Source organism: Vicia villosa, linkage group LG5, assembly GCF_029867415.1.
Source record: "Vicia villosa cultivar HV-30 ecotype Madison, WI linkage group LG5, Vvil1.0, whole genome shotgun sequence".
NCBI lineage: Eukaryota > Viridiplantae > Streptophyta > Magnoliopsida > Fabales > Fabaceae > Vicia > Vicia villosa.
This window is the reverse complement of record NC_081184.1, coordinates 142530219-142602307: the sequence shown is the minus strand read 5'-3', so window position 1 is coordinate 142602307 and position 72089 is coordinate 142530219. Positions and strand designations below refer to the sequence as shown.

The 72089-nt window shown below is 33.5% G+C and overlaps 4 protein-coding genes across 4 annotated transcripts in view; 2 read left to right on the top strand and 2 right to left on the bottom strand.

Annotated features, from left to right (window-relative positions):
• LOC131602857 (callose synthase 5-like) overlaps positions 1-867 on the top strand; it is an 8188-nt gene extending 7321 nt beyond the window's left edge. The window contains exons 16-19 of the mRNA XM_058875077.1: positions 1-34; positions 229-327; positions 411-470; positions 563-867. The exon at positions 1-34 is cut by the window's left edge and continues 62 nt beyond it. Coding sequence (XP_058731060.1) covers positions 1-34; positions 229-327; positions 411-470; positions 563-628 — 259 coding nt within the window. The 3' untranslated portion in view covers positions 629-867. The remainder of the gene's footprint in view (positions 35-228; positions 328-410; positions 471-562) is intronic.
• A 10128-nt stretch (positions 868-10995) lies between these two features.
• Positions 10996-27392, top strand: LOC131602856 (callose synthase 5-like). The gene is made up of 43 exons (XM_058875076.1): positions 10996-11312; positions 11472-11701; positions 11826-11926; positions 13734-13855; positions 13942-14038; positions 14131-14241; positions 14329-14457; positions 14563-14655; positions 14787-14878; positions 14998-15124; positions 15263-15400; positions 15502-15578; positions 15667-15745; positions 15819-15944; positions 16028-16142; positions 16453-16787; positions 17949-18001; positions 18101-18161; positions 18255-18336; positions 18410-18459; positions 18552-18638; positions 18960-19079; positions 19163-19258; positions 19386-19469; positions 19539-19699; positions 20165-20288; positions 20394-20485; positions 20603-20720; positions 20823-20974; positions 21266-21375; positions 21465-21590; positions 21673-21741; positions 21979-22168; positions 22280-22391; positions 22473-22592; positions 22698-22813; positions 22891-22974; positions 23425-23537; positions 23615-23844; positions 24682-25479; positions 25879-25929; positions 26030-26215; positions 26628-27392. The coding sequence occupies exons 2-43, from the start codon at positions 11497-11499 to the stop codon at positions 26856-26858; spliced, it is 5763 nt and encodes a 1920-aa protein (XP_058731059.1). The 5' UTR covers positions 10996-11312; positions 11472-11496; the 3' UTR covers positions 26859-27392.
• Positions 27393-46209: 18817 nt separating this feature from the next.
• Positions 46210-49061, bottom strand: LOC131602855 (NAC domain-containing protein 82-like). Its single transcript, XM_058875075.1, has 4 exons — positions 48398-49061; positions 48024-48301; positions 46878-47684; positions 46210-46663 (listed from the first exon to the last, which is right to left on the bottom strand). The coding sequence occupies exons 1-4, from the start codon at positions 48552-48554 to the stop codon at positions 46511-46513; spliced, it is 1395 nt and encodes a 464-aa protein (XP_058731058.1). The 5' UTR covers positions 48555-49061; the 3' UTR covers positions 46210-46510.
• A 10325-nt stretch (positions 49062-59386) lies between these two features.
• On the bottom strand, positions 59387-71238 carry LOC131602854 (phosphatidylinositol 4-kinase beta 1-like). Its single transcript, XM_058875073.1, has 17 exons — positions 70979-71238; positions 69140-70910; positions 67245-67433; positions 67074-67122; positions 66606-66738; positions 66063-66501; positions 64872-64952; positions 64671-64790; positions 63843-63912; positions 62792-62889; positions 62605-62709; positions 62357-62410; positions 62090-62233; positions 61958-62011; positions 61783-61857; positions 60430-60513; positions 59387-60346 (listed from the first exon to the last, which is right to left on the bottom strand). The coding sequence occupies exons 2-17, from the start codon at positions 70634-70636 to the stop codon at positions 60245-60247; spliced, it is 3294 nt and encodes a 1097-aa protein (XP_058731056.1). The 5' UTR covers positions 70637-70910; positions 70979-71238; the 3' UTR covers positions 59387-60244.
• Between the last annotated feature and the right edge of the window lie 851 nt (positions 71239-72089).

Sequence of the window (72089 nt, the reverse complement as noted above, 5' to 3'; positions counted from 1 at the left end):
ACATGCAATACAAACATCTTATAAAAAAACCAAGGTAGTCTCAACTCCTTATCCGTCTTCTAGTAGTAGTTCTCCCTTTTATATCATAAAGTTTCTGTCTGCTATGAAAAAAGAAAAGAAAATCTAGTTATTTTGTTTTACTTGTTTTAAATGAGTAACGAATGAAGTTATGCTGCCTGTATTATTTATCATGTATGTCTTATACTTGTTATCTGCATTATTCAATAGGTGTATCTCTGGCCTGCTTCCACTGCAACTGGCATGAAAGCTGGTAGAATAGTCCAAACCATACTGCATTTAGGTGGTTTTAAGAATGTCAAGTCAAAGGTAACAGACTGACCAAAAAAGATGAAGATGATATCATGATACTACAATTTTAGTGTTTGCTCTAATTTTTATTGTCGTCACAGGTTGTTGGTTCAAGAAATCCTCATAATACAGTTAAGGCTGTCTTCAAAGCGCTTAATGCGGTTAGTAACCCATCTTTGCCCATGTTGCTAGCAAGCATTTCAATTAACTTATTATCTGTGACATTTTATTTGACACTGCTTGTTTGCTCCAGATTGAAACGCCAAGGGATGTCCAAGAGAAGTTTGGCCGAACTGTGGTTGAGAAGTATTTGTTGTGATGTCCTGAGTTTATTGCTTCTGGTTGTTTTCCATTGAATATATTTTTGTCTTTTCCATGTCTACTTGTCGAGAAGAATTGCTAGACAGTTTCTCGAATGCATTTGCTTGTGAACATTAGGTATGGAGTTTTGCCAATACTTTTCATTCATTAATGCAAAGGGAACAGTAGTTTAGGAACACTCTCTTTGCTTTATGCAGAAGGAACAATAATTTAGGAACACACACTCTCTTTGCTTTATGCAGAAGGAACAATAATATGTGAAAATGCATAATGTCATATGTTCTAAAATGACGGGGTTATCCTTGATAATTTGATTTTACGCTGCTTTGAGTAATTGGAGTAGGTTTCTACAAGAGTGATGCATTTGGTATGTTGGAAGTCCTCTGGTACAGTGTTCCTGTTATTTAGTACCCTTGGTGGGAAGTTTTAGGCTAGGTAAAATGAAAATATAAGTAACCAGTATATTGAAATGAATTTAAATTGTGAGAAATTGTTCTTTACTGATTGCTTTAAGAAGGGAAATTCTATCTATTACTACTAGACAAAAAAATCTATTTAATTAAAAGTAGTATGGGCCCGGTTGTTTTGTTTTTTTTTTAAAAATTGTGTAAAAAAATTTATAAAGAACTTTTTCATAAAAGCTTCAAATAAAAATTTGGTTTGAATAGTAATTCTTAAAATGTTATTTTAACTGTTTCATCATTTTATTAGATATCAAAATTTCAAAAAAACACTTAATTTTGAAGCTATTTTAAATAGTTTTTTATAAAAATCATTTTTGAAATACAACTTTTTAAATAAACCGGGATTTTGATTATTTTTTTAATCTGTAATAATGTATGTTTATGTTATAAGATGTCAAAGTTAATGTTTTAATTTCAAAAAAATGAATATAAAAAAATTTGTAATTTAAAAAAAAACAGTTTTATAAAATTTATTTTTAAAAATACAAAGAAAATTTTTCATTTTTTTAAAGCTGAAATAAACTGACCATATATCTGCAATTAATTAATTTAGTATTCATCCTAATATTTGATATTTGTTCACACATAGTATAGAAGTACACTTGCTTTTGCATAATACTTTACTACATTTTTCGTGTCCGTTTGTCTGTTTTTTTTAAATGTTCAGAGATGTGAAAATATAAATTGTATTATTATTTTTGTTTAATTTTAATTTAATTTTAATTTAATTTTAAATTATTTATAAAATAATAATAGAAAATGGAATGAAAGAGATAAATAATATAACTGACATTGGAGAAGAGAATATGATTTTGTAAACAACAAGAGGTTAAAGTTTGAAATAAAAACTGAAAAAATATATTTGAAAAAAATAATAGACTAAGCCAAAATGAGTTTTTGTTTAATCTATAAATTTATGCAGTTATGCTGGATCTTTAAGAAAATCTGCTATAATTCATTTTGAGGCATTTTTATTGGGTGATTAAAAAAATTAACATCAGATTACCATAACATGAACATAACTTAACATGACGTTGACATATAAAAGTATCGGTAAAATTGCAATCTTACATAAATATCAATACAATCCTAATTATACAACAATATGAGTTCAATTTAAATCATGTTGATTTCTTGACTTTTTTCAATGATACGTCTTGCATATGATGTTTTATATGCTCTTACATCTCACTACATTTTTTTCTTCAATTTAAATCATGTTGTTTTCTAGACTTTTTTCCAATGATACGTCTTGTATATGATGTTTTCTATGCTCTTACATCCTTGTTACATTTCTTTTTTTAACGGTCAGTGATGAAAGACAATAGACAATCAGAACTAACTGAAGTAGTTTTATGTCTACCCTTTACAAATAAAAATTCTATGTATGACTTACATTTCTCTTGGCCAAGGCCTAATCGCTTAAGCAAAACCTACACCTTCATGTTCACTTAGCGAATTCAAGTTGCCATGTTTTCCTCAACTATTTACTTAGTGGATAGTTTTCTCACTTTTGATTTCTTATTCTCTTTAAATATAAATCATAAGAAAAGAAACACTAATCATAGTTCTTGTATATCTAACCCTTGTTCTAATTTTATATAATAATTACAGAAATATTAAACTATTTTCGTACAAATCAAGTCAATAAGTACCGATAAAACTATATAGTTCTTGTATATTTAAATGGATAAATTGAACACTTACCAATTTTTTCTTGGGAAGATCAATTATTGTCCATGTTTTATTTTTACCAATAACTAATAACTCATTGTATATTGTAACACCCCGAATTTAATTAAATTGATTAATTAAATTATTGAAGGATTTAAATATTTGATTTAGTCGAATTTGGATTGTCGGTGTTATTTAAGGGCGTATTTGGAATTATATAAATCGAAGTCGGATAGTCAGAAAATAATATTAAGAATAATATTATTTATAAGTCCGAATTATTATATTGAAGGAATTATTATTAAAGATGATATAATTGATTGTTTGAATTATACATTTTATTGGGCCTAAATTGACTTTGGAGGATATTAAATAAAGAGAAAGTGTAAACTCTAAGCCCAATTGGTTTTATATTAGGGTTTTAGAGATTTTGGAAAGAGGGAGTTGTCATAATGAAGAGACAAGAATAGAGGAGAAAGAGGCAAGACTATGGAGAAGAAGAAGAAGCTTGAAGTTTTTTCATCCATAGTGTCAAGTAAAGATGCAATTAGAGACCCATTGAGTTGCTTCCATTGATTAAGATAAGGGTGGGGTTCTCTTCCTATAATGGGGTTCATGAACAATTGTATGTGGGGAATTGGGTGTGTAGATGTATTGCATTTGTTGTGTTAATTGTTGCTGGAAAACAAAGAATCTACCATGAATAACATGTAGTTGAAATAGCCCCTTAATTACTATTGTTGTGGTTGTTCAATTGAAAGGATTAGGGATTTAGGTTAATGTTTTGGTGTGTTGATTTATTACCGAAACTTGAATTTTGTTTGTTGCTATTGTTACTACTTGCGTATACCGAAAATGCTGAACTGGTGTTAATAAATGTGAGATTGGAAATTGATTATTCATGAGTAATGGAAATAAATAAAGGGGCCATGACGACTGGCTGCAAGATGTTCAGCATGCTGGCGCGTATTCTTTTTCTGTTTTATTCCACGAGGTACCAAGACATCATATATGTTCATTGTCTTCATTCTGTTTCACATTTTTTTGTTTTATACTATTATTTGAAGAAATGTCTAATGGCTATGTAATAGAAATAGAAAGGTAGTATAATTAGTTGTCCGGAATTTGATGAAAATTTACGTGGTAGCTAAGTTTAATTAGTAGATTAACATGGTGGTGTTATTTTGTTGAAATTGTGATATTTTACGAATCGACTAAAATTGTGTTTGGTTTAAATATTCTTTATAAATAAATTATAATAATTTAATAGAATTGTCAATAGAGTTGTTAGAGTTGTCAATAGAGTTGTTAGAGTCGACAATAAGTTGTTAGAGTTGTTTTGAATTATTAAGAGTCAAATTTTTATTTGTTTTGAGTAATTCTGACATGTTTAGAGTTGTCAGTGTATAACGTCGGTGTTTGTTTTTTTCATTGGAACTTTAACAACTCATATCTTTTGAACCGTAACTCCGTTTGAGTCTCCGTTCGAGGCGTTAGAAAGCTAGCGTGATTTTCTTTTCAATAAAAATGGTTTTGAACAATAGAATGCTAGAAATTGGAAATGGAGTAGAAATTGAAGTGAATTAAATTAATATAGTTTGATATTAATTGGTTAAATTAATAGTTAAATTAATTGCAATGAGTTTAATTGATTGGAATATACTTGAAGTTGGATCAATTATTCGGTTTGTCGGTAAATTATGGTATTTTGAGGATTCGTCCGTAATTGTGTTTTGGCTTGAATATGTATGTTGAGAATAATATATGAATATGCCATGATGTTGTGCTAATATTGATTCTCTGTGGTTAGTTGGTTAGCATTAAATTAATGATTAATTGCTTGATGTTGAAAGTGTGTGTTTATGTATAATTGACAAAAATGAGAATTAACATGAGATAGTATGGTTACTAGTGTTAATTGGATTGTGTGAATCGTAATTGATTAATTGGCCTCTTATATGTTAATGATGTGTGTGTTGCAAATGTTGTGTACAATTGGTGGATAATTCATAGAGTTGAATTATTGAGATATGCGGAAAGTTAAGATGGTAGAGATGATCTTAATTGCATATATTTGTGACATTGTACATACATTCATATCATAGTGTGCCTTGAAACACAGGTGGATTTGCTTTGAAACACAAGCGGGCTTGGATTCTAGAGTGAATCGAAAGCCGTAAACTATATGTTTACAATTGGTGGACTTTGGTCTTGTCCGGATCGGAAGTGTGGCTTAGATTCTAGAGTTATGAATCGGAGGCCGGTGAAACTTAGAATTTCACATTGGTACCACATGCATAGTGTCACATGTTTCATTGAGTCACATTAGAGTTATGTGATAGTTTATTATGTGCATTATGTTGTGATAAGTGTACGAGTGAACAATTGATTATGTGCATTGATGTTGTGATGGTATGTGTATGAGTTTTGGTAATTGATTATGTACACTTGGTGTTGTAGTGATAATTGTATTAGTTGATAATTGATTATGTACACTTGGTGTTGTAGTGATAATTGTATTAGTTGATAATTGAGAAGAGGTGACGTTTGAATACGTAATTGGTTAAATGCGAGAATATGTGATAATGATGGATTGTGTATATATTTGGAATAATAGTATTGAATCCTGTGATTATTATACGATTGAACTTCGTGCATACTTGAATATGTGAAATTTATTGGATGATACTATTTACATAATTATGACTGTGGAAGTATGATGTGTATGGTAACTGTTGATACTTGCGATGTAATGGTTTTATATGCCTGAATCCTAATATACAATTTATCATGCGTCCACTTATATGATTTGATATCTCACCCTTTTCTCTTGTTTCGCCGTTGCCTTTATATTGGTAACGTGCAGGTATTCAAGTATGAAGATTTAGTTGCCGTTACTCGAGTCGGTTGTCGCTCTGATACGTAGCACTCTGGGGGGAACGATTTATGTCATTCATGATGTTGTTGTTTAATTGTGTTATCTTGGTTGAACAAAATGATAAGTTAACTGAAGATATTTTATTGAATACTTGTTTAAGTGATTCCGCTGTGTTTTAATAAAATAAGTTATTCTGTTTCAAAGGTGCTATGTATCCGCTTTATGCGACGAGTTGATTTGTTTTGTTTTTATTATGTGACGCCTCATTTGTTTATTGAGAAATTTTGAAAACTCTGATTTATATATATTTGTCGGGTAGAAATGGGGTGTTACATATATAACTTTCCTCTAACAATCATACTTAGATTATTGGCTAAATGTTTTGGGTTCAATGTTTTCCTTTAATCCAACCATTAGATTTTTGTCGATCAAAGGAAGTATATACTTGAATTGTTAGCAGACTTGTATTTACTCGTAAAAGTACCCCCAATGTAACTTTACCAGAGAGCGCAAATAAATTTTTTATCGTCTATTTTTGTGAATTATGTATATATATATATATATATATATTTTTTTTTTTTTCTTTGTGATCATATTTATATATAGTAATTATGACTCATACTCAAGGCCCATCATAGACCATTTAAAGTTATTGTCTCTAATTATTTTGATCTCTTAATGGTATTTGGCAATCAAATTTGATTTTTAGATCCTAGGCCATAATGTTCTCAATCAGCCATAAATGTGTCATTACTCGTATCTTCATTCAATGTTTCATTTGTATCAATTTTAGGCTGACATGATCAACCTGTGCCATCAGCTGCCTCAACCCAACTTATTCTGCTAGACAAGCTATAATTCTGGGCGAGCTCTATTGGATATGAGCTACAACCTGATTCACTCATGTTACTAGACCTGATAGATCAAACATGTACACATCCTTTCAAGCACGAGTCACGTAGGGGCGAAATTTAGAATATATCAGATGCTTCGTATGATCTTCATCGGGCTTAGAATATATCAAAATATCATCGATGAACACAACCACAAACTGATCTAAATAAGGATGGCAAATCTTATTCTTATACTCCATGAACACACCTGGCGCGTTAGACGCTCCAAACGACATTATTGTATACTTTTATAATGACCATACCTCGTTTTGAATGCAGTTTGGAACATCATCTAGTTTCACACGAATATGATAATTACCAAACCTCAAATCTATATTTCTGAACACACAGGCATCCACAAATTGATCTATCAAATCATCAAATCCCGGGAGAGGATACTTGTTCTTGATAGTAACTTTATTCAGTTGTCTGTAGTCAACACACAACCTCATATTGTCGTCATTCCTCTTAACTAGTAACACTGGCACACCTACAGAGAAACACTTGGTCCAACAAACTTTTTCTTAAGCAACTCTGAAGCATACATCCTATATGGATCCATTGACACCAGACCTGTACCTGGTACTAGGCCGATGGAAAATTCTACTTCAAGCTCTGGCAGCAAATCACATTTATCTTCAAGAAAAACATTAGAAAAATCACACACCACTGGCATATCACTAGCCGTCACATCGTTCTCCATTCTCAAAGAAGGGAACATCACCAATACATGATTATTCTCCCTTAAATACATCTCAACTTGACTGTCAAACAATAATCTCGAATCCATTTCTCCTCGGGTTTAGGAAACAACACAACCTCAACGACACTTGCATCCTTATAATCTGCGACACGTTGATCAAACACTCCACACCTAAAACACCTCAGTGAAGCAGAAACTTATCCCCCACTTGTTTCAATCCCACTCCTGCATGCAAATGGTTAGAAAAATAGCGAGTACCAACAATATTTATCACACATCTCGCATACTAAGGAACAATCAATCATACAAAAACCTGGTCGGATAGACCGACATGCTATGATACCACTATGTAACATCCTAAACCCCCACAGGAAATTTATCATATAATTTATTTAAACAAAATGCAACCATTTTGGGTGTCACACACAATCAAACATAGTCTGCTCCATAACACGAGTTAAACATAACAATTAAATCCTGTCATCGCATGCTCACCTTCACCTAGGATATCATCGCAGTGGAATCATTAACAAAACAAATAAAATGATATTTCAACTAATGATATTTAGTCTCATAAACTCCAACTTTCATAACATAAGCAAAAGGAAGAGTTACATTATTCAACTCTCAACAAATATCCCATGATTCAGCAGATCAATTATTAACTTCGACAAAATAAGGAAATCAACTTAAAGGAATTTCAAGCATAACGAAACCAATGAAAGCAAACATTTCCATCCTAATGTTACATGATCAAAACAAGACCATACTAATAAAACGATAAACCAACAAAAGTCACTCCAAGAGATATCTTCTACTTACTCCAACAATGCTACTCCCGAGTAGTTGTAAGTTGTCCAAGGTGGAAAGCATTAAAGCAAGGGCTGAGAATAGAATTCAACAATTAACAGTGAAAGCAAGCGGGAGTAGATTATCACATAACAACAACATACATATTACTCAATCAATACCAATATATTAAGTATTTTCATCCAAATGACTCATAAAAAACAATCAATACAAATGCAACACTTATGTAATGTATTCAACACCGACTCGACATGTATGTGGTATCAAATATGAACACTCAGGTTTATCTCACTCATTGAGGCCCACCGTAGGATCAGATTCCATCTTAGAACCAGAGCACACCAAAATTACCACCATCACCATAGGTAACACTTCAACAATCCACCATAATAGGAATTAACTACTCGCACTCGATCCATCATTATAGGGTCGAGGCTCACCAAAAAAATTCGAAGTTTCAACAACATGAATGCACAGACTCTCAGCATGCAACAATAACACATACACATTGGCCCCTCTTCTGATCGTGTATACCACCAACAACAAAATCAACATAAGCATATCATATGTATAATTAAATATGCAATATCTTTAACAATCACCACAATTATTCATACTCAACAATTCATTATCGACACATATAAGCATCTTCAACACAATATTATTATAACCACACCATTATAATAACACCAACAATATTCAACACTTATATTGTTAACCAATTATAATTAACATTCTCATTAGCATACATCATCATAAGATAACATCAACAAATACACATAATTCTCATCAATTATTCATGTTATCACGACACACTCAGCCCCTGAAACTAATTCCATTTGATAGTAAATTGCATTAGATTTCCAATACTTCAAACGACCGCTCATTTGGACTTACAAATCAAAAGTTATGGTCAAAATTGTCGGATAATGCAACAAAAGACAAAACAAATATTCTGGGAGTTTGAGGTCGACTCCCAACCTCTATGGGTCAACTTCTGCCAGCTATGGGTTCACTCCCACCACACATGGGTTGACTCCTATTGTGGAGTTTTTCTAAAATTTCTTTTCAGTTGGTTTGGGGTCGACTCCTAGCATGCATGGGTCGACTCTTACTACTGTTTTTGCCTACAAACCATTTTTTAGCGCACATGGAAAGCCTTTTACTGTTATAAAACCACCCAAACACTCCTTAACACAAAACAACTTATTTAAACATCTTTTTTTCTTATGATCAAACCCGACTCTTATTAAGCCCTAATTATATTAATCAACACATCAATTAACCGTCAATTCACCAAATAGTCATATCTATAAGACCGTTTACATTCAACAATGGTGGAACACACATATACAATATAGATAATTTTCTAACATCAATTCACACAAATTTTATATCAATAGAGCCAGAATGACATAAGCTCCTTAACAACAACCACACAATTCATCACAATCAACATATAACAATAATTATGACATCAAATTTAGATTTTAGGAATAAAACACCCAATCCTAACTCCTAAGGAGGTTAAAGGTCCATCCATCTACCCCTAATGCTTTAACACCCGTTATAGAAACACACCTCCCTTTACTTTGATTTTTTCTAGCAAGCAATGAAATCTCTCTCTTAAAACTCTTCTTTCCTACTTCTTTGCCAATTCTCCAATAGTTTTCACGTACTGACAATTCCTGCTCTACACTCTCCTCCTAATAAAAGAAAATTTAATTCTCTAATTAGGATATTCTCTTACCACTCTTTATATTTTCCTTAATTCCAACCTTATCCTAAATTTTCCTATACACTCTTATTTTCTTATTATTTTATTATTCTAATGTATTTACTTAATTAACTTAAATGAGATCTTATTAGCTAACTATCAAAATAATTTTAAATTATTCCAACTAGCTTCTACTCCATACGATCATTTAAGTACCACAACCCGTCAATCAAATAAAATACACAAAGTCACAAATAATTCATCTATAAATCAATTAAAATAAACTAATTAAAAATGAGGCGTTACATCTATCATCTTCACTATGACAGTCCAATCATCGTTGTTGCTATTGATGATAGCTCTCACCAATGTAAGAAGGAATTAGAAACTGTTGTTTGAATCAATTTGTGTGTTCCACATCAATTTTGGCGGACCCCAATTGATTTTCCTATCCCAATTTCGTTATACTATGATAATAGATATGCTATTTACTTGCAGATATCCTACTTTTCATAAAAGAAGAAAACATAAAATTCAATTGCCGTATCATCAAAGAAAAACTTCAATCAAATCTCAACCACTAACTTCCTGTGCTCAACATCTCTCAACAAAGAGATGCATTCCACTACCTTTTTATTTCTTAATACTTTTCCATGTTGGACCTATGTTTTATTCATACATATTCCAACTTAGGAGAGATATCAACCTATATAGTAATATAGATTGACACTTCTGGTTCCTTTTAATTTATATATTTATAGATGATAATGATAATAACTATTGTAAATGGTTTATACCTTTCATCTAAAGCAATAACTTACTATCAGATACTCAATCCGACCTAAATTATAAGCAAATATTATTCTTTTATATTTATTGAGTAATGAATGTATCTTTTCTACATAAAAAATCAGATACATTCATTACTCAATGAATTAAAAAAAAAATATTTACTTATAATTCATAAATGAGTAATTTTTTGTTTATTTTTTTAAATTAAATATATTTTATACTCAACTGCAATGATTAATCTCTATTTAATACTTATGCATAGAATAAATAAGTTTCATGATAAAAACAATTATTATTATAAACTACTATAAATAAGGAAATGAATTAAATAAGTGTTTAGTTAGTTAATAAAAATCAATGCATGGATTGCGAAAAGAATAGGAAAAAAGAGTTCCACTAAATGCATTGCATTGCATTCCACATTTGCACCCGCGTTCTTACACTCGCTTTCTCTTTTTGTTTTCGCACCCTTCGCCTCCGGAAATGGTGTTCTTCCAGAGATTCACATCACTCTGACTTCTTTCCATTTTCTTTCTTTCTCTCTATCTCCGATCAATCTTCTTGATTTCTTCTTCTCTCGCACATCACTTTTTCTTCAATTTTCCATTCACATTCATCCATCTCAACGATTCCTTCATGATTGACGAACGATGATCGCGCACAATGTGCACCACGCACGAAACTCCGCTCCTTCATCATCCAAATTCCACTTCCGCATTTTGATTCTTTGATTTTCCGCGCCAAAATTCTGGTAAGTTATTTAATCCTGAAATCGATTAATCCGAATTCTTCATAATCGATTTATGAATTTTGAATTATTGATTAATTTGTCTTCAACAACCGTTCTCTCTGTGATTCTAAACCGTTTATAATAGCTTCGTTGTTTGATTTGATGGATGTATGAATGCAGATTATAAGGTGAAGTATTAGAAAAAATGTCTACTCATGGTAATAATGCGGAATCGCCGAAAGCAGCACAATCGGTGCAGATGCGGAGAGCACCGTCAAGAGGCGCGGCGACGACATTCTCATTGGAGGTGTTCGATAACGAAGTCGTGCCTTCTTCACTCGCTACGATCTCTCCGATTCTCCGAGTCGCGAGCGAGATCGAATCAGAGCGTCCTAGAGTTGCTTATCTATGTATGTATAATGTATATGAGTATTCATGAATTAACTGTTTGATTTAAGGCTCGTTAATTGTTGAATTATATTTTAGGTATTCTTTCTGAGATGTAACTGTTCTTATGAAAATGAAATTATGCAGGTAGGTTTTACGCATTCGAGAAAGCGCACAGGCTGGATCAAAGTTCCACCGGTCGTGGTGTTAGGCAGTTTAAGACGTTGTTGCTGCAACGATTGGAGAGGGTAAGTTTCGTTTCGTTTCTTCCTTTCTCTTTTTTAATTTCAAACATTTTAAAATGTGATGGTGAGGAAAGGAATGCGTTGGTTTAATTAATAACTGATTCAATTCACCATCAAGCTCGATCAGGTAAGGGAAGGAATGTAGTAGTTTGTTCTGTTCATGCAAAATGTTGCTATAATTAACTATGCATAAACTATTCAATAAGAAATTAAAGCAAAAACAAATACTAGTAGCTATGTTGCAAAGAAAACTTGTTCAAACACGTTTGTAATTTAATCGCAAATTAGTGTGGCAGGGATACCAAAGCAGAAAGAAAATCATTTAAAAAAATGAACACTTTAGTGTTGACACTTTCACATAGATTAAAAAAATGTGATAAATAAAAGAAAGAGAATGATAATTTGGTAAAATTATCATTATTGGTTATTGATATATTTTAATTATTATTAATGCAATGTAAGAGAATTGTAAATTATGTTAGAGTATAATTGAAAGATAAAAATTAAAATTATATTAAAAATTAAAATCGACATTTATTTCCGAACAAATAATTTTTATAAATATAACATCTATTTTGAGACAGAGTGAATATTTTATATGTATAAAAATTGTATTTATGATTAATGATCATAAATCTTAACTGAAATAACAAATCTCTAACCCTTAATGGCTACGCTAGGCATAAATTTAAAACAATACTATAACCTTATGTGTAAGTTGATATTATTTCTTTTTTCTAAGTAGAACTTGCACCTCTATAATTAAATAATTAGATGATTTTGAACAACTATCAACAAAATTGATTTAGGTCCCCCGAATCTTAACTGGTTATTTATTTATAGTGCCAACTTATATTGGCATAGGGTAAAAAATTGAATGGTGTAATGATAGAAAGGCCTAATCATGGATGCATGGATGACCCGCTTCATTCCATCAATACAAAACATAGTCTTAAGAATATTTATTTGGGTGCGATTAAGACACAACCTATAATGCATATATACAAATAGATACGAGAATGATATCTGATGCGGGTATTTGTACCGGTATATGATACAGATTTTTTTTAAAAAATTAAAATACAAGTACATTAATAAAAAATAAATATTTTCTATAAAATGTATGAATAAATAACTAAATTATTAGATTCATAATAAATATCACTAAAATTATAAAAAATAAAAAAATAATTTTAAGATAAAATAACAAATAAAAAAGTTAAAATATATAAATATATTATATTAATAGAAAATCATAAATTTAACTCAAAATTGAATAATAAGAAAATATAAAATACCACAGATAAGGTAAGAATACCCATTACATGTATTTTAGAATTAACCATGCTGCTTCTGAGGACACAACTCAACATATTTCCCTCGTTTTTTTTCGGAAGGCGCAAATTTTTTTCTTTTCCGTTCTGGCGTCTTCCCTTCAAAGCATTTCACTCTCCCCGTTTCCCTGCATTACTCCTATAGCACATTCACCTCAGAAATTGATTTCGATTCTCAATGCCTTGCTTCGTCTTCCAACAACGATGGTTGCAGGAACTCTATCGGGTTCTTCGAAAATTCTAATTATAGCAGATAGGGGAGCAGATTCCGAAATTATTTGCTCTCTTCCTATCAACTGATATTATTATAGTCGAGGAAAATATATGCAAAATGTAATTTGCGGGGAAGTATTTACTTTTTCTTGATTTTTTTTAAATTTTATTTACATTTTCAAATTTGGAAAATGAGTTTGTAAAGAGCAGCAGCTATTAATAATTATACACGGTTAAACTTGAATTAATTTGTGGAACATCAGGACAATGCAACTAGTCTTGCCTCTCGAGTTAAGAAGACAGATGCAAGGGAAATCCAGGCTTATTATCAACAATACTATCAACAATATGTCAGAGCTCTTGACCAAGCGGATCAAGCAGACAGGTAAATACTGAATACTACCCCTCTCTAATTTCCTTTAAGAGTTGTTAGGAATTAGGATACTGTGTTACATCAAAATCATTTTACAGGACCCAGCTCAGCAAAGCTTACCAGACTGCTGGGGTGCTCTTTGAAGTGCTTTGTGCTGTTAATAAGACTGAGAAGGTCGAAGAAGTAGCTCCTGAGGTTAGTCTCTATTTATATCCTTTCACTTTTTTTTACATTTAATATTTTAACATTTCCTTAGTATAATCTGGAGGCATTGTTTGTGTTCGTAGATTATGGCAGCTGCTAAAGATGTCCAGGAAAAAACGGAGATTTATATACCTTATAATATTCTTCCTCTGGATTCTGCTGGTGCTTCTCTGCCCATAATGCAGTTTGAAGAGGTGTTCTTGAGTGACTAATATTGAATCTTTGTGTTTTTTTTAAACTTGATATAGCACTGAGTTTGAACTGCTTTCTTATGCTATTAGATTAGAGCTGCTGTTTCTGCGCTCTGGAACACTCGTGGCTTGAACTGGCCTAACTCATTTGAGCAACCGAGGCAGAGAGGTGCAGATTTAGACATGCTTGATTGGCTTAGAGCAATGTTTGGTTTCCAGGCATGTATTTTGTACACAGAATATGAGAGGAAAAAGATTTGTTACTGACCAAATTTTTGTATGCCCCCCTTCAATTGTTAATGTATTTGATTTATTTGAGCACAGAAGGACAGCGTGAGGAATCAAAGAGAACATTTGATTCTGCTTCTAGCTAACTCTCACATAAGGCTACACCCAAAACCCGAGCCTTTTAACAAGGTACGTAACTGTTTCCCACTTTCTCTGTTTCTGGAAAAAACAAAGCCGAAACTATAATCAAAAGAAATCTAGTTGGTAATAGAATTCACCTGTTTATTTTCTCTGCTTTCTTTTTAATTTTATCATTCCAGCTCGATGACCGTGCTGTTGATTCTGTGATGAAAGTTCTCTTTAAGAATTACAAAACATGGTGCAAATTCTTGGGACGAAAGCATAGTTTGCGGTGAGATATAGCAATATCAGCATCAATGGACATTTTTGCTTTTCTATTTTCCTTTAGAATTTATGAATAAAACCTGAAATTTTTATGGTAAAAAGTGCTTATGGTCTTCTTTTACATAGACTGCCTCAAGGTCAACCAGACATACAGCAGAGGAAGTTGCTTTATATGGGCTTGTATCTTCTCATTTGGGGTGAAGCATCCAATGTCCGCTTCATGCCAGAGTGTCTATGCTATATATTTCACAATGTGAGTACAAATATACCATACGATTCACAATATCTTCTGCCGTTATATCTTTACAAATGTAATATTTTCTCTTCTTTTATTTCTTTAAATTTGTTAGTGATTTGTGCATTTGCTAACAATGGCCAAGTATGACATCAGATGGCATATGAACTGCATGGTTTATTGGCTGGAAATGTCAGCATTGTCACTGGCGAAAATATCAAGCCTTCTTATGGCGGAGATGATGAGGCATTCCTACGAAAGGTTATCACACCCATATACCGAGTAATTGAAAAGGTGTGAATTTGTCTCTCATGGACATTGTTGTAATTTCTCAAGAACCTATGTTCCCTGTCAAGACTTGCAAAATTTTAATAACCATGTTTTGATCAATCCAGGAAGCTAAGAAGAGCAGTAATGGAAAAGCTTCTCACTCAGCATGGTGCAACTATGATGATCTAAATGAGTATTTCTGGTTTGTTTTCCTTCAGGATTTTATTACTGAAACTGATTTGGTTTGTTTCCTCATTCATTACTTGACTATTTTTTTGTTGTTGCTGCAGGACACTTGATTGCTTTTCTCTTGGATGGCCCATGCGTGATGATGGCGATTTTTTTAAATCCACTAGTGATTTGACACAGGTTATATTTTAAGAAGTTACTAGAATGATTTTAAATTCCTTTAGTTTTAGTACTTATATAAATTCCAAATCAGGGAAGAAAGGGTGCGCCAAGAAAACCCAGGAAACTTGGAAAATCAAATTTTATTGAAACACGGACATTTTGGCACATCTTCCGCAGTTTTGATCGTCTTTGGACCTTTTTTTTGCTGGGTTTGCAGGTATTTGTGTAGTAAAGGAAATGCTTAAGTCAATATTTCCCCTTATTGTGGTTATGACAAAGTTTTGAGAATTCTAATTACAGGTGATGTTCATTATTGCATGGGATGGGATTTCACTGATGGATATCTTTCAGAAGAATGTTATGTATAAACTGTCTAGTATATTCATCACAGCATCTATTCTGCGATTACTTCAAAGTATGAAACATTCACTAAAGTGCTCTTGTTAAACTTACTGATCAATCAATTAATGCACAAAGGTTTTGTAATGAAAATTTTTAGCATTATTTTTTTATTCTTGTTAATCTGTTTTTCAAATTTTGAATCTTGCTACAACTTATAATGTTTCTAGCTTAACATTAAGGATAGGCTATTATTTTCTATAATGTTTTACCTTTTCTTTTTTATGTGTTATTGAAGTATGTATATATTACTGTCCTGATTTTTTTTCTCTCTTGCTTGTTCCTATATATTTGCTTTAATTTCTGTTCCTCTTTTAATGATTTAGGTATCCTGGACCTGGCCCTAAACTTTCCAGGCTATCATCGATGGAAATTCACCGATGTGCTTAGAAATATTCTTAAAGTCATTATTGGTTCTATATGGGTTATCATTCTTCCAATTTTCTACGTAAGTTCTTACAAGGGTGCGCCTCAGGGTCTCAAGGAATTGCTTTCTTTTTTCAAGCACATAAAAGGCATTCCGGCTATGTACATGCTGGCAGTTGCATTGTATATGCTACCAAATTTATTAGCAGCTGCTCTCTTTCTATTCCCAATGCTAAGGCGTTGGATTGAAAATTCAGACTGGCACATAGTTAGATTCTTCTTATGGTGGTCTCAGGTAGTCATGTTTTCTGTTCTCTTAAATATTAAGTGTTTCTCTTCATGGTTTAAATTGAAACTATTCTGCTGTTGGAAGTAGTGCAAATTGGCACATGTGCCTAGATGTCTGGGGAACAGTTTTTAAGTTATTTTTGCTTAAATGGAAGGAAAAGATGTGATATCTGTCATGTTAAGAGCTTATAGATAATATTAATAAGGACTTTTGTAGCGATAATGATCCTTGACAACTGGTTAATAAATATTGGCATACATATACTTACACAGTATTTAGTTGTTATTGATATTAAAGCACTATGTTTGATGTTATTTTTCTTATGTCATTCCCTAAGATATCTGACTCTACCATGTATTTCTATACGTTGTAAGTTTTATCGGTCCTATAACTAAATTATAACTATCCATTGTGTAGATCATTGGTATCAAATTTTGAATACCAACACAGTTTAAGAATATAATCAAATAGTTTATACTTTCATAATTCATATATTTGGGAAGATTATATTACATTACTTATTATTTTTATCATTGACTAAATAACAGTTTTGGATTTATATAAAACTTTACGGTTATGATCTTCTTGGTAGGAAATTTCAATCCAATGATTGATTGAGTGAAAATGTCAATAAATAAAAAGTCATTAAACGGATTTATTTAAAGCATTATTATTACACCTCTGCTCTAATAATTTACCGTGTATAGTCAAAGGTTTTCTTCCACTTGCTTGGGAACCCATTTTAAGGAATTTTTTGCGAAAACAAATATAGTTGATCAGTTTCTATAAATTTTGTTAATATTATACGTGATAAATCTTTCTGCTATCGTACCCCACTTGATGAAATTGCTCAAGTTTGAGCTTTTATGATATAAGTTACAGTTTTCCCTTAAAACTGATTAATCATTAACAATCATAATATCATGGTTTTTTACATTCTTGACAACATTTATGGCCCTCCAAAAAGTCTGATTTGTTGCACTAAATTTTGCCTCAAACCATTTTTTTCCCTCCTTATTTTTTTGAATGTGTGAATGATGAGTTATTGACATTTTGTCTTCTGAAAACTTCTGTTCTCTGAAAAATGTATACTTTTTCTTTTTCAATGATTTGGGTTTTTGAGTATCACTCGTCCATTGACTAACTGATCATTTCTCTTCATTGCAGCCAAGAATATATATTGGAAGAGGAATGCATGAAAGTCAATTTGTTCTCCTAAAGTAGGATACACACAACACACTGTTCCTGAAGTAATTTATGCTAGTTGCCCTTGTTGTATGAAAAGTGTTCCATCATCTATATTCTTTTATGAATTTCAGGTATACTATTTTCTGGGTGTTGCTTTTGGCTTCAAAGTTTTTATTCAGCTTTTATGTTCAGGTAAATATTATAAATGCGATCATTGTTACTTGCATAACAAGCAAGCCTTGTAAAGTTGTTGGTCCTCTTTTTAAGTGTTGCATTTATTTTCAGATAAAGCCTCTAGTTAAGCCAACCAAGGACATAATGAACATTCAACATGTTGACTATGCTTGGCATGAGTTTTTCCCTAATGGTAATTTCTTCTTGTTTTTATTGAAGACTTTGCAACTTATGGTTATTAATCTAATATTTTCCACGCTGTGCAGCTGAAAACAACTATTGTGCAGTTATTGCACTCTGGGCTCCTGTACTTATGGTTTGTATGTTATATATCCTGGTTATAATTACATGTATTAATCTTTTCACTTGTTCAGACATAATCAGAATGTCATGTCATTTTCAATACAGGTTTATTTCATGGACACTCAAATTTGGTATGCAATCTTCTCAACTTTGTACGGTGGCCTTGTTGGAGCCTTTGATCGTCTAGGAGAGGTCCTCACCAATTTTTTCTTATTTTAAATTAATTTCAGAATCGATTATCTTCTTGTATTTTTCTTTTAAAAACTTGTCAAACATACACACAAGCCGAAACTCAAACATTGTGTTAAGAAATTTATAGGATCTATTTGGATAAAAACTGCTGGACCATCATCTGCTTATATTTTTATGAAATTATGAAATCCTCAATTTTTAAAGAATCTTGGACTTTGTCATTTTTCAGGGGAACTTCAGATTGGATTGAATTATGAATTAGAAAAACAAGTACTTTAGTTTACAATTGTTTAATAGTCAGTTATCTATTTTCTTGCACAGATCCGCACTCTGGGCATGCTGAGATCACGGTTTCAGTCAATTCCTGGTGTATTCAACACATGCTTGGTTCCTTCTAATAAGAAAAAAGGAAGATTCTCCTTCTCAAAGCAATTTTCTGAGGTTCTTGCTTACCACATTTTCATTTCTACGTACATTAAGATAATTATTTATTCATCTTCATTTTAGTTCCCATGCTTGTGTAGAATTCTGCTAGCAGAAGAAGTGAAGCTGCCAAATTTGCCCAGTTATGGAATGAAATTATCTGCAGTTTTCGTGAGGAAGATCTCATAAGTGATAGGAAAGGCCACAGAGACAAACTCTTACATTTTTTCCCTTTGTTTTCTATCATAGCTTCTAGTCTTTCTCCTCTGTCTCGATCCTGTCTAAACCCTGTTTAGGACTAAACTATGTTTGCATGACTTCAGGGAGATGGATCTTTTGCTGGTTCCTTACACATTGGGTCCTGATCTCAAAATAATTCAGTGGCCACCATTTTTGCTCGCTAGCAAGGTCAGTGAGATTCAATTTTAATATTATGCTTATCAGTGGATCATACGATGACCAAGTCAAACTTTACAGATTCCTGTGGCACTGGATATGGCAACTCAATTTCGAGGGAGGGACTCTGATCTTTGGAGGCGCATATGTGCAGATGAATATATGAAATGTGCTGTGATTGAATGCTATGAATCTTTTAAACAAATTCTACACGATTTAGTGATAGGAGAAACTGAAAAAAGGTATATCATTTTGGGGTGGTTACTTTACACTTTTTGCTAAAAGCTTTTAGGATTTGAAATAGTAGCAACCATTTCTTGTGTGGTGTGAATTAGACCCTGTTCCAATGATACTATCCTTCTTAGATCTGTTTTAGGAAGAAGACAGCTCTTGCAGTGTATCAGTTTTCATGAATAGCAATTACACTATTTTTTTTCTTCCTTTTTTAATAAATCTATACTTTAAATCTCTTTCTGGGTTATTTGACAACATGAAATAAATAAATGAAGAGGACTAAATGGTTGACTTGCTTAATCAATATTAGTTTGACCCACATTAATTCAAAAATTTACACTGCATTGCAAAGATCATTAAATATTTCTTATTGGGTATATGCTGTTTTTCCTAAATGGCACTTATAATTGAAGCTTTAATTTAAATAAAACTGAGCCATTATCAGTACTTCTGAACTCGTTATGATGGACCAGGATAATTTCAATCATTGTTAAAGAAGTAGAAAGCAACATGTCAAAGAACACTCTTACCATAAATTTCCGGATGGGCTTTTTACCCTCCCTTTGCAAGAAGTTTGTGGAGCTTGTGGAACTTTTAGTGAGTCTTCAGAAGAAAACTAACTATATCTGTAGTTTGTATTCTTGACTGGTTCTTGCCTTTAACCATTCCATTTGGAAACTTGAGCATTCCTTTTTGTCTCAGAAAGATGCAGATCCATCCAAAGGAGGTATAGTGGTGGTCTTGCTTCAAGACATGTTAGAAGTGGTTACTGATATGGTGGTTAATGAAATCAGGTTAGTTTGACATAGCGACACTGAACTTGGAATATATTATATATTACTAATATGATAGCTTGGATGGATCTTTGTTTGAAAATAATAATGGTTGCCTTTTCTTGTCACGTTCCTCAGTGAATTGGCAGAACTTAATCAAATTAGTAAGGATACTGGAGCGCAAGTTTTTGCTGGTACTGAGGCAATGCCTGCTATAGCATTCCCTCCTGTGGTTACAGCACAATGGGAGGAACAGGTACTTCCTCATTATTGTAATTTTAATTCAAATTATTTCGTTTATATTATTATTCAACAATCCAAAGTGTCTATAACCAATGAATTCTTTTGGTTGTTCCAGCTAAGACGTCTTTATCTACTCCTGACGGTGAAGGAATCAGCCGTTGATGTTCCAACAAATAGTGAAGTACGCAGAAGGATTGCATTCTTTTCAAATTCATTGTTCATGGATATGCCGCGTGCTCCCCGTGTTCGTAAAATGCTCTCATTCAGGTTTGGTACAGCTCCTTGGTTCGCAGGCATGAACATAACATGCCATAATGCCATGTTATCCTTTCTAGAAAATATAAACATCAGGACTGTAATTTTATTTGTACACTAAGTTATATCCATCAGTGTTTGATTTTTTTCTCTTTAGATTGTTTCACTTGTAATTTTATTAGACATAGTACTTTTTTATTTTTTATTTTGTTGTCGAGGATTTTCTTATGCGGAAGTTTCAAAATGTGATGTATCAAGAAGCTGTCCTGTGCATATTATGAATAACCTTTTTCTTCTTTTCAGCGTCCTAACTCCATACTACAGTGAAGAGACTGTGTATTCTAAGAATGACATCGAGGTTGAAAATGAAGACGGTGTGTCAATCATATATTATTTGCAAAAGATCTTCCCTGGTTTGTATTAACTCACACAGCATAGCTTTATTGACTGTATGTATAATGACCATATAGAACGGACTGGCTGAAATTTAGTAATTTTTCAGATGAATGGAATAACTTCATGGAGCGACTTGATTGTAAGAAAGATAGCGAAATATGGGAAAAAGATGAGAATATATTACAATTACGTCACTGGGCCTCATTAAGAGGACAAACTCTTTGCAGGACAGGTATATGATGACTCCCTTTCCCCGCCCCTCGGGCTGGATTTGGTCTATTTATATTTTTACTCTTACTTACAAATTAATGTAGTTAGGGGAATAATGTACTACCGGAGGGCATTAAAGCTCCAGGCATTTCTTGATATGGCTAGTGAAAAAGGTAAGACTAAGTTGCTTTTATTCTATGAGATTTTTAGCTAAATGTCAAGGTACCATGGAAGGCATCTGATTTATAGTTTTTTGCAAACCTTGAGGCCTTTGTCTTTTCTTTTATGTACACACCTTCAACAAGCATTTTCTTGCTTATCTGCAATCCAGTAAAAAGATCTGTTGTATTCATCATTATGGCTCAAAAGGGTAGTTATTATCCAAGATGATTGCTTTTATTTTTGTGCAGAGATCCTCAATGGATATAAAGCTATTACACTTCCATCTGAGGAAGACAAAAAGAGCCAGAGGTCCCTATATGCCAATTTAGAGGCTATGGCTGACATGAAATTCACATATGTAGCTACCTGTCAGAATTATGGGAATCAGAAGCGTTGCGGAGATCGCCGTGCAACAGATATCTTGAATTTGATGGTTAAGTATGTTCTTCTGTTAAATTAATTTATATATTTCAAGTCAATGTAGATTTGACTTTTAGTTTCCCGTGTTCACTTGATTCATGAATCTAATTTTTAGTTCTCTATTTATAGCAATCCCTCACTCCGTGTTGCATATATTGACGAAGTTGAAGAAAGAGAAGGTGGAAAAGTGCACAAAGTTTATTATTCTGTATTGATCAAAGCGGTGGACAATCGCGACCAAGTAAATGCATTTTGATGTCCGATAAGTAGTTACTACCTAATTACTGCCTTAGAAATAATTGATTTTCTATCTTCTCTGCAGGAAATATTTCGAATAAAACTTCCGGGTCCAGCAAAAGTAGGAGAAGGGAAGCCTGAAAACCAGAATCATGCACTTATTTTTACTAGAGGGGAAGCCCTTCAGACAATCGACATGAACCAGGTAAAATATATATATTGAAGCCTTATCAAGTTGACTGATAAAAAAAAAAGTTGACAATGGATGTTAATGCAAATAGAGATGATGTATTTGAAAAAAAAATTCTAGGACAATTACTTGGAAGAAGCACTAAAAATGCGTAACCTTCTGGAAGAGTTTAATGAGGATCATGGAGTGCGCTCGCCTACCATATTAGGTGTTCGTGAGCATATCTTTACTGGCAGGTTATGATTATTTTCTACCTATAGCTAACACTGTCAAGTTTAGATCCTATATTACTTAATTTTATCACTTGTTACAGTGTCTCTTCCTTGGCTTGGTTTATGTCAAATCAAGAAACTAGCTTTGTCACAATTGGTCAAAGAGTTCTTGCAAGACCATTAAAGTAAGCTTTTGTTGGTTTTCTCTGTTTTTATTACACGGTTGGCCATGCAGTGCTTGTTTATCTTGTATGTTAAACTAGGAACCACCTGAGAAACACTTGGCTAATATAAGACCTCTGCCGAAATTAAAGCAGTGTTTTCAAAATTAGTGTGGTGCATGCTGGATGTTTAAAATTCAAAACTTGTTTCAAAGGCTTACATAATATTCAATTTCAAATCGTAGCTGTTCTAGTTTCTCTTGCTGATGATTTTCTTACTTTCTCTCCCTCTTATTTGATTTTCTTCTTCAAGTGTCATCTCCCCTGCTATTAAACTTTTTTGGTGACAATAATCAGTTAACTATTATTAGGCTTTTCTTTTTGCTATCCTCAGCCATTTTTGAGAGAAAAACTGTATATCATCAAATTACGTATTTCTGGCTTATGAACTATGATAGTTTTTTTCAATTGTAGGGTTCGATTCCACTATGGTCACCCGGATGTTTTTGATAGAATTTTCCATTTAACCCGCGGAGGAATCAGCAAGGCTTCTTGTGGCATCAATCTGAGCGAGGATATATTTGCTGGTAATATTCTTGGTACATATTTTTAGCATTGATATGGGATAGTTATTTCTCTGTGTCACATGCCTTTTCTTAATCAGGATTCAACTCAACACTAAGACGTGGGAATATTACTCATCATGAGTATATCCAAATTGGAAAGGGTAGGGATGTCGGGCTCAATCAAATCTCTCTTTTTGAAGCAAAAGTGGCATGTGGTAATGGAGAGCAGATACTAAGCAGGGATATCTACCGGTTGGGGCATCGATTTGACTTTTTCCGCATGCTATCGTTTTATTTTACAACCGTTGGATTTTATATCAGCTCAATGGTAATGATCAAGTAACAAATATACTATCTATATCTTCTTTTTTTTTAAATATAAAAGTAATACTTGTTTGTTGCTGAAATTTAACCTAATGGTGTGTTTAAATTAAAAATAAGAGTAATGGGTTATGGAAATTATTTTTGATTCTTTAAACATTAAGATGACCCTCTAATTTGTGAGTTTGCCCATGTTTTTTGATTGAATTAGCTAGGAGTTTTGTTCTCTTAGTGTTACATATTTTTGTTAACAAAAAAAAACTCCAAACTAAAAATTGATTTAAATAATTTTTGTAATGTTATTTTATATATTTTATTATAATTTTTTTAAATATTAAAATTTTAAAACATTACTTAAATTTTTGAAGCCGTTTTGAATAGCTTTTCATAAAAACTATTTTTGAGATAATTTTTTTTTGTTCAAAAATTTAGTGATTTTAATTATGTTTTAAACTTAAATAATATATATTTATGTTACTTAATGTCAAAATTAATTTTTAATTTATAAAATATGAGTTTAAAAAAGTTAGTATTTAATAAAAAATTATTAAAATCATTGTTGAAAACAAATAAAGAATATATTTTTTGGTCCTATATCTTGAGATTCAAGTCTTGTGAATTAAAAAAAGGTCTTAGGAGAGCTTAATCTCCTTCAAGTGAGTGCATCTAACTTGACTTAGATTAGACAGGATCTAAAGTAACTTCCAAATATAGGGTCTATAAGAGTTGACAATTTCTTGATCGAAGCTTTATAATTGACTTGGTTTCATTTTTCAGATTTAATCTTTTTGTTCTTAACTAGCTGTGTGCATCTAGCACTAAAACTTTCTTTTGCTGTTCACAGTTAGTGGTCATCACGGTTTATGCTTTCTTATATGGCAAACTTTACCTGTCGTTGAGTGGAGTTGAGGCTGCTATAGTTAAGTTTGCTAGAAGGAAAGGAGACGATCCTTTGAAGGCAGCAATGGCTTCTCAATCCCTTGTTCAAATAGGTCTTCTAATGACTCTGCCCATGATCATGGAAATTGGACTAGAGAGAGGGTTCAGAACTGCTGTAGGCGATCTCATAATAATGCAGCTGCAGCTTGCACCTGTTTTCTTCACTTTTTCACTAGGTACAAAGATGCATTATTTTGGGCGCACTGTTCTTCATGGAGGAGCAAAGTATAGAGCAACTGGGCGTGGTTTTGTAGTTCGTCATGAGAAATTTGCAGATAATTACAGGATGTACTCCAGGAGCCACTTTGTAAAGGGGGTAGAGTTAGCTTTACTGCTTATATGTTATAAGATTTATGGATCAGCAACTCCTGATTCATCAGCATATATACTTCTCTCGTTATCAATGTGGTTTTTGGTGTGTTCTTGGTTGTTTAGTCCTTTCCTCTTTAATCCATCGGGATTTGAGTGGCAGAAGATATATGAAGATTGGGATGATTGGACAAAATGGATAAGTAGTCGAGGTGGTATTGGTGTTCCTTCAACTAAGAGCTGGGAATCATGGTGGGATGAAGAACAGGAGCATCTGCAGCATACTGGAATATGGGGGCTGATTTGGGAGATAATTCTCTCCCTTCGGTTCTTTGTTTACCAGTATGGGATTGTGTATCATTTACATGTAGCCAGAGGTGACCAGAGCATCATGGTAATTATTTCTGACAAATTTAATTTCACTTCATGTTTTCATTTCAAACTAGAATCTACACCTCGGGGTTTAACTGATGTAATGTAACATCTATACCCTTACTACATTGTAGCTTTTTAAGACAAAGAACTCCTCGGTTAAATAGTAGTTTTTTTAAAAAAAATGGGGGAAGGAGATTAATCCGCATATTCTCCTCTGGGAAGTCAAACTCAGCCCCTTTAGTGTACAAATCCAGACAGCCACTACTGCACTAGCACCTACAGGATGACAAATAATTGCAATTGAGACAATATTTAGTCTTTTTTAATCAACACCTTCCCTAGTGAACTAAAAAATCAAACTAAATAACGGACATGGAGTATATATAGATAAGAGCTTTTTAACATTTGTTTTTTCCAGGTTTATGGTCTGTCCTGGCTTGTCATAGTAGCTGTCATGATCATCTTGAAGGTCGGTTTTCAACGTTCAAACTGTTCATTATGAAATAAAGCTTTTTGCTGATAATTTTTCCGATTAATTATTGTTGGCATACTTGCTTCTGAAACTGCAGATCGTGTCCATGGGTAGAAAAACTTTTAGTGCTGATTTTCAGCTTATGTTTCGTCTCCTCAAATTGTTTCTGTTTATTGGAGCTGTTGTCATTCTAGTCTTGATGTTCACTCTACTCAGTTTTACATTTGGAGACATATTTGCGAGTCTTCTAGCATTTTTGCCAACAGGGTGGGCACTTGTACAGGTATTTTCTAACAGCCACTACTTCTTTGTTTTAATGGATATATTTCTTTAGTATATTGTGGCGCTCTATGTTTTGCATCACAATCCCCTGGTTTTGTTATTTATTTTTGTTTGTCTCATGTTGTTCGAATATAAAAAATAAGGTTCATTTTCAAGGCAATGAGTAATTAACTGAAATACATTTCTCTACTCAAATCTCAAACTATTGTTTTGCCAGCCAGAAGGAACATTTGTTGCTTCTCACAAAACATAAGGTTGGAATTTATATCCATCATTTTACACTATATCCAAACAGGCTCAAAGTTCTTTCTTTTACTCAATTCATGCTATTATTAGAGAAGTTTCACTAATGACATATTTTGCTGTAAATGTAAAATTGCTTTTGTCTGATCATCTGGCATTATACATGACAGATAGCACAAGCATGTAGGCCGTTCATAAAGGGCATTGGAATGTGGGGTTCTGTCAAAGCTTTAGCAAGAGGATATGAATACCTTATGGGGGTGGTTATCTTTGCACCAGTGGCCATATTAGCTTGGTTCCCATTTGTTTCAGAATTCCAAACTAGACTGCTATACAATCAAGCATTCAGCAGAGGGCTTCAAATTCAGCGGATTCTGGCTGGTGGTAAGAAGAATAAATAAGACAACCAAATCATTTGCAGCAATAGTGTTTCAGACAAAAAATGAGAAGAGGGTTCATGCATGCATACAAATTATAAGCAATTGTGTTCGGTGCACAGTGCACATTGAAACTGAATAAGAATTCTTCAATCTATCGTTGAACAAATTCTTAAATATTGGAGACAATGAACTAGATATAATCTGCAAACAAAACGTGCTAAACTATTCAACTGTGGTTTGATCATTTTTGTCACAAATGGCTATATCAATATTCTGTTTCTATTTTTTATTGACATCTGTTTTATTAGGATAAACTATAGAAGCTTACAATAGGAATTAGTACAAAATTATAGATTTGAGAGGCGGTGACATATTTTGACCAAAAGTAGGGAACGGCAATGGAATTTTGGTCTCAGAGTCCGAGACAACAGTAGCAGTTACATAAGAAATTAAAAGATTATTGGTTTCCATGTAGAAAAATTGTGTCTGAAAAGATGTAAATCTGTATCTAGTGGTTCTCACCATTCTCACCAAAAAATTGAATGCATATATTTGTGAAGTATCGATAAAGAGACATTTCATTTATGAAAGTTGTATTTACAATTCTAAAATAATCTGATTTAAATAAAGAGAAAAATAAATTTAATAGTCTTTATTTAATGGGCCTCTAATTAATATTACAAATTATTATTTATAGTCTAATATTAATAACACTCTCTCAAGTTGGTGAATCAATATCAATTATTTTAAACTTACAAGTTAGTTGGATTGTTATGCTGGAAACTCATTTGTTGACGGGAAAGGATTCCCTCCTATGTATATTTGAACGGAGAACAAGCGGGGGATATCCACCCCTTAAAACTCTATCTCCTCATGTTTTTCATATTTTAAATTTTTTTTATTATGTGGTTCAGATGTCGCAGGAGGTGAGTCAATTGACGGGGGAGAATCCACTCTCTTCGTTGACTCACCCAAAAAGAACATAGGCTGTAGTTATCAATTATTTTTTTAAAAGAACAATAAAATGTCTTAATATGTTTTTTGTTGTCATGTTGAACAAGACAATGTGTAATACTAATGGTTGATTTATTATCGCAAAACAACTTCATGAGACATTCACACTGTATCTTCAAATTTTCAAGAAAACTTGAGTTGCCCAAGGCCCTTCATCTTAAACTCGCTAACAACTTTTCTTTTAGTAGTTGTCTCTAAATCAAACCATCACATGCAACAATAATATCATCAACGTAAACAATAATACAATTAATTTTCCTCCTTGTGAATGTTTGACGAATAAATTGTGTTCTCCCGGACTTTGCTTATATGCCAAACACACAATGATCTTTGTGAATCTTCCAAACCAAAGTCAAGGAAATTGCTTTAACCCATATAAGACCTTCTTATATGGACACATGTTGTTGGTTCCACCCGTAATACCATAGTCAGAGGAATCTTTATATACATCTCTAATTATTCATGTACAAAAATATTTTTTTACATCAAATTGTTGTAGTTCCCAACCTGAGTGAGCAACAAGAGATAATAATATCCAAATAATGTTAATTTTTTCTACTAAAGTAAATGTATCCTCATAGTCAATACCTTTTTATTTCTCAATAATTTCCCAAAGTCCATTTTTTTTCACATGCTCTCATTTCATCCATATCTTGAACCCGATTTTTATTTTGCAATGCCTCTTGAACAAATGATGGAATTTTCATAGTCAATAATTGTAATAAAACTCTTATACTACAGATAAAAATCGGGTTCAAAATATGGATGAAATGAGAGCATGTGAACAAAATGGAGAACATGATATATATATATATATATATATATATATATATATATATATATATATATATATATATATATATATATATATATATATATATATATATATATATATATATATATATATATATATATGGAGAACATGATATCTTATACTTTCTCAAAGTAATAAGTAAATCATCTAAGTCAATATCACAAGTGTAACAAATATGAGAATCACCAATAGATGGATTATTTTTAGTAATTACCTCCGATAAGACGATACAATTTGTTTCTATAGCGGGTCATGTTTACTTCTTCTTTGATACACCAAAGTTGGTGTTGAAGGAACTAATTCTTGCAAAACAAATTACGTGTAACGACTAGGAACAATTATATATTCAGGTTCAGGTTTAACCGTTAGAGAACTAGGGACACTGATAGACTCAAGTTCCGGTTCAACAATTAGAGACTATGACCAAGGGTAAGGAACTCGAACTCATACCCTAGGTCGCTTATGCTTTTCCCTTGAGACTAAACGACGAGTGAAGTATGACACGTCTCATGAGAGGTGACATCTACGGAGACATAAAATTTATGACTAGGACAAAGATAAAATTTGTACTCTTTTTTATTAGGTGCATAACCCAAAAAGATTACATCTAACAACATGGGGATTTAACTTGTTGCAAAATTGATTATGAACATGTACAAATGCAACCCAACCAAACATAAGAGACTCAAGGTTCTGCAATCCGGGAACACATGAAAAAGGTGGTGATAAGACCCGATTAAATAGATAAAAAGTAAGAAGAACTGCATTTCCTCACTAAGAATTGTGACCAGACATTTGAAATAAGAGAGATCGAACAACTTCAAATAAATGACAATTTTTCTTTTAGTAATACCATTTTGTTGAGGTGGTGTGGTCACATGTGAATTTATGGATAATACGATGTTTACTAGTGAAATTTAGAAAAGACATGATTGTCATATTCTTACTATTGTTAGTTCTTCTTATGCATTTTTCAAATAATGTTTGCACCATATTATAAAATTGGATAAATAATTGTGATACTTTTGATTTAGTATTCATAAAAACCCAAGTTAAATAAGTATAGTCATTAAAAAATAGACAAACTACTTTGCACCAAAAGCATTAGAGGTAGAGACACATCCCCAAGCATCATACATAAAATACTATGTCGTAAAAACAAAGATCAAAATATAGACTTAATTATATAAAATGGAGTTAATTATATAAAGTGGAAGATTTCCAAGGCTCTTGTACTGAAGTTTAATTCGTGAGAAAAAAGAGGGAAGATCTAAACTAAAGATACAAGGACAATACTTTTTGACCATTTGTTTCCCAGAGAAGTAGTATAACCTATCATTTTCTTTAGCAATTCCAATTGTTCCGTTGAAGTAAGTTTCTGAAAAATACAATGAGAAAATGAGAAGTAAAAAAGTGTTACTTTGCAATTCTAATCACAAATAAACTATAAATGAAAATTAAATTATTAAAAAGTGTGAGAACATGAAACTTATATTTTATCTTGAATAAATGTTGAAATTAAATATCTTTTAATACCAATAACACGGGCATGAGAGCCTTAAACAACAATAATATAAGTAATATTCAAAGGTGAAGTATAACATTTTTTTTTAAGCAAGATGTATTAATAACAGAACAAAAGTCTGGCAAGTTACAAAAAGAGGCCGAAAATGCGACAGTAGAAAATTACACACCAAATAGTATCTAAGCTAGGTAAAGCAAAGGGTTTTTGCTAAACTCGTAGAAGTTACAATTGGGATGAGTAATATTCCCTATAAATGACCACCTCCAAAGAAGCGCTTTACACCCCCAAACGACGTCTCTAACATTCCAAGCTCCATCCTTAAAAATAATTTCATTCCTACACAACCAAAGGCTCCAAATAATTGCCAACCATATGCCTCCCGCCTTTCCCTTTTTAATATTCAGCTTTCTACAAGAGATATACCAAGTAGAAAAACTTTCCTTAAAATCATTAGCCTTACAATTGTTCGTTCCCAACCAAAAAGCAATTTCTTTCCAAACTAACTCCGCTTCGCAACAATCCAATAGCAAATGAACAGATGATTCGGGATAAGAACCGCAAAAAACACAAGCGATATTAGAATTAGGAGAGAGGATACCTCTTTTGAGGAGCAAAACCTTTGACGGAATTCTATTCATGAAACACCTCCAACCGAAAGCTCTAATTTTAAGGGGAACATCCACCCTCCAAATGGACTTGTAAGACATGTCGAAAGCACCTGGAGGGCCATACGAAATATGCATCTTGCACAAGGCAGCGTAGCATACGAAACGGTGAAGGCAGCCACACAGTGCTGTCACGGACAGCAGCAGCCGGAGCAGAGTTTTCCAGCTCCCTCTTCAGCCCGGCAGTCTCTGCAACGACCATTCCAACAGTGGCATTCGTGATACCGAGACTGCCCCATCTCTATAATCCGTCCAGCCTACCACCCATGCAAGCTACCGAGACCTCCTTCAAAATCGAAGCAGCATACGCCTCCGGATAACGATATAATAACGGTTCTCCGGATAACGATATTTATGTGGAATAAAAAATGTAATATGGTTAGTAGCACCAAAGTTAAGAATTCAATCATTCTTAACTATAGCATCACAAATAGTAAAAGATTACAAGCATAAAATATTACCACTAATTTCTAGTGATTCGGTTCCTGAAGGCTTAATGATGGAGTCAAAAAAAGACTTCAACCATTCAATGTCGTTTTGAGTGAAGGGAAAAACATCAGTGTCCTCCTTAAAAGGGTTTCAATCTCTGGGACATATGTAACTACATGTGCTTGATTCTGATGCATATTTCGAGAGCCTTCTCCTTAACTAAGAACCTGTTATTTCTCATGTAACTTTAAACATTTGTCCTTTTTATATCTGATCCATTTGTAATGTTCATAATAGTATTTATCACGGCCATTCTTGATTGAGGATTATGGTAGTTCTTGTTTTTTTAATTTTATAAGTTACTATTGCTGACACATTGGAAGCTACTCGTTAAGCATAGCATGACGACGGGTCACCTCACTATGAACAGGGTAAAACATCATCAACAATGTTGAATTTTTCCAATCTCAAAATGAGCACCCTGAAGGGATCAAATTCAGCATTCGCGCCAACCAAAAAATAAAGATATGAACCTTCAAGCATTCACCAAATATTTAATCTTATAATAAATCAAACTTAAAGTAATGGAAACAATTGGACGATCTTTAAAACACAATCAGTCTTTGTGGAGATGATGAAAACTTTACTTGCTATCAACAATCGACGACAACTACTTATATTAGAAAAACAAGAGTGAAGGATGTAATGATCAAATTGCGGAATCATAACCAAAGAATTCATAAAATAAATTTGGAGTTGAATTACGTTGAAATTTGGTTATAAAGACAAAATGAGTAGGGTTGGAAGTGAACATTGTTAGATCGTCAAAAATGAATATTTGTACGGTGATGCATATGCATATGTGATGGTGTTGTAAGTGGGACTCAATCTCCGAAAAAAAACATAACAAAAGAACATGATAATAAAAAAATTAGACAATTTCTTTATACACCTCCCTGGATTCTTAACAATCCATGGTGAAAATTCCAAAATACCCCTATATTTCAGAAGTGCATCTCTGAAGGCATTTTTTTTTTGAAAAAAATGGTTATTTCGGAAGTACATATCCAAAGACACCTTTTTTTTTTAGAAAAAATGTGACTTCGGAGATGCACTTCCGAAGACATTTTTTTATAGAAAATGAGTGTCTTCAGAGATGCATATCCGAAATATTTCAATTTTTTGTCATGAAATTTTTCGAATATGCATATCCGAAAGAACTCAATACTTATTAAAAAGTTAAAATCAAGGTGAATCAATACAATTAATAATATAATTAATTGTATTAATGAAAATATATTATTAAATATATATCATTATAATCAAGATATAATTATAATATTAGCCTAATAAATATTTAAATCAACACTTTATTTTTATATATATAATTAACAATAACAATAAAGGTATTTATTTACTATTTTCTATAATACATAAAAAAATCACTTCATAAACTAATTTTCAAAAAAAATTAATTTTATAAACAAAATTTCCAAAAAAAAGTTAAAATTAAAATTGTTTTATATATAAATGACTTTTTATTATAATTAGTTGTTAAAATAATTTTTATAATTATGATTTTTATTTATTATTTTAAAAAACTATGTAATTCAAAATTTATATTAAAATATGAATAAAATAGTAAGTAATTTTATTCTTATTGATCTTTTTTATTTCTAACTATTTTTTGGGTTTTTTCGGAATATACATAAATAAATCTTCGAATTAATAAAAATTTCATTTTTTTTTGAATGTTTTCGAAGATGCGTCTCTGAAGGATATTTTGAGATTTTCAACAGGGTTTTCACCTCATGGGAGCCTAAAAAAATTGTCAAAAATTATTCAAAAAATAACAATAAAGAATAAAAAAAATTGTCGAAAGCAAATCTTATTTTGATAAATATTAGTATTTTATATATGAAAATTATATTCACTTTTTAAAAATGTATAACATCAGTTAAATAAAAAAAATAAGAAACTTTATTTAACAAGCCTTAAAACAATATTATAAAAAATTATTTCCTGTGTAATATTTAGTAAACTTTTGTGCAATACTAATATTTTATTAAATTTGATTTTCCCGCGGTCACCAATACACAGATTTGTATTAGTAGTTTATATATGTATTTTATAGGACCAATAAATATCAATCAAACAGTTATGTCTTTTATCCACACATTTGTAGCGCTATCGGTATTTTTTTTCCTCAACAACCCATCTCCTACACAATAACCCATCTCCTACACCGTAAAGAATTTTGAATGTCGGTTCCTTCACTCAAAACTAAAAGTTTATAATACCATCAGAGAATGAACGCGAACAACAATTGAAATTTAAAAAAAAAAAAACATTTTGGTGGAAGACACCTTATATATTCACTCAAAATTTTAAAATAATAAATGTAAATTTTTTCATATTTATAAATATTTAAATAAATGTAAAATTTTTATATTTATAAATATTTAAACTACTACATTCCTAATGTAAACTTCTGCATACTACTCACAGTTATAATTTTTTCCAACAATATTGAATGAATGTGCTTCAATAACACAAATTAAAAACTAAAAGAAAAAATAATATCTTAGAAATTGTACATTAATTTTAATGAAAATATAAAATTAATTTTTTTATTATAATTTTCAAAACAAAATAGTTGATTTTTTAACTTCTCCCTTTAAGGCAAAAATTAACTTGTGCCGCCTCAAGTTAACATTATCCTTTAATTTATTTGTAAGTGTTAAATCGTCATCATTCAATGTTAATCTATAGTTCACCATCAAGCCAACTGCATGATTGTGTTATTTCACAACTTCCTAACTGCATGAAATTCTGGCATTCATTTTCTAGCTTATTGACATGCCATAAATTCAATTAAAATTAAAATATAGATTATTACTTTTAGTTTGAATGAAACCGACATTTTGGCAAATGATTACTCAACAATAAAAGTGTAGCGAAAGATGTAACACAAAAAAAGAGTGTAGTTACGAAAATCACGTGGTCATGATTGAACACTTAATGCATCAAGATAAATTCCTTGTCGTGTACACCAAATCATAATTATACAGTTAAAAAAAAGGCATCCAAAAACATGAAAATGAATTATGAAATGGAAACCCAAAATTTCATCCAGGATATACTAGTATCTATATATCTATATATCTATATAATATAAATGTACAAGTTAACTAGTTATAGGAAGAACTTAAGTAGCTAGCTAGAAAGGTGCAGATGCTATGTCCCTGAATGTTTCTAGTGATGCTTCTTCAGCCACTAGTTCCAATTCTTCATCCGTATCCATGTTACCCGTTCCCATGCAACAAGCAGCACAAACCACTGGCTGCAATCCCTGCCAATAATAATTCCCTCTCATATTAAACACAAACTAACTCTCTGAAAATATATTACTTATGCAAGCTTATATACATTAGAAATAATTGTACCTCGGTGAAAATTCTGGAAGCTTCTTCGAAGGTCTCTGTGTTCACTATATATAGTGCTAAATCCTGTAAATTCATCAACATACCATCATTAACCGAAGAACCGAACCAATGAAAAATATATATCAGCAACTAAAAGAAGAAATGAGTTACCCTTGCAGATCGAATCTGGTCGATACCAAGAGTTCTAGGCTCCATTTCAATAGATGAAGTCCTTTGAATAGGTGGTGATGACATAGCCATAGGTGCGTGCGTGCGTGCTTCCAATGATGAGATCTAGATATATAACTTTTGGTAGAGTTGTTGAATTGAAAGAATATTAACATGCATTGAATTGTCTTCTATATATAGATGAGAATGTTTGGTGAATCTGAAACCTAAGATGATGAAGCACGCAACATGCAACGTGGTGAGCTCTAAAAGGTGGAGTACACGTGGAACAATAAATAGGGTACAGATGGTGACATAGTAGAAAGAAAGAGATTAGCGTGATAGAAACGTGTTTTGTATGGCTAAAAATGGAAATAAAAAGAGGTTAGTGGAAGTTAAACGTATTTACGTGTTAGGTTAATGTTGGTAGGTACCGGAGAAGGAGAGTCACAACGGTGGCAGGCACCGCCATTTGAAAGGTCCACGTCAGTCAAAGTAAGATTGTAAACGTGTACGTATATGATAGATTGCATATCATTGTTTGTCTTGGTGTACTCATGTTTTAAATGAATAAATAAATGATGGAGGGGAAGATATTTTAACGACCTTATCGATTTAAGATTTTGAAGAATAAATTATTAATAATTTTTGAATTATCACTTTTTATATATATAAAAAATAATAATTCATTTTTGTCGGTATTCAAGTGCAAGGTTGTTAGTTGTAAATTGTTGTAGAATTTGAGAACTAATAACTTGTTAGTTAAGAACTGTTTGTATAAATACATCAACTAAATGGGAATAAAATCATCTTACTTTACATCATTTCAATTGTTATTTTCCTTCTTATGTTGATTAGTGTGTTGTGCAAGTAAGAGAGATAGAAGTGTTCTAACAAATTGGTATTAGTAGATTTTTGGTTTTGATGTTGGGAGAGTGGAAATCAAGAGTGATTATAGCCAGCAAGTGTTTTATAGGGAATTTCTCCAACCAATTATTAAAGTAATTTAAAGAAAAATATTGGAAAAGGTCTGTGCAGATGAGAACATTGCTTGATTTTTAAGATGGGTTGAAGATCATCAACAATGGCTATCTAATATTATTTAAAGTTATAATTGTAGAAACATGTCAATATTTTAGGATGGAGAAGAATTTGAAAAAATTCTTTAATTTCATATTACTTGGATTAAATATTTTGATTAGATTACTCTATTATATAAGAAATGCATTTGGTTTTTTTATAAAATACACTAAAAAAAAATTTGAGTTTTTTCTTCCTCATCCTTATAATTATATATTTTTTAATTCTTATAATTATATGTTTTTTTGAATTGTCGAGATGTTAATTTCTTTATATTTATTTTTACTTATGAATTTTTTGAATATTTTTCTTGAATTCTTTTTTCTTTCTACTTATGAATTTTTTGAGTATTTTTCTTAAATTCTTTTTGGAGAATTATTTTAATATTTTCTCCTGTGAGTTGAGAAATTCTAAAGTATTAATTTTTAGATTTTTTTATAGAATTTTTAGAATTTTTTGTTTAAGAAGTCCCTCTGAGTGATCTAAGGATCATTATTGAATTCTCTTTTGAGAATTACTTGAATTTCTCGTCGTTCGAAAGTTTATATGACTGATCCTTATGCTAGATACTACGAAAATTATACCATATTTGAATGGTGTTTGTACCATCGGTGAGTGTATTTCTAGATTGACTATCAATTGTGTTAGTAGTAATCGTACAATATAAAACTGAGCTTTCTTATTCTAGAGGCATTGTGGTTGAGTGACTGTTTTGCACAATTTTGAGTAGTGTCATGAAACGTCTTAAAAAGGGCGGCTACCTAGTTTGTGATCAGTCTCGGTAATTTCTTCAGTAGGAAAAATTTTCAAAATCATAAAAAAAATAATAAAATATATATATATATATATATATATATATATATATTTTAAGACATTTTGAACTGCCATGGCTACTGAAGAAATTATTGGTATTTCTGCGATTGTTGTCTCTGACAAACCATTCAAGTTTGGGAGAAATTACTTCAAACATTGACAAAAAAAGATGAAGTTTTTCTTAACCTTGAAAAATATTGTTAACATTATGACTATGGGCATTCCTGTTTCTCCTACTGGATCAACCAAACAAACTAAAATTAAGAAATCTGTGAATTCATATGGAATTGTTAATTCAACTAAATTTGAGTCCACAACTGCGCAGGCTAAAGCTAACGATTTATAGCTTAGGAAAGAAATCTCCTTATGAAAAGAGAATGACTCTATGCAAAAATCATATTCTAAAAGGATTCGTTGATGTTTAGTCTGATTATTACAGTAACTGCGATCATGCAAAATAGGTTTGGGAGGCTCGAAAAAAGAAGTATGATATTGAAGAAGTTGGAGCGAAGAAGTAAGTTGTTAGCTGCTAGTACCTCAAATATCCGATTGTAGATGAAAGGCCACAAAACAAAAACATTTTATTGAGATGAATCTCAGAGACAAGATCAAAAAGAAATTTTTTTGGTTGTTTCAATAAGAAAGAGAAATTTAGTGCAGTTCTGAAGCCAATTTATGTGTGAAATTGATAGCCAATTTAGTATGAAGATTAAGAGACTCATAGTGATAGGGGAACTAAATAAGATTTCAATTTATTTAATGAATTTAATATACATTATGAAATTGTTCATGAAACGATTACACCAGATTCTCCTAAAATGAATGGTAAAATTGAAAGAAATAATGGAACTCTTACTGAATTAGTCGATGCTATTATGTCGAACTTTGGTGTTGCATCTCAATAGTGGGGGAAAATTTTATTGATATTTTGTTATGTCCTTATTAGAGTTCTCAAGTCTAAAATTAAAATCTCTCCTTATGAGATATTGAAGAAAAGACAATTAAACTTGTCTTATTTTAGAACTTGGGGTTGTCTAGCTTATGTCAGAATTTTAGATCTGAAGCAAGTTAAACTCGCTAGTATAGCCTGTGAATGTGTATTCACTGGGTATGCAGCAAACAGTAAGGCAAATTGGTTTTATGACCTAAATGCTAAAGTGATCATAAATTCAAATAATGTTGAATTATATGAAGACAAATTTCCTTTCAAATTGAGAAACTGTGGGGGCATTTAATCGAATCATATTCATGTGATAAAAAGCAAAGCAATAATGAAGTAGAAAAAGAACGTCGACGAAGTAAAAGAGTAAGAGTTGTAAAGAATATGGGTTCGATTATGTGACCTATTTAGTAGAAGAAGATCCAACATGTTTTCAAGAATCCTTGTCATCTCTAGATACAAATTTGTGGCAATAAGCTATTAACGATGAGTTGGATTCTCTAGAATCTAACAAGACCTGGCCCTTAGTATACTTGTATCCTATTTGCAAACCAATTGGCTGTAAACGAGTTTTAAAAAAGAAAATAAAACCTTGTGGAACTGTTGATAAGTACGTGCGCCTTGTAGCCAAAGATTTTAGGAAAATAGAAAATATAGATTTCTTTGATACTTTTTCTCCAGCCACTAGAATTAATCCATTAGGGTATTTATTCAATTGCTACTATTTATAACTTAATAGCACACCAAATAGATGTTAAATTTTTTTTTAAAATGGTGACTAAGAAGAAGAATTTATATGAACTAGTTAGAAGGTTTTGTTGGGTGAGAATATGGACAATAAACGATCTAGTGGGAGGGGTAAACAGACCTCTCAATTAAAAATTTCTTTAAAACGGTTATCAGAGTTTCTAAAAAATGATTTTGCATAGCGGAAGCAAAGTTTACCGTAAAGATATATTTTATTTATTGATTGGAATCAGTATGTAACAACTCAAACAGTTTAAAGCACTAATAAGATTGATACACAATTATGACCAAGACTTACAAACTAGAAAATTTATTGATCAATTTCTAAATTACACGAGCAGTGTGATTTAACAACAATTGTACAAAATAGATTCTACAACAATAATTTTCAACTTAATCGACAACAAGACAAAATTGAAGTACCGATTCTAACAAAACCTACACCTCTACAATAAATCGCTACCAATAGAAATCCTACAAGCATGAAATTTATAGAAAGAAGTAAAGAACAATATAATCATGCAATTAACTACAAAAATTAAAAGGAAAGAGGGAGATATATAAGAGAGTAAATCGGGATTTATAGTGATTTAGCATGTTCCTCCTTGCTTTATGCCTAATCGACTCTCCAATGGCTTTCCCTTGAAAATTGTTTGTCTTCCAATGATATTTGTGACAAAATTACAAGAGTTCGTAAAATCATAATATCCAAAAGAAATAGTGAAAAATAAATTTCTCCTTTTCTAGATCTTTAACTTGTACACAGTCCACGAACTGAAGTTTATGTGAAATCTTTACTAGGATTTGCTTCTTGAATATTTGAACCCTAACAACTTGCTCCTAAGTCTTTGTTCTACGGTAATCCTTACTTAATTCCACCATTATCTTAAGTGTTGGTATGTTCGAAGATTGAGAAGAACTACTACCCAGACTGTAGACTTCCACACAACACTACTAAGGTCAACCTGGAGAGAAGACCCTATTTCTTTTCCACTGGAACTGTCAGAACCAGTCACAACACCACATGCCTTTGCAAACCTCTAAAATTATGAGATATTGGATCGAACTCTAGTATGGCCGAAGGGTAGCTTCTTGGTTCGACAGGATTAAGCATGAAGTCGAAGGTTGTTCACATGCTTGTGTCGAAGATGCTAGGGTTGTTAGCATGTTAAATTAGGTTTAGTGTTTAAACCCTAATTTGTTAAGTTAGCTTGTTTATTAAGTTGGCTTGTGTAATGGGCCTTGTGGAAAAAGCCCATTAGTTAGTATGTTAGGTTTTATTATAAATAGCATACTAGTCTCTCATCATTGCTAAGCTGCAAATCCTAATTTAGGGTGAGAGAGGTTATTTGTTATTCTTGTAAACTTGTAATCTTGTTTTCTAAGAGAAAGTGAAAGAATAGCAGTTATAACCAATTCTTGTGTTCCTCTTCTTCTTTGTCCTTTATTCTTCCCTTGCATTATACTTTGTTCTTGGTATTGAATTCACAACAAAAATCTTAACCAAATCTTCAAAGAAACATTAAATTCAAAATTGAATCTCCTAAACAATCACGAGTCTTCAAAGATAAGATTCAGATCCAGGCAACAATGGAAAAATAATGAGGTAGAAGATGAAACAAATCGTTTGTAAGTATTCACAAAAGATCCAAAACTTTTTTGAAAAATGAAAGAACAAGTGGTTTGTGAGTTTTCAAATCATAATGGGAAGCAAGTGTTTTCTAATATTGTGAAAGATTTTAAGAGAAAAATTATTTATAGATGTTGGAGATTTAGCACAAAAAGCATGAAAAAAATCATGTTTGATTCGAGTCATGAGCACTTGTGTGATTTGAGTCAAGAGGAAAAGTAGTTTGGAAAAAAATTTATACTTATGCGAAAACCATTTTAGCCATGAGTCGAGTCAGGGAAAATTTGTGATTCCGCATATTTTGATATGAGTCAAGATAAAGTTATGATTCAACTCAAGCAAGGCAGTGGCTAACCGGAATTTCTTAATTTCACTCATATTGATAAAGTTATGATTCAACTCAAGCAAGGACTTATCATTATAGTCACATGGTTGCATGAATAGAATCATGTACAACCTGTTATTCGACTCACAGAATCATTGATGCACCTATTTTCCTTCTAATTTGACTCACAAGGTGTGTGATTCGAATCACACACCTAAAATCACAATTTTTTTTTGCAGTTTTGAAGATATTTTTAGATTCCACTGATGTTGTGAATTAAACCAATCTTAAATATGGTTCTTAACCCAAAAACTCGATTAATTGATTTAAAGCTTAAAGCTCTTACTCAAACATTGATATTTATATATTTACATTCCCCTTCTTATTGATCTTGTTGTGATGCCTAGTAGACTCTCTTGGCTTCAGCAAGGTCTGCAATGACTGTGAGTGTTTCACCATGAATATTGTGGAATTTTAGTTTTAGATAAGATGGGATGCTACATTGTCTAGGGCCGTCGTGAAGGGTCTTCCAAGTATGCAATTGTAGACACTTTTGCAAGAGACCATGAGGAAATGCGATTCGACATTTCTAACATCTTTCCCTTCCATACAATAATTATCAATTCAATGTATCTCCAAGGACGGTTCATAGTTCCATTGAATTCGTGCAACTTGGATCCCTCATATGGACACAAATTTTCCTTATTTAGGCACATCTTCTCGAACAGCTTTGAGTACATCATGTCAAAAGAGCTACCACCATCAATCAGTATTCTAGATACATCAAAGCGGGTGATCATGGAAGTTATGACAAAGGGGAAGATGTTATTTGGGATTCCCCCTATCTTTTAATTGTCACGGAAGTAGAGCATTAGTATTTTTGATCCCTTGGTCGAGATACTTCCGCCTTTTTGTTGATGGTCATCAACTCCGCGATCTTCCTCTTTATTGTACCCTTAGATGGACCATTTGCATGTGGGGCATCTTCGGTGATGATTGGAATATTTTGGAACTTGCCTTTATGTGCCTCTTATTCCTTGTTGGTTTCCTCTTTACCAGAGGTCATGACGTTGTCTATCTTAGCCGGAGACTTGCTCTTCGAGGAATTTTTCTTGTCACTCTGGTCATATCTGGTGTATTCAGATAGATGGCCTATCTTTATCAAACCCTTGATTGCATCCTCCAACTGAATGCATTTGTATGTAGTATGGTCGTGACTTTTGGGAAAGAAAAAATACTTTGATTTGTCGGTCCGAGATAACTCTCGAATAAAAAAAGGCTCTTAATCTCGACTTTCCAGAAGTCGGTGTTAGCACACTCTTAAAAGATTTCCTCCTGAGATGTATTCAGGGGAGTGTACTTATCAAACCATCCATGGTTTTCTCGGTCGGTCCTTTCCCTTCTTCGATTGAACTTCTTCTTGGACGGCCATTTGGAGCCTGCTTTTACTCACGCCTGGTTCTCTCGCCTGGAGATTGAGTTTCTCTTTAAGATTAATAAAGGGTAAGACATGTTCAATATCTCTTTCAAACTATGGGCCTCTTTGTGCCATAGCTTTTCCCTTAAAGAGTTGTCATACTTTAAACCATTTTAAAAGATCCAGCATTTGAGGCTTCCATCAGGGCCTCCCACTTCTACAACTACCTTTGTAAAATAATTGATATACGACCATAAATTATCCTTTTTGCCTTGAGTAATTCCGCTGATCAAAGCTATCATCAATGATTTCCTCTTCCGTGCGGTGAAGCTAGCATTGAAGTTTTCACACAGATCGGTCCACAAGTCGATTCTCCTCTCAAGAAGGGATTTGAACCAAGTCATAGTTGATGTAGCCAGGGTTAGTGAAAAAAGCATGTACTTTGCGACATCGTCCGCATGATAGTAGTTTAGGAGATCATCAACATGCTACACATGTTCATCTGAGCATACCTTTTCGTCATAATTATACCACTTTAGAGGTCTCTCTAGTGATCATTATATCTGGTTGTCGAGGATACAAGCGAAAAACAGGATGTTTCCATAAATTCTTAAATGGAGGCTTCTCCACCTGTCCATCTTCCCTACAAGGGAAACTAACCTCGAAAGGAGTGCGACTACCTCAACCTCCTTTAGGACCGGGAATGAGTATGGTGTCTTTGACTTCTTTTATGGCTCATAGATCTCGGAGTTACATTTCGAATAAACGCTATTGGTTTAGGGATAATGGTGTGACTCATTTACAAAGTGGCTTCCTACATCGTGTTTCCCTAAGGATTCGTATTGTGCAGGCTTTCTTTGAGGCAATTTACTGCCGAACCATATTATTGTAAATATTATGTAGCAGCTCATTGGCGCCTTGGAAGCCAAGTTTGGTTCTCAGTAGTTGGAATCTATGAAACATCTTTGGTCTTGGTACCACCGGCAGTTTTGGATACCTGAACAATGGTTCGCTTTGCTGAAACTTTGGTGTAAACCTACTAATGGAGGATACAGGACATGATCCTTATGTTGTGGTGCAAGTGTAGTGTTTTTGATGACTTGATTTCCACCATTTTGCGTAGGAATTGATGGTTCTTTTGCAACTAAATTTGTTGCGGCTTTACATTGTGCTGCAAAGCGAGTAGCTCTAGAACCTATCACTGCTAGTTGATCTAGTTGAGGTCTGAGGAGTTGAGAATCATAGTTGATCTACGATCAGGGTAAATTAAGAACATAGATATGTGGTTCGATTTCAAGTAATTCGAATTTCTAGGTTTAGGAAGTTTTGGTTCGGTTAATCGAGAGATTAATGTTCAAATGTGAGAAATATGGGAATCAAATGTCGAATCTCACAAACGACGCCATTATTCTGTGATGGAACTAGAATTGGTCGGAGATTGTGGATTGTAATGGTGGACTCGAGCTTCTGGTACGCGGAAATGGGTGTCAACTTGCAAGAATAGAACTCCAACACTCAAATCAGTATGAGAGCAAGAAGAGTGAATGGAGTTTGAATTTGAATTGTACATGGAAAATGTCGCACTTCATCCTTATAAAGTTGAACGGTTATAACAACTTGCTGATATTAAGACATGGGATGCAAGAATTTATTGGATGGATCTTTTACATAGATCACCTGCACTCTGACCTAAAATTACACATTTGCTTCATGATTAACGTGTTAGATCAATATATTCTCTCTGTCGCAGCTACAAAACCTTCTAACAGACCTAAGAAAATATATATTTAACAAATTTTAATGTCAAAAAATAGTGATAAATTTATTTTTTTAGATGATTCATAATAATCACTCCTGAGAATTATTATGAACACATAGTTTGATATAATGTTGGTAAATTACAATATTTTTAGGCACAAAATATTTTTTTAGAAAATTTGTGTTTAACTATTTAACCAATTTTAATGTAAAAAAATAACAATAAATTTTTCACTTTTAAATATTATAAGACTATTATTTGATTATAAAGATCCCAAAGAAGCAAAATCCGGTAAAAATTTTAAAATTTAGACTTATCTCTCTAATTGGATGCATTTACAAGGTATTGGCAAACAGACTAAAAAAAGTGATCAAATCAGTGATATCAAAAACACAATATGCTTTTGTGTCTGGAAGACAAATATTAGATGGTGTTCTCATTGCCAATGAGATCATTGATGAAGCGAAGAAATCAAAGAAGGAGGTTGTAATATTTAAAATAGATTTCAAAAAGGCCTACGACTCAGTGGATTGGAATTTTGTAGTCTTTGTAATTGAAAAAATGGGATTCCATGAGAAATGGAGGAAGTGGATATTAGAATGTCTAAATTCGCCATCAATATCGGTGTTGGTAAATGGAAGCCCTACTAAGAAATTTAAGATGGGAAGGGGTTTAAGACAAGGCGATCCAATATCGCCTTTTCTCTTTCTCATGGTGGCTTTAATGTGTTGATGAAAAAGGCGATGGATCGGGGTAGATTCTTCAGATTCACTTTTGATGGCGGCTCAGAACAGTTTTCACACTTACAATATGTTGACGACACCTTAATCATTGGCAGAAAAAGCTGGGTGAACATCAAAACTATCAAGTCTAACCTTATGATGTTTGAAATAATGACTGGTCTCAAGGTGAACTACCACAAGAGTGTATTGATAGGGATAAATATCCCTCATATTTGGCTAGAAGAAGCAGCAAAGGTTCTGAGTTGCAAATTAGGATCCTCAACATTCAAGTTTTTAGGGATCCTCAACATTTAAGTTTTTGTCAAGGTGGAAAAATAAACAATTTTTGATTGGTGGTCGAGTTGTTGTTATAAAATCAGTCTTGTCGGCTCTTCCGGTCTACTTCTTCTCCTTCTTCAAGGCACCGGGAGGTATCATTTCTAAACTTGAGTCTCTCTTTAAACAGTTTTTATGGGGAGGGAGCGAGAAGGAGAGAAAAATAAATTGGGTTAAATGGGATAAGGTGTGCAGACCTCTTAAAGAGAGAGTGCTAGGCATAAAGAACTTGAGGGCTTTTAACATAGCCCTGTTAGGCAAATGGAAGTGGAAACTGAAAACTGAAACTCAAGGCTTATGGTTTAAAACGCTGGTAAATAGATACGGAGAGATGGTCAAATAAGAGAAAGTGGGAGTGGTGCTTCGATTTGGTGGCGCGATATTTGCCAATTAGATTCTCGAAATGGCGATCATAATAACGAGTGGAATTCATCTAGATTAAAAAAAAGAGATTGGGGACGAGAATGACACGAGCTTTTGGGGCGATTGATGGATAGGTGAAAGGAAACTCAAAGACAATTTTGGGAACTTATACAACCTGTCCCTAGATAAATCTAAGAAAATAAGCAAGGTCTTAAGAAGAGAAAACGGAATGTGTAATTGGACTCTGAAGTGGAGCAAATACTTGAGTGGGGAAGAAAGACAATGCTTAGACGAGGTAGTAAGCTTATTAAAAAATGTAGTCTTGAAAGATGGGGTGAAGGATAAGTGGGTGTGGCTGAAAGTAAAGTCAAACATATACTTTGTCAAGGAAACTTATAATGTCTTAATATCCAAACTACCTATTGAGCCTAACCAAAATTATGTGAGAGCTTGGCATAAATCAATCCCCTTAAAAGTGTCGATGTATAGATTGGAGTATAGATCACCACAAGGAGGTGCGGGTAGCGAGGGTGCTGGTTACATTGAGGGCAAAAATAATAGAAATAAGAATGGTTTTGGTGATAACGACTTCAACACAAGTTTCAACGGTTCCTCAACCTCCCTCGAGAACAATATTCCTAGGTTCTTCAACCTCCGTCGAGGACAATATTCCTAAGATGAAAAAAAATTATAATGAATCTTCAACCTCCGTCGAGGACAATATTCCTAAGATGAAAAAAAATTATAATGAATAAGCCAAGACCGTTCGTTTAGTATTGGATTACAAAGGAAAGTTTTGTTTTTTTGACAGGAGCAGTAGGAAAATTGGCAATAGGAGACCTTCTTAACAAAGATTGAAATTTGAAATACTATGAGATGTTGACCCCGTGACAAAAGAAGGATCTTTGTTATGATGACAGTTAAGGTTTGCATAATATTGCTATGTTTCTCAAAAGGAAAGAGAATGACAATGTTTTCATGTTTGTTGATATGAATAATAAGGATCTTAATGAAAAGATATCATTGTAACTCATTTGAAACATTTTCAGAATCAATAATTAAATTAAAAATATAGTTAACCTTTATCATTTCTCAAAAAGCTCATGCAACAAATCAATATTGATCGTGTGCTTCCTTGCATATGATTAGAGTGTATCAAAAGAAAATTGTTAAGGATATTCTTCATAAAATTTAGCTAAATTTTCAATAGACCAATTTTTGAATTCAAAATAAAACAATGAAAGTTTACATCCATATATCAATCTAGACAGTAACATTAGTTCAACAATTTGAAGATAAAATCATTGATCATGATGAAGACATCAAACACCAAGAATAATATGTTACTGAAGATACTTCAGCTATTAAATTTATTAAGTACTACAAAATGTAAAAAGAACTTAAGCACACCTAAATCAACAATGATCGAATCACTGGTTGCAATAGTGCTCAAATATTAGTCTCACGCATAGGAGGCCTAATTTATTTATTTATTTGGACTCTACCAGAACAGCTCAGAGTCTAGATCTATCAAGCCCATTCCGTCTGAGCTAAAGTCAGCATTCTGGTAAAAGGATCCAAATGCGGTCGTGCAATCCAGGTCTCCCAAACCCTCAAAAAAGTCACTTATAGGTGCACCATCAGCAATATTTTCCTGAAAAATGTTAACATGTTATCCTTCAAGAAATCAAGAATCAACTATATACATCACAGTTATATTGTAAAGTGACATTAACATTAGTATATAAAGGATTAAGTTCAAAAGTAGAGAACACCAAAACCAGGCATATAAAAGGAACATCACAATGTTTTTGAAAGAAGAAACACACACACACGCGAGCAAAGGAAGAAGAAACAGATAAGCATACCTCAGGCAATGTGTTGTCGTCTTTGAAAATATCAAGCATTGATATAATATCATCATCATTATTAACAGCTTGATTGCCTGGATATGAATGATTTGCAGGGTCTGGAGAAGGCGTCAATCCAGTTATACATGAATTCATGGGATTGAGAGTAGGCATCGATCCAGTTTGACAGGAATTCACAGGATCGGGAGAAGGCGTCGATCCAGTTTGACATGAATTCACAGGATCGTGACAAGGCGTCGATCCAGTTTGACACGAATTCACAGGATCGTGACAAGGCGTCGATCCAGTTTGACACGAATTCACAGGATCGTGACAAGGCGTCGATCCAGTTTGACATGAATTCACAGGATAGGGAGAAAGCATCAATCCAGATCGACATGAATTCGCAGGATTGAGAGAAGGCATCAATCCAGTTTGACATGAATGCACGGGATCGGGAGAAGGCATCAATTCAGTTTGACATGAACTCATGGGATCGGGAGAAGGCATCAATCCAGTTTGACATGAATTCGCAGGATCTGGAGAAGGAATCAATCCTGTGTGACAGGAATTCACAGGAATGGGAGAATGCATCAATCCTGATTGACATTGCATGGATATTGAACCACTACATCTATGAGCTTGAAGATTCTGGTCATTCGTAACATAACTAACAGGCAAACTGGGAACAAGCGCAGTCGACTCAACAAAAGGTATTCCCACTTCATCATCACTGTCTTCTTCAATAAATGGTTTTCCATATTGTGCACCATTGTTGGGACCGGGACCTTCCTTCTGAAATACCCTACAGATCACATATGAATCCTGTCATAAAAAAAACTTGTTAAAAACAGGATGGAAAAATTATCAAATCAATTTAAAAGAAAACAAGAAGGGATACTAACTAAGGCATGTAAAAACATCAAACCTCATTTGGGCTATCAGGTTAACAAACAAGAAATAACATAATGCCATTTCAAGGATTCAACAATTCCAAAATTAGAAGTACACTATACTAAACATGTGCATTCACATTCAAAATCACAACTATAAAACAGCTACATATCCGCCAGTTCAATACTAACCTACGCAATATCTCTCCTAACAAGGCTCATAATATTATAAGAATTAACAATACAAAACAATTCAGAATCAAATGTCTACCTGAACAATTCCTTTGTCAGCCAGGTCCTTATCTTCAAGCCTATACTCATGCATAACCCAATCCGTGCGATCTCCACGAGGTGCTTTTCCAGTATGAAACACCAAAGTTTTTATCATCCCAACAGTATGATTATTGTGTTGAACAGCTCTATCCTTACCAGTAGCTTTCCAAAACCCAATTTCAGTAGCTCGATTCAACCTCCCCCCACTTCCATACTTCTTCTCGATCGGACAGAAGAAGTACCATTCCAAATCCCCATTTTTCAGATAAGCCATATCTAGAAACAAAAACAAACATTATTAAAACAAACAAAAAGGGCACACCTGAAAAAACACTATACTAATAGTAAATAAACTAAATTTATGAAAACTACCTGGGAGATCCCAAGGTGCGTACTTGTAGATGTCAAGTTCAGCAATGACATCAGCATGAAACTTTTTTCCCATGACTTTCCTTTTTAGAAAGTACTTAATCAATTCAACTCCAGTAGGATGGAATCGAAACCCAGGAATCAATTTCGGTATAGCCATCAAAATCGAATCAAATCAATAACAAAAACAAACAATTCTCGCTTCAATTCAAACTACCTTAAAAATCCCCACTGAGGTTGTTTGTTTGTTACAGTACATCCAACAAACAACCTCAGTCGTTAAAAACACAACCGAAACCTCGTAACCGATTATTAGTATTTCAGAATGGAATCAAGAGCGTCACTAGAGCAAGGAAAGAGAAATTGAATAAGAAAACAGAGAGATTGAGATTAAGAGAGAGAGGAAATTGAAAACCCTAAAATTGGAAGAGAGAAAGGGGAGAGTCAAGTCCAGTGACGGAAGAACGTTTTGAAGGAACACCAATGTCTGCCTAGGTTCATAACACAAGAACGATGACGAACGGATGAAAACGATGATGCTGTTGGAAGGTAAAGAGTCATCGGCGATGTGAAACCCTAAATCGGAGATCGAAGAATTCGATTGAGGAATTGAAATGCGCGAGAGAAGACACCGTGTGTGTTGGCTGTGAGAATATAAAGTGAGGAAACAAGTGAGGTTTTTCGTTTATATATAAATATTTTATTTTGAAGCGATTACGGAATTATATTATTTTTATAGAAAAATAAGGACGACCGAGTCAGCTTCACATTTTTGCTTTTAAAATTAATAGTTAATTGTAGAGAAAATATTACTTTTTTTTACTAAGGGAAAAGTAAAAGTAAGAAAATAATAATAAGAAGAAATTGTCTTAAAAAAAAAGAAAGTTCTATTAGGGGTTACGGGTGATGATTCTTATAGGAAGCTCTGCAAAAGATCGATATGCCGCATAATTGTCAGCTGCTAGATAGTCAGCATAAGCATTTTTCTTTTAAAGAGTATGAAATATTTGAATTCGTTATTCTCTAGAGAAGAGTTCTTTAATGTTGTGAAGAATTGCAGCATAGTGGTGTCAAACATTGAAAGACTCTAAGATAAGTTTGATAGCAAAATTGGAGTCAAAATAACATATCATATCTTTGATGTCAAGTTCTCAAGTCATACGCAAACTAAGATATAGTATCATCAGCTCAGCATGAAGGATGTTAGAATAACCAATATTACCCACAAAACCATGAACCTAAGCACCATTAGCATTTCGAATCAATCCATCAAAACTCGAGACATCGAGAATACTAGTACTGCCATCAATATTCAAAATCATATTACTACCTTGGTGTGTATTCCACGTGATCGCTCTCGATGGAAGAGACAGATTATGCTTGAGAAAATATTTAGCTAACAGATCAGCATAATTCACTATGATGAGTTTTAAATATAGGAATATACCACTTCATTCACAAAACACAATTTGTTCCTAACGCGCCACAACCACTACCAAGCATCCAAAAATATAGAGTCGTCATCGATGTCATGTCTAATCCAATCATATAAAATATCCTCTTGGAAGAATAGTGGGTCCAATAAGCTAATAGATTTCCAAAAGAGAATAGCAAATTCACAGTCTCTCAAGCTGTGTAGAGTCGTCTCAGCGTCTTGATTGCATCTAGGATAGAGATTCATCTGGAGCATACCATGATCACACAATATTGATCTTGTAGGAAGGGACTTATGTAAATTCGTCCAAAGGAAGAATTTTCACATTTTTAGGAGAAAAAATATGTCGCACCCACTTCCAAGAGTTATTATTTGTTGTATTCTGAACAAATTCAAGTCTGTTAAGCTAGTTATAACTATCCCCATGTAATATATATATAATCTAAATTGTCTTTCTAGGTTAACCGATTAGGCACCATAGAATTTAAACAAATAGGGAGTGCTTTCGGGCGGTCACAAACAACCGGAGGAATATTAGCATATATTGAATTGAAGTTTCAATTCTCATCCAAGTAAACATCATTCACTCGCATTTCCAGATCATGGATATCCACATAGAGAACCTACTCCACTAATTTCCCTACCCCAGACCAATTGGAAAACCATAAAGAGGAGTTCTTATCCCTCAATCTAAATTCAAAGTCATCTTTAAGAGCAGAGAGAGCATTCATAATTGCATTCCACGTAACCAATCTCGTTTACTTTTCATATTATGGAATGTTTCCTCACTAATGTACTTATGCTTCAAAATTTAAACTCAGAGGGAATCACAATCCTGGTGGAGACCTTAAATCAACTTACCCAACCTAGAAGTATTGGTCTCTCTTTCTTTTTAAATCACAAGACCACCCAACTTTTTGGGCTTAGTGATTTTATTCCAGTCAACAAGATGCACACCAGAGTTTGAATTTCCTTTCAACAAAAAATTTCTAGTCATCTTATAAATAAAATCACAAGTTAGTTGAGCTAGACAAGCCACTTGCATATAATAATTTAGGATGGAGTTCAAGACAGACCTATCCAAAGTCAAGCGACCATCCTTGTTTAACTATTTATGTTGCCTATATGTCAAGCGACCATCCTTGTTTAACTATTTATGTTGCCTATATGTTAACCTCTGGTAGATTTTCTGCTCTAGGAACTCAAGTTCCTTGCATTGAAGACGACCATGCAACATAGGGAAACCTAAGTATTTCTCTAGAGTAAGAGTTCGTTGGATAAATGTGTTGGATACAATTAAATCCATTTTACTCCTCTCAATGGCAACGGAGAAGAACACTTTTGATTAAGAAACATTCACTTTAAGGCCAGAAAACATGACAAAACGATTCAAGATATTCGAAAAGATCCACGCCTAAGGGTTAGAAACCTTAACGTAAAAGAATATCATAATCAAGAAAAAATAAATGTGATAGATAAGGTCCATTACAAGACTACTTGGAAGGTTTCTAATGGCCTTCATCGATTGTCCTGGTGATTCTATGCGACAAGAATTTCATGCAGATAACGAAGAGATAGATTGGAAGGAGTCACCTCGCCATAATCCTCTAGTCAGAACAAAATTTGATATATGTCTCCCATTCCAAATAATAGACATAGATGAGCTAGTTACATAGTGTATGATCAACTTTATAGTAATGGGAGGAAACATGTTTTGCTTCAAATAAAATTCCAAGAAATCCCAATTAACATGATCATAGGCCTTTTCAAGATCTATTTTGAACACCATGTCAGTTTTTTTTTTAGATTTGCGTATAGAATGAATTGTTTCTTGGAGGATAATGGCATTATCAATTGTCCTTTTACCAGAAAAAACTACTATAAAAGGGTTCAACTATCTGATGTAGATAAAGACGCATTCTGTTAACCATATTCTTCATAACAAGCTTGTTGGTAACAAATTCAACCTTGACACTGTTGTCATTCTCTCCTCATAGATCTCAATTCCATTATTTCAACTCCCTCCAATGTTGGACTCATGCGTCCAAACATTAGATTAATTCACTATACTATGAGTCGTGTTCCCAAGGAAGGGAAACTATAACACCTTCCAAAAACCAGACATCTTCGTTGTCTAGTTCTTAGAAAATCAAGTCCCAAAAAAATGGACAGATGCAAAAGTCTCAGTAATGGCTCCTTGACCTTCAGTGAGAATATCTTAGAACAAAAATCTAGGAGGCTTAGATGCACCTCCATTCGTTGGCTTGACCAGCAGCGACAACATGGAAGCGGCGAGAACAAAGGACTACATGTGAAAATTTCCCTGCTATTCAAATATTGTTTCTAAACAAATATTACAACAGAGGAAATATTATTCTTGACAATCAATAACTATATTCCGAAAAATCATAAAAATATTTTAAAATTACTTTCTTAAATTTATATGAAAGGCCAATTGTTTTTTATTAGACGATATTGTAAAACTAGTTTACACCGTCTATCCATGTCAATTATAACTAAATTGTAAAGCAACAATAATTGGGCTTAAAGTGGTTAGTAAAGAGGGGGTGTGATGGTTAGGCCTTTTACTAAATTTATATTCTATTTTTCATAACATAGAGTAATTGTGAAAAAGAGAAAAGTAGAAGCAAAAAGGTCTGAGAAAGAAAAGATACGTGAAAGAGGAGAAGGGAAGAAAAAGAGTATCAAGAATCTTTAACCAAGGTAAGGGGGGACTCTTCCGGTTAATTTCTATTATGCGATTATAAGTGATAGAATAGATTAAGATATGATTCGATTCGATTGATTATGTTGGGATTGGGGTTGTTAGGTTAGGGAAATTGATAAGATTGCATGAATTAATGATTGATAAATGTATTTTATTGATGTTTGATGATGTATGATGATGTTTGTGATGATTTCATACCTGTAAATGGTGTTTAGAAATGGTTTATAGTGGTGGATGTGTGAAATCGCAGGTCTGTCACAGACCTGAGATTCTGCAGAATCGCACGTCTGGTAAGGGACCCCTGGCTCGCTAAGCGGATGTTGTTCCTTTTTTTAAAAAATAAAAGGGTTCGCTAAGCGGAGCTAGTCCGCTAAGCGGAGGTCACAACGTAGTTCGCTACTGCCACAGGCCGCTGGTGGGTCACTAAGCGGACCCTGTTGTGCAGAAATTTCCTAAACTTTGAAAAATCATAACTTTTGATCCGTATATCCGTTCTTAGTGTCGTTTTGGGCATTGTAAAGCAAATTTAACATTTTATATGATGAATTGGTGGGATGGGCAGTGGCCCGACTATATTTTAAAAATTGATTTAATTGCTTTGTAAAATGAAATTTTGTGCATATGTGTGACTGTGTGAATATGGAAATGTTTCGGTGTGATGATAGATGAATTGTGGTTATTGTTATGGTTATCATGATGAATGTGTAAATAACTGAATGATTGTGCAAACATGCGCATACTTTATCGGTGATGAAAATGGTGAGTTATGGTGAGACGATGCAGTGCATCGGATTCGGTGATGTTTTAAGTATGTTATATGTGTACATTCATTCATATGCATTCGGTGATGGATCTCGATGATGTTTGGATCAATGGTGGACATAATTACCATTGTGTGGAATTTGTGTCGGTAGGGCCGTATCTCGATGAGGTTTAGATCGGTCGGGTGGATTAATTCCACGGTTTATTGGTACCACATGCATAGTGTCAGTTGGTCATATGCATCCTTGTCATAACATGAATGAATTAATTTTGCTATACTCTATTTGGTTGTTTGGATTATGTTCCGTTGGAACCGTTTTGAAAGATATTTTATTATTCCGCTGTGATAAACATAATAATGTTATTTTGGTGAACGTTCCTGTTAAGGCATGACTTCAGACTATAGTTGGTTTATTTGTTTTAAATAATTTTAGCACCCTTGTGTTTATGTTTTTACTCTGATTATTCTATTAATTGTCGGGGGGGTTAGAAGGGTGTTACAAAATAACATGGAAGAAAGTTTATCGAGAAGAAGAAAGATAAAGTTTATGAACTTGATTACTTTTTAGTATGAAGAAGCTTATGAGGAGGACTTCGCTTCATATGGAAGAGAGAGATGTTAGGGATTTTTTTGAGAATGACGGCTATTTTATGCTGAAGCTTGATAAATTCGCTTATATATATGTAAAACTTATCACCACAACTATTATTAACAAAAATCGTGATAAAATATAAGTAATATCCAAATGGTTTCTTGTAATAATCGTGGTAATAAGTATTTCAACACTAATATATTTATAAGTCTATAAGGACAAGCCCTTTGTAACATAAAAAATAAAAAATTATTGGTGTTGAGAATCGAAGAAAGTAACCTTTCATCTATCACAACGGTTGATATGAAGGAGCGTGATGAAATGTCTTATAATAAAATAATAAATAATTCAGGTGAGCGAAAATGAGTTATTACTATGGTTGTTTGAATGGGCGTAGTAATATAGTGTTACCAAAGGTATATTTTGTAGTAGTGTATCTGACATGTTCCAAGATTTTCTTAAAAAGTATGCATTTCTTTTTTGAGAATCCAGCATGTTGCCATGTACATCAATGGCCTGAGCAGCCTCCAGAAACTCAAAATCTTCAAAAAAATTATTGATCCTTGCTATTGTTTTCATCCTCCCGATCCTTTTGCTCTATGGTGCAAAGTTGATCATCCAAGATCATGGCATTAGCGGGATTCGTCAGGTCAAGAACATTGGTCGTTTGGTTGAGTTGGGTTGTTAGAGGTTTTTTAATTCCACTAGGTTGACCAACATGGTGGTTCTTACCTTTGGTTAGGTTCACTACCTCCACACATATGTTTTCTAAGCTAATAAGGATGTTGAGATTATTGTTCAACAAGACAAGTGTGACTAATGGGTTAAGGATTACCACAAAATGGAAATGAGTTTATAACTATAATCTGCCATGGACTTTAGAGATTTCGTTTTCCAAATGAAATTAGTTGTTCTTGATGTTGATATCCCCATGAAATAGTACCTACAACAACAATAAGCAATCAAGCCTTATCCCACTAAATAGGGTCTACTACATGAATCAACTTGTGCAATAATGTTTTATCTAAGACCATGTTTCCATCCAAATTGTTAATATCGAGATCTTTCTTAATAAGATCTGTTATGGTCTTTCTAGGTATTCATCTTCCTCTAATTGTCTGAATTCTTTTCATATGATCTACTCTCCTTACCACGTATTCTACAAGTCTTTTTTCATATGCCCAAACCAATTAAGTCTATTTTCCACCATCTTCTATAATATAAGATATACTCTAACATTCTCTCCAATGTTATCATTTCCGATCATATTTTGTCTAGTTTTACCATACATCTATTGCAATACCCTCATCTTTGTTACACTTACTTTATGCTCATGTTGATTCATAATCGCCAAACATTATTTCTTGTACAACATTGTAGATCTTATCGCACTAAGATAAAATTTTCCCTTCAATGTGAGTGGTACATTTGCATCACATATAACCCTTGAATCTCCCTCCTCCAGTTCTCCATCATTTTTCATTACAACCCCCAAGATATTTAAACTGTGTGACTTGAGGGATGATATGGTTTCCAACTTTCACGTCTAGGTTAGAAATGCTTCTCCTTTTATTATACTTATATTCCATATATTCTGTCTTACTTTTGGTTAAATAAAAACCATGTGTTTCTAAATCTCGTCTCAAAGTCTCTAACCTTTCATTTAAATCCTCCTTCGACTCTCAAATAGAACTATATCATTTGTAAAAAGCATGCATCTCGATGCTAGCTCTTGGATGTGTTCAGTGAGTACATCTAAAATTAAGTTTAAAAGGTGTGGGCTTAGGGTTGAACCTTGGTGCAAACCTATTATAATGGGGAAATCGTCTATCTCTCCACCCTTGTCTGCACACTAGTCGATACCCCTTCATACATATCTTAGCTTGAATATATGCAATCCTAACCCCTTTCTTATCTAGGGTTTTTCATAAAATCTCTCTAGGCACTCTATCATATCCTTCATTAAATAAATCGTAGAAATATGTCTTCTACATATCCTTTATATCTTTTTCCTTAACCAAGAATTTCCCTTCTTCATCTTTAACACACTTCACTTGATATAAATATATTGTCTTTCTTTCTCTTTCCTTAGCAAACCTATATATAAATTTTCTCCCTTCTTGATTCCTAAAGATTGATATAACCCGTCAAAAGTTTGGGTTCTTGCTACACTCACCGCCTTCTTGGTCTCATTCTCCACTTTCTAATATTTTTCTCAAGTTTCAACATTTTTACACCTAGAACATTCTTTAAGACATTCCTTTTTTACTAAAGTTGTACTTTTAGCACTTTCATTCCACCACCACGATTCTTTATCCCTAGGTCTAAAACCTCTTAATTCTCCCAATGTCTCTTTAGCCACTTTTTAAATTTATTAGGTCATCTTATTTCACATATCATTTTTACTTCCTCGAGGTTGTCCAAACCCTTCATCCAAGATCTTGTGTTAGAAACTTCCTTATTTTCACCCTTCAAATGTCACCAATTAATTTGTGGCGCTTTCATGTGACTTCTTATCTTCGTCCCCCCTCCTTGTTTATTACTTCCATTACTAATAGTCTATGTTGGGTAGTCAAGCTCTCTCCTGAAATAACTTTGTAATCCGAGTAAATTTTCCTATCTGACTTCCCTAATGAGAAAGAAGTCTATCAGAGAACATGTCATTCCACTTTTATATGTGATAAGATGCTCATCCCTTTTCCTAAATCAAGTATTTTCTTTAGTAAGATTTAAAGCCAACGAAAACTCAAGATAGATTTACCCTTCGTATTCACCTCCCCTAGACCATACCCCTCATGCACACCCATAAAAAGTGTTGCTACGTTCCTTACAGGTCCATTTAGAGCTCATCCTAGAAAAAGCTTCTCTCCTTGGGGTATATCCTGGAATAAACCTTCTAAATCCTCCCAAAAATTTATCTTAAGGTGTTTTGCTAACCCAACTTTAGGTGCGCAAGCACTAATAACATTAAAAATGTCATGCTCCACTATAAATTTTAAGGCTATGATTCGACCTCCTATTCTTTTCACATCCATGATATCTTTCTTTCACTCATTGTCCATAATAATTCCCACCCCATTTTTCGATCTAACTTTTTTGATGTACCAAATCTTAAATCTTGAGTTGTCTAATTCTCTTGCTTTTTCACTTGCCCACTTAGTTTCTTGTAGGCTCATAAAATTGATCTTCCTCCTAACCACAATGTCCACTAATTCCATAGATTTACCAGTAAGCATTTCTATATTCCATGATCTAAAACGAATCCAACTCTCATAAACCAACTTCTTTACCCACACCCGTTCACGAAAATGTGAGAACTCTTTGAACATTGTACTTGAATCATACATAGTTATACGGCGATGTAATGACCTTTACTCTTTGAACATTGTACTTGAATCATACATAGTTATTATGGAAGTTGAGGACGAGGATAAAAAAAATGACCTACCTAGACTTATTGATGGTGTAAAGATGGTTAAAGATAGCGAAGAGATGGGACCTAATGTTGAATGTTGATGTCACGTATGTCAATTTATAACTTGTAATATTTGTAGGGCTTTGACTTGTGACAACTTCTTCTTTCATTGTAATACTTTCGTTATTTCCTTCTTTAGTGCTTTTTTCGATTCCTTATATAATTTTCTTATCAAATCTTGCAATGTAAATCTTGTAGTGTGTAGTTTGTTGAAATGTATGATGTATGTGTGGCCTTGATTGTAGGGGTGTTCGCGGTGCGGTTTGGACGGTTTTGACGAAAAAAAATCATCCGAACCGCAAGAGAAAAAATGGTGCGGTTTGATTTGGTTCGGTTGGCTTTTAAAAAAAATCCGAACCAAACCAAACCAAACTAATGCGGTTTGGTTCGGTTCGGTTGGTTCGGTTTTTTATAAATATTTTATTGAGTCATACATACACATATAGAGGACAACATAATTTTGTATCTAGATATTCATACACTATCAAATAACAATTAATAGCATAAAACAATATAAAAATTATTATAATGAAAAAAGAGAGATTAGTGAAGGTGAAAAAGAAAAAAAAAGTTGAGAGATTAGAGATGAAGATGTGCGATAAAAACGAAACTGAAATACAGAACATTTACATAAAAATGAGAAGGTGAAAAAGAAATAATATAAGAGAGTAGAGATTATAGAAGAAGAGAGAAGATGTATGTGGCAAAGAATGTGCGATACTGTTATTAGAGATTTGAGAAGATCGAGACTGAAATTATATGTGTAAGGATGAGAAAATTGTTTGTAATCATAAGACTAAGGTATAATAGGTTTAAGTTTGGCTTGGATGTGAGTTAAATAAAAGTTAGGTTGTAATATAATGCGGTTTGATTCGGTTTGGTTCGGTTTACAAAATACAAACCACAAACCGAACCGAACCATACGGTTTTATTAAAAAATGACTCAAACTAATCCGAACCAAATGCATTTTTTTGCGGTTTCGGTTTGGTTTGGTTTGGTTTGCGGTTTTCTATTGGATTGGTTTGGTTTTGAACACCACTACTTGATTGTTTGTTCTTGGTCGATCACTTTGTTCTTATTCTCACTTTATGATAATTCCAAAAAGAATATGTTGATAAGTAACAAACACTTGATGTTCCTCAATTGATTTGGTTCTGACCAATTTTAAGATTTCTCTCTTCAGTGGTGGAATTTTTCACTGATTTCCAGTTTTATAAAGAGTCTTCCTCCCATACAGTAACCATGAATGTGTTGATGGAGGTTCTGCTTCAACTTTACATAGTCGTATGTTGTAACTTGTAACGTTCATGTAGTTCCTTGATGTAAATTTCCTACATTACAATGTTATTTATACTTAAAGAAATTAATGAACTGAAAAGGATCATTCATTGCAGTAATCGAGCTTAATAATCCAAAGACAAATTTTCATCTAGGGTGTGAACGTTGTTCATTTGATTAATGCAATTTTGCTAATGAAGTGTCATATTAGAGTACTGATTAAGTCATAGAAATTATGATTTAGTCACACTAAAAGGATGTAGATCATCGAACTTATGTACCTAACTTTTTTTTTTGACAAAGTTATGTACCTAACTTAAGTACCTATTATTGATTAAAAAAACACTATACTAACTGAAGATTTTATTAATGACTAAACAAATAATATTAAATAAATGTACTTCAAACAAATATTATGATATCTCATTCATTTATACATTTTTCTTTATGTGTGAAATCATTGTATAGATTGCTCAATTTAGAAGAGATGGAATACTATATTGAAGTGAAGTTGAATGGGTAGTTTTAAATTAGAAGTATTTGACAAATAATCTTGAGACAAGAAAAAGGCAAAATAGACAATTGCTCGATCATTCTTTTCAAAAATATTCCTTATTACACTTTTTTATCTGGGTCCAATTATGAATTAGGATTTTAACCCTCCAATTATAAACCGATATTGAGCTCAAGTTAACATTTGCAAGTTAATTCAAGCTTGAATTTGTAAACTTCTAACAGTTCTTTTCCATCAATGCCAGATTTGACCTGGTTCAATGATTGGCATTCTCAATTCAGCAGCTAAAGTAAAACTGTGATACAGAAACAATGCCACCAAACCTTAACTATTTTACATCACAATATGAAGGTGAAACAAATTTCACCATGAAAACAAACAGGATCAATTACACAGGTTACAATCAAACATCAATGAAGAAATTTGGTCACAATTCTCCATGGTAAAGTATTGAACAATCAACTCGATGGTAAAGTATTGAAGAATCGACTCTGGGAAGATAGCCTCCCTTGAACAGCTGAGATCACGGATAAATTACAAAGAGCAGTTGGCCAACACTACGGTCTGCCCATGATTCGCCTCATATCGTCGTTCAAATTGTACAAGGTCAGTATCTGTTCAACACTTACAGCACACCACAAGACTGTAGATGAATCAGTCAGTTTACCCAAAGCCCGTCTCGACATTCAATTTAAATGTGATCTGTCACTAAAAATCACTGTACACTGCATTATCAGCATTTAGGAGGCTAATGCAACTTCTCCAAGCAGCAGAGCTCCATTAACAAGGAACGAAGGAGGAAATAAAAAAGACCAGGCTTCATTAAATTTAACATGGTCTATGTTGAAGTTTTTTGGCAAGTTAGTATCTTCTTTGAACCGGGAGAAAACGGGGCAGCATACCACGACCTATTAATCCCTTCCTCCCTCAAAACTTTAAACCATTCCATAGTGAACCAACCTCTCCTACTAGTGACCTCTAAAAGTAATGCTAATTGATGAGCATCCACTGTGCAAGCTTTGGTCAAAATGGAACAACCAAGTTATAACCAGTGACAAATTATCTCACAATATTCCATTCAAAACCCTCTGATAATAATCATACTGCCGTGTTCTCCAAGCATCAAGGCTACTGCTAATAAGAGAAAGCACCAAGGAGACACATTGCTGCCAAAAAATAATATACAACACCATCACAATCACATCCAAAGCATTTTACAGTTAAGAAGACACAGCAGTAATATTGGAACCTCTTCTGTTAAACTGAGATGGAATCGCTTTCGTAAGTTTTGTATCGTCCGTATGCCACCTTTAAAGCATGGGAACCCTGAATCCTGATACAGACATAGCCATAAAAAGAAAAGCTTCAGCAAAAATCCAATAATATATGTACAGGCAACAATCAAGACTTTGAAAAGATAAAATAAGAACCATGGGGTATTTTTGGCAGCTTGAGCAGGAGAGTTTGAAATAATATAAATTGGGTTGTAATGGTAATACAATCTAGGTAGTCAATTGCGGCCCGGAGCAGCGTGATATCACAGCGGAACAAAGAGGCACGGAACCTGTCAGCAACGGAGAGACTGGTGGCAAAGTGAAACAGGCTCATGGCATTCCAAGGGGGGTTTTGCAGGTCACAGGACTTGGGCCGCGGACCGGAGCGGGTTTTTGGACCTCTTTCTCTTTTTTGCATGAAAAGCTGAAATTATCCTTTATAATTAAAATGTTTTAAGGGTAACTTGGGGGGTTTTCTTTTAATTTTGGGCGTAATTGTCTGTCTCCAAACCGATAACCCTAGCAGTTTTTCGTCTTCTCTCTGCTGCGGGCGCTGATTAGCAGTTCTTCGCCAAAACATAAGCTCTCTCGTTTAAGCTTCAGCATCTTCCCTTTGCAGTTCTTCATTTTTCATCTTTTCTCATCCTCCTTCAAGCTTCAGATTCGTTTCTTGTCACTCATTTATTTTCCTTCTTTTTTTTTTCCATCTGTTATTTAATCATTTCTTTTCCTTCTTTTTCTTCCCTCTGTTTTTTCTCATTTTATTTCCTCTTTTTTTTTTTTACTGTATTATGAATTTTATGGTTTGAGTTTTATTTTTTTAATTTTACATGAAATATATGTCTATAGTATTATTAATGTAATTTGTCCCCAAAAAATATCAAATAGCAGTCATCTCGCAATATGCTGTCCCGCTATCCCTTTTGTGGGGTCGGCCGCTCTGCGCCATTATCCGGGAATGGCTACCTAGAACACAATATCCTATAAACAGGGTAACATTAATCTTTGTATTCAATGTGATTCAGTGTGTGTTTCTGTGTGTATAAGAGATTAAATCCCCTAGCTGCTCTTTGCACAAGGTGAGAACATCCAATAGTCCGAAAGTATCATACAGCACAGTGCAGAAGCACATGGCCCATGTAAAAATAATAGTATATTTTCAGTCAGTAGACAGTTTGCAAGGTTGTTTGAAAAAAGAATAACCTTGGCTATCTGTCGTACTATTCTACGAATCTTGAAGTACGAATCATGACAAGAGTAGACAAAGAACACAGGAAGATGATGTATTAGGTGACCATAGAACTACAGAAAGCTAACAATTGTATTACCTGCAACATCTCAACAAGAAGAATAATACGTTCGGCATGCTTGCGGCAAGTGAGGAAGCCTTGAATGCATAAAACCTGGATAACATGGACAAAACAACGGGACATATTTAGAGCTGAGAATAGCATATGTCTTCTGCAATATCTTAAGGAAAGATCAGAAAGTTTCCATTAGCACCTTAAAATAATCAAAGAACTCGCTTGGCAGACCCTCGGCATCAGAATCCATGACCTAGCATAATCACATTATTGTGATTATATGGACACTTGAAACAGGGTGTATAAAAGAAAGTAAAAGAATCTGTTTTACCTCGAGAAGCTCGCGTGTTAATTTAAAAGGTGCACTTTCAAAATTAACCCCACCAGGTGAATTGGAAAGCATGAAGCCAAAATCAATATGAATGATATGACCCTCTTCGTCCAATAGGAGATTCCCATTATGCCTATCCTTCACCTTTAAGACGAGAAAGGAAAAAGAGCAGTGGGAAGAATGTGAAGCATTCAATAATAATAAACAGCCCAATGTTATCATTCAAAAGGTCACTAAAGTAAAGCACCGGTTAATAAAGTTCCTCACCTGTAGAAAGTAGCACACCAGGGAATATCCAGCCATACTCTCAACAAAGTTCCTCTGAGACAAAGAAAGTATCCAAATTATGAAAGTAAAACAGAAATACACAATATCCAAATGGGAAAGGGGAGTGGCATAAAAAACAAAACATAATATATACTAGAACTAATGCCCAATCCAGAAGTCATTACGAAATATAAGATGAAGAAGTTCAGTCGACAAATAGATCAACTCTGTCTGCATTTCTCAATTACCTGGGCAAGTTTAAAACTTGGAGAATTTTCTTGATATTTAGCATCGAAGAATTCACGTAAACTTGAGATGTTGGGATATCTACTTTTGATCGAGTGTAGAGAAGCCTAGAAAGCATTAATATTTTTATTAACATGGGCAAAATCTTTTACATTTCCATATATTTGAAATGTGTGAGCACAGAATTACCGTATCTGGAATTGTTTCAATGAGAGCTGTATAAGAAGAAGTACACAAAACTTCATAAGGGCGCAGCCAAAGCGGTAGACCAGCTTCTTGGAAAATATCTAGCATAAAAAGAAATTCAGATCTCTGATTTTAAGGAACGTGTTTAGAAGCACAGAAACTTCTGTATCATGACTTATATGTGCATCAGAACATAATAAAAAGATCTCCAAACCGAATCAATTAACATCAACAATTCTTAGATGCATTCAGTAAAACTTGTTTACTAGACCATTGCATTGGCTTTGGTACACTTCTCTACTTTAATTAGCAGCGATTACATTGAAAACTGCAACCAAGTAGATTTACAAACCACAATGAAACTTAAACTGAGACATTACACATGTATTTTTATAGAGTATTGGCATTAATAAAATGATTCAATCTTTCCCTTATCATTGTGGAGTGCCCCATAGAACAAATTCACAGGGTTGGAATTAACAAGAGCTCAAAATTAGAGTAGATCCATTGTGGAGTGGAATTAACAAATTCATAGACTTGTGGAAAAATCATTTACCTAGCCCACATCAGTATTCAGTATTGAAGGCAAGTCCAGTGTCGGAAAATACATCAATATTTATTTCCCTATTTTATTGTTTTCTAGGCAATTCTAGAGAATTCCATTATGTCCTTTTATTTTCCAATGTAATAATTTTCTCCTTAATTCAAGGAGAGAATTAATTGTATTCTCACTATAAAAACCAGCCTTTGGCTGAGGAATAAATCATAAAAAAGCATTTACCTATTATCTTCCAATATCCAGGAAGATGACTGTTATTCAAGAAGAAAGGAAAATTGCCCATGGATGTATATACAGATGAAAACTATGCATGATCCATTGCAGATAGAAGGTTCACTTCAGGGTATTAAATTTTTTTAGAGGGATAAAACCAAATGCCAGGGAAACCAATCATTGAATTTTAAATTGGGGGAAACATTTTTGCAATAAAAGAAACATCAATGGAAGTAAAATGGTTAATTCCTTCACATGAAGAAAGAAAACAAGATTTTATACCATAGAAGTGAGAAATCAGTTGAACAGCCAGATGCTCCTGCCTGCAATCATCTCCACTCTTTACAATAACCTACATAAAAAGTAGAAAATTGCACCAACATGCACAAAAGAGTGGTCATATTAAAGCACGTATTATGAAACAGAAAAAACAAATAGCTAATATAGAATAAAAGCCAACCATTCTTTAGTTTCATATTAACAATCATAAAAAAGACATGATAGCTGTAGCATTTGAAATAAGAATTGCTTGCTAAATTCTGCTTAAATCCAATATGTGAATTCTTCATTGACACGTGCACTCGTGTAGTTCAGATATACTTACATAAAATCTCACTATAGAGTCAAAGTACTAATTCATTAATAGCTATGTACAGACAACATTTATCAATAATAGCTCATTGATATCGAAGTTTTCATAGAGAGAGTGAGAACAAAATTCAGATCGTTGTTTAATTTTCAAGCATGATTGTAAGAAAACCATTCTGAAAATCCTTTAACTGCAATATTCTTCCTTCTATGATCGGATGCACTGACCCTCCAGTAAAAGAGTGAATTTTAACAGTACATTATTCTTAAACCCAACCAGAAATTAAAAGCGCGTTTATAAAGTCAACCTTGACTTTGAATCAAATTTATATTGTAACAAATGGCAAAATAAAGTTATTAGATACTATAATCTCATTATGCTTGGATACATTTCTCTTTTTCTGTTGTGCAAAAAAAATACTACTTTTTAATGCTTATCGAGTTTGTATCTAATGAATTTCCAAAACAGGTAACCAACTACCTACATATAAAGTCAATTCTTGTGGTCAAATATAGGCTTACCGATCGCAAGTCCCAACTAGGTAACTTCCCGTATATGGAAGCATTGCGTACCCTATCTTTCTTTGCCTCCCAAAGTTCACCAGACAAGGCATCACTGGCTTTGGGGGTAATTCCATTGGCCTGTTAGGAGGGAATCATGTCATACGACAACTCTACAAGCTTAAGGCTAAGTAAAAATTAACTGTAATAATTGCGTCTTACCCTCGGTTGTGCATCTGATGAGTCTTGGCCAGCACCTTTCAAAGGGAGTCCAAGAGGCGCTTCCCCTTTTGCTGCTGCAGCCTACCAAAGGTTCAAATGTTGGCAATAAAGTTAAAACGTTAATAAAATCAACAAAAACTTATACACAATTACAAGAAAGAGAAAATTAAGAGCACGGTAATTATTTAGTATAATAAGTTCATTCATGTAGCAGTGATTTGTTATATTCTTATTGTAATTGTAACTATAATGAACAAAAGTAAATTTCTATGTTAGTTGGCAAATGCCAAACAAAGACGTCAGAAATAAATATGCAAAATAATATTGCCCCGAGTAATACCGTTATTTTTTTTATTGTGTTGAAGGCTTTTTTCTATGAAGAGTTATTCTTAATAACCCACACTAACGGCTAATATCACCATCCTATATTCAACTTATTGTATAACAATATTTCAAGTTCTTATTATGCCATCACATTAGATGATACATGACCCAATATTTCTTCGTAAGTCTTTCATTAACCAGTAATAAGATCGTCATAAAGCCCAATTATATTCTAAATTGATGCCATGCTTATAAAGAAACTGTATAACATTACAAATCTTGCATGGAACATCTGACATATGGATGGGAAAATAATCTGTACCCGCGGGTATCCTAGGAATAGATAATGGTACGTTCATAAAGCATTGACTATGCCAACAGGAAGACATCAATGCACATGCATCGGAACAGTGTACTTTATTCTGCAGCAACGAGTTGATAAACCAACACTACTAGGCAGGTCTTCACAATTCACAAAAGCGGACAATTACTTATTAGATGAGTTATGTTTTTGCCTATAGACATGATATAATGATGCTACAGAGTTTCAATATTTCAGAGTATAAATAACTGGAAGTTGATAGTTTAATAGCTTAAGTCCTAGACTCCTAGTAGAAAAAAATACAATTTCAACTACATCATAGAAGAACAGTGGGAGCCAGAGCTAATGCCTGGGTCTATTTTATAGAGTGGAAATGAAGAGATAGATAGATAGATATAAGATAAATAACTCGTTGACGACACAGGGCTGACCTTTTTTACCAAGTCTGGCAGTAAACTAAGATTCAAAAAATTATCAGTTGAAGCTTACATTGAAGTAATGTGAATAGCACATCAATAGCGGTACAAAAGCACTGAAAGACTCACCTTTACTTCTTCTATTGCAACTGTACTTGGAACACGGCGATGTTCCTTTTTCCGAGGTGGCGCTTGATCCTCAATATCTTCCAATCTAACCCCAGGATCAGCTGTCAAAACTACTCGTACCCATTCCAGATCACTGTCATGTTCTGCTCCTGCTGCTCCATGTGCATCCTCTCTATAAGTTTTCCCTGCCTGACCATTATACTGCGTTTCCACCGAAAGAATCAGGCTTACAAACTTTGGCTCAGATACATGAGTCATTGCCTGGTCAATTGCTTGAGCAGTCGATCTGGACATCCTATCATTACTATTACGGTACGCCTCTTGTGCTGTCCATAATGGATAAGCCCAAGGGGGTGGTTTTTGCAAGAAAGCATCTCCATTTGCCAAAGGAATTCCACCTTGAGAAAGATTTTGAGAACTAGATGTCTCCTTGAAATTACTATAACAAAAAATATGCAGAGAGGAATATATCAAACAAAACAAGTGTTCTCATTTTAGAAACTACTCTTCTTCACAATTCCAAGGAGTATATCCAAAAAATACCTTGGCATTTCACATTTCAAAACTTCAATGGAGATCATGTAAGGTGCCTTCTCCCTAGAATTCAAGAGAATAGCTTCATCTACTGGCATATGAAGCACGCGATACATGCCTTTTCCCAGTGGAAAACAGACTCCTGGAAATATATGACTAGAAGGATTCATATAGAAGCAAAATATCTACTTATCATAATAAATGGAAAAGCAGTAACTTGTTTTGCAGACATAAAAAAGAATATATCTTAACAACAGGTCATTTGTTGTGTTATACATTAGAAGGAATTGAAAGTATACATAAAAAGACTCTGAACTAAACCAATAAATATGGTATTACTGCGACTGAAAAACTCCAGATCACACTTTCAAAACACAAAGAAATTAACCAGCTCATTTGAAACATACAAAGAAGTAGAGAAGTTCATTGCCAAAATTGAACATCATTCACATAATATGAATAGAAGTTAAGACATACCTCCAGTGTTCTGAACCTTTGCTACATGTATATTGATCTCTCTAAGCGACTAGAAATATTAGAATAACAAAGGTGTCAGAAACACAAATATGGAGTACAATAGATTTATGTTAATAATTCAAGTCAAATAGATACAGAAAGCATCAAAAAAGAAAAATTCAAGAAAATAACCTCCTGAAGAGCACTCTTGCGATCTTCAATTGGAAAAACATCCACTAACCCATATGATGTGTCGCATAGTGACTGCACAAACTCCAATGAGTCATGGTAAGCCCCTCTTCGGAACTGAGATGGATTAATCGGTAATGGGGGCTTTGTGCTCGATTTTTCACTTTGCGGCATTGGGGATCCAGGATGCTTCTGCGAAAGTAATTAAATACATCCCCAGATGAGGCAGAAAAACCCAATATATCGTAAATGCACTTAATTTAATATTAAAAACTATAAAATATAAGGCATAGTGAAAATAAACTACAGAGTTCTAAAATGTATTAATACTTGCAGAATTCTTCTCTGAAGTCTGACCTACAACTAGAATCAGAGACATCACAATATGAACTATTCCCAGTGCCATGTAATTATGCATGCAATAAAACATGCATTTACCATAATACCATCATTAATTTAAATTTATTTCTTAAAAAATGTACCACATTTGTGAATTAACTCTCAAAGACATCTTTAATAAAAGCTTAGCTTAAATTATTTAGGTGAAAGCACAGGAATGGCTTCACTAAATCTGCCACACTGACCCTAACACAAAAGCCCTTGGTTGTTAAGACCCAATTTAACAATGAGCTGCAACTCAACTTTATTTAGAATAACAGGGCAACAAGGATTGAACTCCTAAGTACTTCATCAATCATCATTAAGGCTCTAGTACCATGCTAAGGCCAACTCTCCTAAAAACTTGTTATTTAGGTGAAAGTTCATGAATGGATTTATTAAATCTCTAACGAAAAACATTATCATTTCATAAAAAAAAGAGTATAATTGAATCAAATATGGAGAATATATTTGTCAATTCAATAAGATTAAAATGGCAATCCAAGAGTTTTTATTTGATAAGAATGACAGCAAAGGATGATTGTTATGTTAAGTAATTAGCCATGGGAAAAAAGTTGGTTTTCATGTTAGCTAAGAACAGAAAGGGACAAGCTCTTTGGTTCTGTTGATAACACCCTGTTGCAATAAGACCAAATTAAGTTATAATAAATACCATCTTCATTGCATGTCTAGGAACTCAAAAGCATTCTAATGTTTAATGTGGAATTTAAAGAAAGACTATGACTTAAAACTCTTAGGTTTCAGGCCTAACTTAACCCTACATGATTGGTTTGTAAGGTGAGGATTGTCGAAGTCATACAAGCACTATATAGACCATGCCTCTAGTTGATGTGGGACTAACACGCCCCACCACGCCAAAGACTGGATATCATGAGCATGGGTTCTCAATACATACCCTCATACACGACACAGGATCAAACATCTGAAGCACGAACAAATGCAGGTGGACTAACATAAATCTTGGCCCAGTAACAGATCCAGGATAGTAAGATATACTTCGATACTATCTTAGGCTTTAGATTAAATTCAAAACCACAAAATGAGTATGAAAGGTGAGGATTGCCCAAGCCTACAAACACTACCTAGGCCATATATCTAGTCGACACTCTACGTAAGACTCAATACAAACAATAAAGGGCAAAATATAAAAAGTCTTATCAATCTTGGCAAAAAAATTTAAAAAATTACAGGGACCCAAATTATTTATTACGGGTAAACTTTAAAAAATGAAGAAACAATTTGGATTTTTTAGGTGGAGGGAGGGAAGAATAGGTGCATGTAGCCAATCCGGCGGCTGTTATAAGAACAAAAGCAATGTCAATGGATACTTAAAACATACTTGCCATCAGAAAACGCATAGAGAGACATTAAGCAGCTTTTACGATTAAGAAAGAAAATAACAAAGTCTCAGCATATATTGGTCCCATTCATACTTTGCAGTTTACAATCTGAATTCCACCATAGAAGTAAAACAAATCATTAGCATTTATTCAGATTACCTCTTTCTGTCTCTTTGACCCCAATAGCTCTGAATCTTCAATTGAACGATCGCGGTCTTTAAACAATTTTCGGAAAAAATTCTCTGTACCTGGACTACTTTGTAATAAGCCACCATTGTTGCTATTTTCATTGGCTGGACTGCTTTTGTCATCTTCAGGGTGCACACGGAATAACCTTTTGAACAAGGAAAGCTCAGAAGGCTCGTCTTCCTCACCATTGGCAGTTCCTTCTTCAATTTTATCTTTTGTGTCTTTCTTGTCCTCAAATTTATCCTTGAAGAATTTCCGGAAAAAACCATCTTTTTCATCCTCTTCATCGGGTTTTGGACATTTCTCTTCAGAAACAGCAAGATTTTTACTGTCATTTCTATCACGCCCATCCTTCCTATCTTCGAATTTCTCCCGGAAAAACTTACGGAAAAGTCCATCTTTCTCTTCATCTTCCACTGATTTTGTATCTATTCTGTCCTCAGAATCATTTTTATTATCTCGAAACAACTTCTTAAAAAATCCGTCTGAACTTGAGGTCACATCTTCGTCTTCACTTCTACTATCCCTTAAGATCCTTTGAAAGAAACCATCCTTTTCAGATTCTTCATCATCACCTCTAGTACTGTCCCTACTGTCTCTTAAGAACCTTTTAAAGAAACTGTCCTTTTCAGAGTCTAAGGCATCTTTCTCAGACGACTTCCGAAAATGAAATGCATCACGAATTTTTTGGCCAAGTTCATCATCACCTTTGCTGTCTTTTAAAAGCCTTTTGAAAAACCCATCTTTTTCAGAATCACCGTCATCTTTGTCGGCTGACTTTCTAAAAAGCAAAGCATCTCTAAATTTTGGACTTGGCATAAACTTCTTAAATATCCTGTTCTCCTCAGGAGACAGCGGAGTACCATCCTCTTGCAAATTATTTCCCGGTGAAGATGAAAATGACAAAGACTTAGGCGGAGAAGTTGTTAATGACAACAAACGATTTTTAGACGAAAGTAACCTATTCAAAACTTGGCTTTTACCTCCAGGACTCGGAGGTTCAGTCTGAGGCCGTATCAAAGGCGGCCACTCACCCATCAAGGTGGCAGCAGTTTGACACTTCTCCTGAATATTACTAATCCCATCATTATCATCATTGTCCTCCAGCTCTGCCATTAAGAACCAATGCACCTTCAAAGCAATCTTAAGCGACTTCGAGCACATATCTATCACAAACTTATCCAACGATGGACTAGGCTTATGTATCATCATATAACATATCTGAAACAAATAACTCTCAAGCCCTTGCAAGGGAAGAGTATACATCCTATTACAAAGATAATCACGCACTCCAGCATGATCATGCTTGTACAAGTAACTAACCGCAATCCATTCACAGAAAAACGAAGAATCAAAGAATCTTATAAGCCATCCATTTTCACTAGAGTCACCGGTCAGGTTTGACTTCGACTCAATCTCCCTGGGTTCATCTGCATAACCACGAGCGAACCCTAAAAGCCTCACCATCCTCAATCTACTATCATCAAAGCAATACCCTAATTAGATCAAATTCAAAACAACTAAACCATGCTAATTCTACCTTTCCCATATAAACCTTATAAAACCCTGCCGAAAACCCTAATTCTAACACAAATCGCTACAACTTCTACAACAAATCGTCTGATTTAACCGTCTACAAGCTAAACAAAAACTCGAGCACCGAGATGTAAGCAGAAACCCTTGCACTAGCGAACAAAACAACAGCAGCAATTCACTCTGTTAATCACCGATTGACTGCAAACTAAACCAACAGGTGAAACAATTAGCGAATTTCACTCAAAATCGCAACGCGAATTTGAATTGGACGACCAAAATTGAGCGAGCGCGATGAAGATTGAACGTGATTCTTCAAAGAGTAGGAACCAATCGATTTCCGCGGTGGATCTTAATAGCTTGTTGAAACGACGGTGTGTTTGAGGAGGTGATTGCGGCGGTAACGGTGGTGGTTGTTGTTGCTTTTTTCAGAGTGAGGAAGACGACAGAGGTGAGGTTCGAGTTCATTAAATTAAAAATGAAAATTGAAAAATAATAATGCAGTACCAATAATAAAATTGAATAGTAGTAGTAATGTTTTTTGGTGAAAGTAAATTTGAATATTTTGAACCAACTGAAGATTTAATGGTTACGTTTTTTTTTTTAATTACTTTAATAAATTTTAACATGCGCGTAACTGTAAGTTGAGGACACCGAAGTGCGTGTGCTTGTGCGTGAGTTGAAATTCGAATATAATTTTAAAAATAAAGAGGCCAGCTAAGCTTAAAAAAAGTTATGTTTAATGTATATTTTGTCCTTTAAATTAATTTTAAAAGTTATTTCAATCCCTTATTTAATAATAAGTGTTTGTATTAAGTCTCTTATTTTGTTAAATGCTTATTATTCGGTATTTAACAATCGGTGTTAGTATTAAGTCTCTTAGATTCGTATTGTTAAATGCTTCGTATAGTGTATTTTTGTTAGTCACTCTCATCTTGTTTGTTAAATTATGTGAACTTGTATTAGTTTTTGCATGCCTGGCATTCTAGCTGCATGTTTATTAGATGATATGGATTTATTATATTACATATTGAATAAGTTTGTAAAAAATTAAAATTAATTGAAGTTGGAAATTTTCATTATTTTATTTTCACTTCATTTGTTTCATTTTCACTCTATCTTCTTAAAAGAAATTTTAATACCTAGACGAAGCTTCATTACGAAGAGAAAGAATAAAACTTCATCAATATTCAAATCGTAAGGTACGAATACAAACTTCTTTAGTTTCTTACTTTAAAATGGAAGCTTCAGTATGCATTGGTTGTTTCTTACTTCTTAGGTTTTGATCCATTTTCCTTACTGCTACTTCTCATTCAGTTTGTTGTTTAGTAGACGAAGCTTGTTTATCCATAATACGGAGTGAAAGAAGAACTACATTCATCTACAA

Excerpts from the sequence above, each read along its gene's own strand:
- LOC131602854 (XM_058875073.1), bottom strand. The coding sequence starts at position 70,636 with ATGGTGAGGCTTTTAGGGTTCGCTCGTGGTTATGCAGATGAACCCAGG. Across the intron at positions 64,791-64,871 it reads CATCAGATGCACAACCGAGG|GCCAATGGAATTACCCCCAA; the intron begins GTAAGACGCAAT and ends CCCTCCTAACAG. Across the intron at positions 62,411-62,604 it reads CAAGTTTTAAACTTGCCCAG|AGGAACTTTGTTGAGAGTAT; the intron begins GTAATTGAGAAA and ends TCTTTGTCTCAG.
- LOC131602855 (XM_058875075.1), bottom strand. The coding sequence starts at position 48,554 with ATGGCTATACCGAAATTGATTCCTGGGTTTCGATTCCATCCTACTGGA. Across the intron at positions 48,302-48,397 it reads CGCACCTTGGGATCTCCCAG|ATATGGCTTATCTGAAAAAT; the intron begins GTAGTTTTCATA and ends TTTTGTTTCTAG. Across the intron at positions 47,685-48,023 it reads CTGACAAAGGAATTGTTCAG|GATTCATATGTGATCTGTAG; the intron begins GTAGACATTTGA and ends TTTTTATGACAG.
- LOC131602856 (XM_058875076.1), top strand. The coding sequence starts at position 11,497 with ATGTCTACTCATGGTAATAATGCGGAATCGCCGAAAGCAGCACAATCG. Across the intron at positions 14,879-14,997 it reads GGACGAAAGCATAGTTTGCG|ACTGCCTCAAGGTCAACCAG; the intron begins GTGAGATATAGC and ends TCTTTTACATAG. Across the intron at positions 25,930-26,029 it reads CTGTCATGATCATCTTGAAG|ATCGTGTCCATGGGTAGAAA; the intron begins GTCGGTTTTCAA and ends CTGAAACTGCAG.